Source organism: Medicago truncatula, chromosome 3 (genome assembly GCF_003473485.1).
Source record: "Medicago truncatula cultivar Jemalong A17 chromosome 3, MtrunA17r5.0-ANR, whole genome shotgun sequence".
Lineage (NCBI taxonomy): Eukaryota > Viridiplantae > Streptophyta > Magnoliopsida > Fabales > Fabaceae > Medicago > Medicago truncatula.
Window position 1 is genome coordinate 4,603,339 of NC_053044.1, and position 51,229 is coordinate 4,654,567.

General features: G+C 33.5%; 4 protein-coding genes and 1 pseudogene across 4 annotated transcripts; 3 read left to right on the plus strand and 2 right to left on the minus strand.

The window, feature by feature from the left end:
* Positions 1–8,750: 8,750 nt before the first annotated feature.
* On the minus strand, positions 8,751–11,479 carry LOC112420034 (zinc finger BED domain-containing protein RICESLEEPER 2-like). Its single transcript, XM_039831843.1, has 3 exons — positions 10,222–11,479; positions 9,296–10,035; positions 8,751–9,196 (listed from the first exon to the last, which is right to left on the minus strand). Exons 1-3 carry the CDS (start codon positions 11,477–11,479, stop codon positions 9,158–9,160), a joined length of 2,037 nt encoding a protein of 678 aa, XP_039687777.1. The 3' UTR covers positions 8,751–9,157.
* Positions 11,480–17,837: 6,358 nt separating this feature from the next.
* Positions 17,838–19,939, plus strand: LOC11420604 (two-component response regulator ARR9). The gene is made up of 5 exons (XM_024778303.2): positions 17,838–18,166; positions 18,640–18,743; positions 18,861–18,938; positions 19,401–19,471; positions 19,593–19,939. The coding sequence occupies exons 1-5, from the start codon at positions 18,079–18,081 to the stop codon at positions 19,753–19,755; spliced, it is 504 nt and encodes a 167-aa protein (XP_024634071.2). The 5' UTR covers positions 17,838–18,078; the 3' UTR covers positions 19,756–19,939.
* Positions 19,940–21,234: 1,295 nt separating this feature from the next.
* LOC11424880 (putative disease resistance protein RGA4) lies at positions 21,235–27,223 on the plus strand. Its single transcript, XM_024777922.2, has 5 exons — positions 21,235–21,417; positions 23,042–23,125; positions 23,469–25,958; positions 26,210–26,299; positions 26,799–27,223. The coding sequence occupies exon 3, from the start codon at positions 23,470–23,472 to the stop codon at positions 25,591–25,593; it is 2,124 nt and encodes a 707-aa protein (XP_024633690.1). The 5' UTR covers positions 21,235–21,417; positions 23,042–23,125; position 23,469; the 3' UTR covers positions 25,594–25,958; positions 26,210–26,299; positions 26,799–27,223.
* Positions 27,224–29,377: 2,154 nt separating this feature from the next.
* Positions 29,378–29,938, minus strand: LOC112419985 (uncharacterized; annotated as a pseudogene).
* A 13,307-nt stretch (positions 29,939–43,245) lies between these two features.
* On the plus strand, positions 43,246–49,675 carry LOC11423553 (putative disease resistance protein RGA4). The gene is made up of 4 exons (XM_013603525.3): positions 43,246–43,403; positions 44,527–47,046; positions 47,649–47,738; positions 49,125–49,675. Exons 2-3 carry the CDS (start codon positions 44,528–44,530, stop codon positions 47,710–47,712), a joined length of 2,583 nt encoding a protein of 860 aa, XP_013458979.1. The 5' UTR covers positions 43,246–43,403; position 44,527; the 3' UTR covers positions 47,713–47,738; positions 49,125–49,675.
* The last annotated feature ends 1,554 nt before the right edge of the window (positions 49,676–51,229 follow it).

Genomic DNA, 51,229 nt, shown 5'->3' on the forward strand with positions numbered 1-51,229 from the left:
CTCTCTGTCCTACCGTAAAAACCCCAACCACTAATTCCACAAATGATGAAACTATTATTCATGAATAAAATACAAATTAAACAAAAATTGGTCGTTTAAGTTATGCAAATCATGAGTTAAATGGATTTTTCGTGTATGTTGGCAATGAAATTCATATTTCTAAAGTGTTGTTTTACATCAATTTCAACATGAAACGTATTTTTAATATGGATGATGCTCGATTCTGCCTACTACGTACTGTGTTGTAAGTTATGATTTCACAAAAATTACTTCTCTAAGTGCTCTCTCTCTCATTTTTTCAACGGATCTAATAAGTAGGGTTGAAGGAAGCATAACTATAAACTACTATATTGTTCTTATACATACTCCTCATACCAAACTTTTAAGTGAACTCTTGATCTCTCTCCTACGTAGGGAGGAGAGTGTGTTAGAAAAAGAAAGTAAATATCTAAGACGGTAAAGATTAATACAAATTTATAGTGAAAGGATGGTGGTCAATCTAAAGTAAAAAAAAAAAAAAAAAAACTTAAATTCAAAGAAAACTTACACAGATTTAGATTGACCACATTTCAAGCGTATTAAACCATGTGAATATCTAATTTCACAAGTTTTGCTTGAATATTTCTTAAGCTCTCTTTTTTATTCGTTCCCATATGCTTTTTGCCATTGTTATAATTCTGGTGCTCTCGATCATCAAGATATTAATACGGGGGAGGAGGAGGAGGAACAACAATATAGTTGTGGCTGCGTGGACGATCATTAACAATATATAGTAGCCGTCCATCTTTGAGATTTCCAATCGAACATGGCATCAACGATAATGATGGAGGAATGAATTAGAAAATCATGCATATTCCTATGAAAAAATAAAATAAAGGCTTAATGTAGTTTTAACTCCTAACTTTCTCAAGGTTTGTGATTTTGGTCCTCTAAGAAGAAAAAAAACTATAAAACTTTCCTCTAAGTTTTGCATTTGTGGCAGTTTTGACCCCTAAGACCAATTTTGATTCGGTCTACGCTGACATGACACCTAAGTGAGGTGTCGTGTGTTATTTTTCTTTTTACAAAAAATTGGTCTTGGGGGGCCAAAACTGCTACAGTTGCAAAACTTAGAGGGCGGTTTTGTAATTTTTTTTAGGGGGCCAAAATCGCAACTTCGTAAAAGTTAGGAGGAGAAAACTGCTATTAAACCTAAAATAAATAATGAATTTGGTAAAAAAAAATTAAAAAGACTAAATTGAAATTCAAGTAATCCGTTCTCGAATCAAACTATATATAACTATGTGCAAGAATCATTTTCTTTTAAGGAAAGTTATCTTTAGACATACAAACACCTAATCAACACATTGAAAGAACAAGAAAAAAAGACAGATGCAAATAGATCTAAATCTAATGTATTGGTCATGTGCCAAATAAGAGATAGGATTTGGATGTTTGTTTGAAAATTATGTGTATCCAAATATAATCAAGTTACTTACATGCTTCTTCTTGATGAGGCTCAATTTTCCACGATGGTACCCTTGCTGTTGCTGCGACTTTCATTGACAAGAAAATCACTAACAGCATAGCCAGATTCAATATAAACTTAAAAGAATTCATATATCTTACAACAAAGTATATTATAGAAGCTAGGAGTCTAAAATATTTCTATATATATTCGTGAAGTGGATGAAATTACATGAACATCTTGAGAAAGGGAAAGATATAAACCAGAGGTTTGCTTTATCTGATATCAACATTTAAAAAAGTACGTATAAAGGTAGGTGAGACATAAGTAGGATTGAATATTCAAGACAGATTGTTTCTGATTAAGTAAGTACAATTCAGATCTTAAAAAAAAAAAATGCAATTTACGGATAACAAGTTACGCTGTTAATCCTTTTTTATGGCTAAACTAATGTTCTTAAACAAAAGGGTTTTAAATAAGTAAAAAGTCCTCCTAAATATACCAACATTTGATTTTAATTCCCCTAAAATATTCTTTAGGGTTTTAATCCTTTAAAAATTTTCATCTATGAAATTAGTCCAGCTCTAGTGTAATAATCAATGTAGAGAAGATACTAATTTCATAGATAAAAAATTTTAGAAGGATCAAAAACCTAAAGAAAATTTTAAAGTGATTAAAATCAAATGTTGATATATTTAGGAGCACTATTTTCTAATTTAACCCTAAACAAAACATCCATGAAGCTATAGATAACACAACATTGTTATACATGGTTTTTTCAACTCTTTTTATAAAGTTAACGATCTTTGGTTATAGCAGTCATACTAATTTTAGTAAAATAATTGAATTTTTTTTTTTAAATTGTCGAAACAACAATAACTATTAAAAATTGATACACATAAATAAAAGAGATGAGGTTAAAACCTTAATCAAAATTTTAATCTAATAATTTTAACATTTTCGTCAGTCCAACATATACTTACGAACTAAAAAGAAATTGAATTTTATAATAACAAAAATGAAGATGTACAATATTTGATTAAAATTTGCTTAAAGTAAGTCTTCACCTTAATTTCAATACTTTTTTCAAGGACAAGCACCTAGGGGTGGACAAACGGTCGGTTTCGGTCGGCGACGGACCGAAAATGCCAATCCGTTCAAACCCACGGTTGAGCTTTCCAGACCCATTTTCGTCCGTTAGCAGCTTCGGTTTTTTTCGGATTTCGGTTTCGACGGGTGACGGTTATGTTGGGTGGGTTACTTCGGATACTTCATTGAGTCATTATCTTCATTATTATTTGTAACCAAAAATCCATCACAGAAGAAAAGATAATAAAAATTGACAGAGAGTAAAAAAGAGATGAAGAGAGAAGATTGTTGTTGCACAACATATGAAGAGATAACAAAGAGATGCAAAATCGAAAATAAATTCAAACAGTGTGATTGGTACTACAATAGTATGAGGAAGTGAATCTCATAGTCTCATGAATCATAATAAAAGATATAAGAAAAGTAAGGCAGGTGGGGACGTGGGTGGTTTGTCTTGAGAGAGAAGAAGGGAGAAGCAAGGTCTCAATCTTAAAGGGTTTAGTTTACAATTACATAAAGAAATTAATTTTAGAGACGGTGAGAGAAAATACTCCTTCCGTTTTAAAATAAGTGTCGTTTTAGCCAATTACACATATATTAAAGAATGCAATGAAATAATCATTAGACGTAACACTTTTACTAACTGCCCTTATTTTATAAAAAATAATAAGCTTAAAGTTGCATTGAAAATTGTGTGAGAAAAAAGTTGAGGAAGGTAAAATTGAAAGAAAAAAATTAAAATGATATTAAAAATGTAAAGTGACATTTATTTTAAAATAAATATTTTTGGCTAAAGTGACATTTATTTTAAAATAGAGGAACTAATAAACAATTGGCAAGAATGAGTGAGTATTTTCATTTTACAAGATCATACAAAAAATTAAAATAAGAATAATTAGTAAGTTGGTTACTTGCTGCTGTAATGAACTATTGATACGCTTTCCAAGAAGATATTGTTACTTTTTTTCAAAGTGTGGGTCTTAAGACACTGTTTTCATGTCACGTCTCTGAAAAAATCAGATATGTATACAATGGGCATTGCTAGCGGTCGGGTTTCGGATTTCAATGGATTGGTTTTTGATATCCGAGACCGTCCATTTATACTCACACAAAACCGTGATTGTTCACCCGATAACCCGCCGACCCGTTCAAACCCAACCGTTTATCCATTTTTCAAGTCGGTTTTTCGGGTTACGGTCGGGTTTTGGATTCTTGTCCAGCCCTACAAGCACCTAGGGGTGGATGTCTGGTGGGTCCCGATCAAGTCTTGAACAGCCAACCAAAGCACATTTAGAGAGAAGAAAAGTATAAAACTTCATATCTGTATTATAATATGACCGATGAAAACCCAAGAGGAGACGGAGTAAGAGACGATTATCCTCTGTTTTATCAATTAAATCATGGTAGTATCACACAGAAGTCTCCTTGTATCCATAAATGCAAGCCAAGAGGGAAAGAAAAACCAAGAGGAGGCAATTATGGTGTTTATTACTACTTGAACCTTGAAGATGGAATGAGTGAGGTTGTCTTTCTACGTTGAAGAAGGAAGGATTATTGATATATAATTTAATAGCCTATAGTTCCTATGTTGCGTGGGTACCGGTACGGTAGCAGGTACGATACAGATACATGTACGAGAATACGACAATTTTAAAAAAAGTAAGGTACATGTACGTCAATAAAATTATAAGTTTTGTTATAGAATATAACATGAAAAAGTTAAATTCTTCGATTCACAATAAAAAATCACATTAGAAGTTTAAAAAGTTGAAACATAGAGTTGGCTAAAACAACAACAAAAAAACTCAAACATACAAATAATATTATATTGTTATATTGATGTATAAGAGAAAATGAAATACCATAAAGAACAAATTTCACTCACAATACAATAAAGAACAAAAAATGAAATACCATGAATATCATACACGTAACCCAATACGAATGCGTACCCGATATAAATACTTCATTGTTTTACAAGTACTCATGCTTTAGAGCCTAGTTCTATCAAACTATCAACCACTATAAGTTTGTATTGAAAACACAAATGACTAATCTTTTATTTTTTGTTAACAAAAAATAAATTTGTGCTATCCCAAGGGTATTTTTCGCAAGACCCGTAAGTTAGTTTAAAGCTTATAGCTTATAAGTTTATATGATCAAAAAAAAAAAAAAAAAACTTATTCGATAACCGTCTTTATGGCACAAGTTTTAACACAGTCATGAGCTAGTTCAGATTATATTATCCGAACATTTCTAAGATTGTTTTGAGTTATATAATTTGAACTAGTCTAGGAGTTTGGACGGTTGCTTTCTCAGCAAAACTGACACACTAGGGTCCCTTGATTGGTCAAACCAGTTTGACCATGTTTTTTTTAACTTAATGGACTATCACACTTTATACACCATCATTCAAAAATTCTCTTCTATAAACACCCACCAATCCTTCACAAATTATCATTCCATCTCACATTCTCTTTTTCTATTTTCTTCTACAATGTGCTTCCATCGTTGGCCTATCATATAAAAAGGTTACTATAATATTTTAGGAATTGTATGAAAGACTTGATTTATTAATAAAATGAGAATTTAATTCATTTTTGTCTTTATACATTTTTGTCAGGTAGTCTAGTGGCTAAAATTTACATTTTTAAAGATGAATAAGTGGGATGTCCGGGATTCGAACCCCGACCCCTGCATATAATAATGCATGTTCATACTAACTGAGCTATGCTCACAGGGACGTTAATGTTCCTCTGTTAAACTGGACAATACATTATTTCATATTATATAATTTTAAAAATGATTTGGATTATAGAAACCGAGTATAGTAGCACATATGTATTACATTTATGTTTCATCATATGCTTAACATTTATAGTTTAAAATCATAAAATAGTAAAGTGAAACTATTTTTAATTATGTATCAGAATCTGTTTACCGTATATTTTTTAAATTGAGAAAGGAAACTAAAGTGACCGTATCTTTTTTTTTTTTTTTTGAACAAGTGACCATTGTTACAAATGGAATATGAATTTTTAATTTAACGTTTTCCTTTCAAATTTTACCTTTTATAACTTTTCTATTTACAATTTAATTCCCTTTATTTAAGTAAATTATCAAAATTTTCACACTTTTATTTAGAAATATACTAACTTTTTGTGTAAGATTTTTTTCATCCAATTTTACCGTTTACTTAAACTTTTCTTTACAATTTCTATTATCTCCATGAATAAAAGAGGAAAAACGGATTTATGATAATAATTGTGCAGTGACATAAACAATTGGTAGCTTAAAGAGTCCTTAAAAAAAGTTTGGGAGCTTAAAGAGATGTGACCACTCTAACCAAAATAATGTTTGAATGACAAAAGAAGAAAAAACTTCCCCACTTAAAAGGAACGAAAATGACAAAATTCATGGTGGCTTAAAAGGTACTTTATATTGTATCTTCTTGATCTATTCTCCCTCATTTGGGGAAGGATGCAATCGAAACAAGAATCAATCAATGCAATGCCACTCATCCAAACCAATTGGAACTAATAAGCCAAATAGTTAGCAAACAGTAGTGTAATTGTCATCTTATGCGTCAATGTTTTTGGTTTTATTTGTCCATTATTCTTCAAATTAAAGTATTTCCTCTTTCAAGGTCCAAGCAAGATCAAGCAAAGCCAGCCCAAATAGATATATAAAATCAATTAGTTTGATATGTGGGGCTTAATGCACGAGAGGCACATATATGTATTATTATTATTATATGTACAATTTATTAGCTATGGAACGTGGTATGACCACTAATGTAAATGCATCACATAAGTCCACATATAACTCATGACATTCAGATTTCAGATTGTTCGTGATCGGAATCACATTCACACAGTCGACATATTGGTGGTTATAGGATCAAAATTGGACAGTCGAGATTTCAAACTCGATATTTTGTTTTTGAAGAAAAATCAAATATATATTCCACTAAAAAAACTCAAATATATTTATTTATTTATTTTACCAAAACTAAAAGAAAAAACTACCCTAAGTCCTAACGCAATATGGGATCTTTTAATTTTCTTTGTTTCCTTAATTAAATTAACATTGATTGATGAAAACCTATATTAAGGTCTGAATGTTTTTTTGAAGAAAAGATGCTTATAACATTTCATTAATAATAATAGATTCAATACATTGTGGGATTGTATAATAAATAGTGGGACTAGCTAAGGAAATGACTTCTCTTGCTAAGGCATGAGCTGCCATATTCGTTTGTCGCCTAATAAACTCGACCCTAGAGTTTGTGAAGGAAGGGAGAAATTGCTCTCGACACTCATCAATAATATTGCCAAATTCTGTGATATCTATCATACGGGAGTGGAAAGCATCTCTCATTATTTTAGAATCAAGCTCGAAATCTATGTTGTCGAATTGCATGTCTTGCATCCGTTGAATGGCATGATAAAGACCCAAAGCATCGCCAACAGCTACCGGATAAACTTGATCAAAAGGCATCACTTTAGCTAAAACAAAAGTTCCAGAATCATCCCGAAGACACATTCTGATACCTGTCCGTTGGAATTGTTTAGAGAAAGCCGCGTTAATATTGCATTTGAACCTCCCCTACTAGGAGGAAACCATTGTGGGACAGCAGGTCCAGTTGGGGAATTTTGGGGCCGCACACTATGTTGCAATGTGTTAGCAGCCTGTTGCTGCGTGGCCTCCTGCAGAGGCGCAGTTTGGCTTGGCAGATTGGCTTCCTGCCAGTCCTCAATTAGATGTCGCGCCCTCTCAACGACTTGTTCACTACTCTATGTTACGTTCTCCCAAATCTTGAGGTTTCAATGCTTCCACAAGCTCCAACAAATTGCTGCAATGCATTGTTGAATGTTCGGAGGCAGGTTCTGAAGCATATGGAAGATGGAATTGACAGTAGAATCTGTAGATATGGCAGCATGTTGAACATCAGACCACACACCAGTAGAATTTCAAACTTGAATAGCAAATCGGCACTCAAACAACAAATGATTTAAATCCTCATAATCAGAACCACAACTTCCACAATTCGTCGGGCATGAAACTCCTTTGTCTTGCAAGCGAGCTCTAGTCGGTAAACATCCCCGACACATACGCACTAACAAATTTTTAACTTTTGGTGGAACCTTCAAACGCCAAATGTTATTCCAACTACCCGGACGATGAAGATATGAAACATCCATTAATTTTTCCACACATAAACGATAAGCACTTCGCACTGTATAACAACCATTCCTTTCTGCTTTCCAAATAAGACGATCCTGATGTACTTGATCATACAAAGGTGTGTTCAAAATGGCATCAACTATGTCATTACTAAAAACTTGTCGAACTAGAGGCACATTCCGCCGCTTACCATGCTCAGATATCAAACTTTGGACTTTGAAATCACGAACATAGAAGCCTTCTGTGATGCTTCCATCGATAGACTCACCATTTGACAACAAGGGTGCGTCAAGAATAGGGAGTGACACACCAGAACTGATACTCCATCTCGCTCTGCCGCGAACAATGAAACGAGCTTGTAAGATACTACGTCAAACATAACTCGGGTTGTGACCAATTGTGGCAGTGAGAAATGATTTAGATGGAAAATATCTAGCCATGAATATACGCGTGACAAGAGAATTAGTATCCGAAAGAAATTTCCACCCTTGCTTTCCCAACATTGCAAGATTGAAAGCCGAAAGATCCTTGAACCCCATTCCACCATGGGACTTATGCATGGATAACTTTTCCCAACTTAACCAGTTAATACTCTGATGTGTAGATCTGTCATGCCCCCACCAAAATGAATTCATCATCCTTTCGATAGTGGTGATAAGCGTAGTAGGTAATTGAAAAAGGCTCATAACATAAGACATAATGGCTTGTAGAACAGACTTAATCATAACCTCCCGCTAGGGTTGGGAATAGGCCAGGCCAGGCCAGGCTTTGAAAGGCCTGAGCCTGGCCTACGAAAAAATATACAAGCCTAAGCCTGGCCTATGGCCTATCATAGGCCGTTTTTCTTGGCCTGGCCTGGCCTATTAAAAAGCCTGGCCTGGCCTGAAAGCCTAATTTGAAGCCTATTTAACATTATGGTCATCAAATAGTTCATTTTACGTACTAAATAGGCTAAACAGGCCTTTAAGCCTATTTTACTAAAAACAAAATTTAACAACATAACAAGCTCTTTAAAAGCCTATAACAACAAAACAACAAATCACAATGAATTTAGAGCTAATAATAATAATCTTTCGTTAGTACTCATCAATGTTTATCAACCATTTGAGTACAATTCACCAAAAAATAGAAAATCATATGATTTCATAAAGTGCTTGATATGAGAAAACAAAAAAAGAAATGAGTGATAGAGTGACACTCATTAGTCATAGACTCATAGTCACATGGTCTTAGTCAAAACTCAAGTGTAGCAAAAGTCAGCATGTCAACATATCACTCATAGTCAGCTCCATGTACAGAGACCACCCAAAAAACCAAAATGATATCAAATCTTCAAGGTGTAGCAAAAGTCAGCATAATTCAACATATCACACAAGTCAACAAATCACTCATCAGCTTCATGTACACAAACCAGCCCAAAAAACCAAAATGATATCAAATCTTCAAGTTGATTTGTATCTCATCTTTATCAACCTTGGGAACCAAAAGAAAAAAATACTTTAGTTATTGGACTAAACAATACCATATGAATATATGAATAAATATTAGTAAAATATCATGACAAAGAATAACCTTTGATTTGTTCTTCACACCATATTTATGACGGAACCAATCACCACCACAAATGAGAGCTTCAACAGATTCTTCATTTAATCTAGAGCGAAATTCATCGATAACTCTACCTCCAGCACTGAATGTGGACTCTGATGCAACAGTTGAGATTGGAATAGCTAGTATATCAGCAGCCATCTTAGACAAGATCTTATACTTCATGCTGTTGTTCCTCCACCATTCCAAAGCACTAAAGGATTCAGAGTTAGGAACAACATGAACACCTTGATCAAGATAATCTTGCAATTCTGACTTCGTGGGAGAAATGGCTTGTTGCTCCCGAATGGTTTGTAACAAGTCATCAATTCCAGTGGCATTTTTAACATTTGTTTGAGAGGAAGATGAATTATCCAAATTAACAGCAGGCATCAAATAAGACTCTTCCAAAGATAAGGCCACATACTCATCATATAATAATTCCAAGGAACGCCTAACCTTCTCTATATTCTCATCAGAAACTTCCTTGGATTTATATATCTTGGGAAAACATATACAAACACTGTGAAATTTGCACCTAGGATCCAAAACACTAGCTATAGCCATCAACAAATTACTCTCCCCCCAGTATTTGTCAAACTTCTTTTTCATTGGTTTTGCCATTTCTCTCATAAAGAGATCTTCATCTTCATCCGCCATATCAAGTACTTGCTTCACCCTCCAGACCTCTGGCAAATACAAATTTGCAGTTGGATACTCACTACCTACATTCAAAATAGTTATATTAAACGATAGTTATATTAAACATTTTTAAAATAGTAATATTAAACACTAGTTATATTAAACATTTTTAAGAGTAATAAAGTACAAAAATATTTATATTAAACACTAGTTATATTAAACATTTCTAAGAGTAATAAAGTACAACAATTAAATAGTTGAGAAACTACCTGAGATCACATGAGTAGCAGAATTGAACACTTCTAGCAATTTACACACTTTCTCAACTTTGTCCCATTCTTCAAATGAAGGGGCATGATCATAGTGAGGCTCTCTTTCTTTGTAGGCTGAAAATACAATTTTAAATTTCAAAGCGGTTGACGCCATATTGAAGGTTGAATTCCATCTTGTAGGACAATCGATGACGAGTTTCCTTTCTTTCAAACCTTTTTGCTCAACCACATCACAGAAGTTCTTTAGCCTTGCATCATTGTGGTTAACATATTTGACACTCTCACGAATATTAAAAATGATATCCTTAATTTTACTAAGGCCGTCCTGCACTAACAAATTCAAAATATGCGCACAGCACCTAACATGAAACAAATCACCATTAAGGATTAACTTTCTACTCATCGATATATTATCCTTAAGATATTTCAAGCACAAATCATTGTAAGCAGCATTATCAACAGATACTGTAAATATTTTACTTTCAATCCTCCAAGTTTTCAAACATTTATGAATAGCATCAGCCACGTCAATACCACGTCTTGGTGCAGGCACTTTCACAAAACTCAAAACTCTTTTCTGAAGATTCCATCCCGCATCAATGAAATGTCCTGTGATAACCATATATTCAACCACTTGATGGCTAGATTTCCACATATCTGTTGTTAAACTAATCTTGCTCACACTTTCCAACTGTTTCTTTAAGATTTTTTTCTCATTCTCGAATAGTTTCAAACAATCACTTCTTGTTGTTTTATGAGTAACCTTGCGAAACTCAGGATTTGCATATTCGAATGCCCACATCCAAACATCATCCTCAACAACATTAAAAGGATATTCATGAACCATTACAGCAGTTGCAATTATTTCCCTCATCCTTTCATTAGAGTATCCAACACCAGAAGTAAGAAAGGGGTTACCTGAACTCACACGCTTAAATGGAATAGCAGCTTGTCTCTTTTCAGTAGCATCTTGCAATTTCTTGGCAGTGCAACTTACAAGATGTCGTTTCATTTGACTCGTGCTGGATCCTACCGTCCCAGTAGTATATTGTGCTTTGCAGTGTTTACAAACAGCTCTAAACACACCTTTAGTAATTTCCTTTTCATCGAAATCTTTCCAAATTACACTTGTTTTTTTCCTCTTTCTCCCAACAATTGGTTCAGCTTGAGTTTCTTCTTCTTGGGTTGCATTTGCTTCTGCTTGAGTTGTGTTTGCTCCTGCTTGAGTTGGTTCTTCATTTGCTTGAGAAGACATTTGCTGTAAATGGTAAAAACATTAATGAAAATGTGTTATATTAAGTAGAAAACTATTAATCAATTTTATTAAATGCCTCTGATCCATAAAACTAAAAAATTTGGTTTTCCTATATTCCTTTTCTCCATTTCTAGGTTGCAACCTGTAGTTGTCCATTCTAGAACCTTAAACAGTGAAAGGTAGAACACGATGAAGAAGAGAACATTAAACAGAAACCCAATAATAGAGAACATTAAACTTCCAAGTAACAGAGATTATGAGTTGAAACCCAAAATCTTTAGCTGAAAAAAATGGGTTTCTAAAATCAAGTCAGAGAACATTAAACAAAAACCCAATAACAGAAAAATCTCAAAGATTCAATCTTTAGCTGAAAAAATGAAGTTTCAATCCAAATAACGAATATAAGAAGAACACTATGAAGAGATAAAAAAAAAAAAAAAAAAGAAAAGAAAGAAGAAAAGGTATCAGCGATTCAAATGAAAAGAAGGCAGCAGGCAGCGATTCAAAAAAAAGAAAAGAAAGAAGAAAGAAGAAAACCTGATACGGCGACGGTGATACGGCGGCGGCGGTGATAAGGTGGCAGGCTGCGATTCAAGAGAAGGCAGCAGGCAGCAGCGATTCAAACCTACTAGCAGCGGCGGCGATTCAAAAGAAGGAAGCAATTCAAGAGAAGCCATTAATTGGGAATGATATTGAATGGAAATTGGGAAATACAATTTGCCGTTTCATATTTTTAGCTGATAATGGGAATTGGGATGGGAATTATTTTTTATTGATATATATTAATATAATAATAATTAGGCCTATTAGGCTTAACTTATGGGTGTAAATAGGCCGGCCTATCAGGCTTAACAGGCTTTTTTAAAAGCCTAAGCCTGGCCTATTTGATCAAATAGGCTTTTAAAAAAGCCTTAACCTGGCCTTTTTAATAAATAGGCCAGGCCAGGCCAGGCTTAAATAGGCCAGGTCGTAGGCCCCTGTAGGCCGGCCTAGCCTATTCCCAACCCTACCTCCCGCCCTGCCTTTGAGAGGCACTTGCTACTCCAAGAATTTATCCTTTGCCACACACGGTCCTTAATATAAGCAAAGGTGGTCGTCCTATTCCGTCCTATCATGGCATACTTAGATACTTACTAGTGCCCAAAACAGCTCGAACCCCCAAAATATTGGTGATACTATCCTTCAGAGCATCTGCCACATTTCTACTATAGAAGACTTCAGACTTTGGCAAGCTAATTTCTTGACCGGACGCCGCCTCATAAATGTTATGAATATTTTTTATGTTGTGTGCCTGACTTTCCTTTGCTTTGAAGAAAAGAAAACAGTCGTCGGCAAACAAGAGGTGAGAAACTGGTGGAGCCCCACGACAAATGTTGTCAAACATTTGTCAAACAAAAAAAAATAAATATCTGAATCAATAAGTGACATATTATATAATTAAATTTTATTTATATATATAAAAAAAAAATCAACAAAAAAGAAACAAGTTCTTCAATCTTCATTATCTCAATCCCATAAAATCCAACAGATAGAAGAGGGTAGATCTAATCTTTTGTTGGGAGAAATGGAAATTGGAAGGCATGACTTAAATTGGAAAAATAGACTGTAAATTTTGCTCATACCTAAGTAGTTTAAAACAAAACCCACCAAAATTAAAACACATGGTTTCCAAGAGTTGAAGATAGTACCAATTTTTTTTTTTTGACAGCAAGATAGTACCAAAATTAGTATGATGGAATGCATAATTTGGATAACAGAAGCGAACTTCTTTATGTGCCATTTTATTGACATAACTGGAATGAAACATACACCATGGAATGGAAAAGAGAAGACGAAGATAATGGTTGGGAGATTCATGGAGAGAGAATGGTTGGGAAAGATGCTGAGATAAAAATTTAGTGTTTAGAGACTATTGTAATAGTGTGCTTTTTATGTGATCCAAGGGTCAAAAAAAACTTGTGAATGGTGCACAAGTTTAACACTTGTGCACCCTAAATGCCACCATAATTACTTCATTACCTATCAATTTCTCTACCTTTCAATTTGTTTCTCAAGTACAATTCTTTCTATGCATACACCGATGTTAAAATCTATTTTGATCATTTACACACCAAAAAGCAATTGTTACACAAAATATCCACACAATATTTTTCATGCAAATTACCTATCTTTTAAAAGTATTCAAACATAAATCATTCTACGTTTAATTCACTTTTAATTAAAATCATTTCTATAAAATCAATTTAATCAAAATCAATTCTTATCACCACAAAACTAAAGGCACATGCAGTGTCTTCTTTTGCAACTAATTTGTGCCAACAACTAAATGAAGTATACAATGTTTCAAGTTATTGTATAAAGAGATCGTACCACATGAATTATGGTGCTTTTACTTTCAACTTCTTTCCATTAAGACAACTTGTTTCTATAAAAACTAAAGAAATATCATTCAAGAGTTTCAACAATAAAAGTAAAGTTAAAAACAATTAAAATAGATTTAGATATCAGTGGTACAAAAGTGTGGCAAAGGACATAACTTAGTTAAAATATAGGTTTACACGTGATTGAATATTATAACTTTAAACAGGTTCCTAGAGACCAAGCGGTCTGGATACAATGGTTAACTTGGTGATACAGTTTTCTCAAGGTTCACAACTACTACTGAGTTAACTATGCAACATTATAAAGGTCCAATCTTTCCTTTTCTTTTTGAAAAAAGGTCAAGTCTTTTCCTAAGACAATAAATCTATATATACATTGAAGCAACCTCTCAAGGCTCTTAACTCTCTTGAGCTTTAAAAAAACTCATTTGTGTGATCAGCTGCCAAGACGTTGACCGACAATAGCATGTAATTATAAGCACCGGTAACATTGTATTTTTTGAAAGCATGTAAATTTCAGACCACCTGTGAGAAAGATTAGACTGCAAAACAATATTAATTAAAATCTCATTGCACTCCCTAACCTAATCCTCCTCCCAAGCTAATAACATACGCTTCCACTTCCACGCATCACCATCCTCCCCCTACCCAAGGCGACTAAAACTACTCTTCAACACCACACCATCGATCCACATATTTCACCAAAATGAAGTTTGTGTACCATCTCCTACCACTCGCCCGACGTTATCATCAAACCACCTACCGACACCCACACCAGCCCCACCTCTAATACTAATCAAATTATTCCACAAGTTGAATTAAATCTGCCCCCATCCGCACTCCTACCTCGTGGTATCTCGCAACTTAAACTTTATACCACAAACTCCTAGTCTCAACCTCATCCTCTAACACCATTTATCAATTTGTTAGCATAATTTACTCTATGCATCCTAATTTGCTTTAAACGAAAAGATTAAATATATCGTAAAGAATTTATTCAGTGACCCTTGGAGTTTTTTAACCTACCATGTATGGAAGAACTTGCAGCAAAACATATCTTCTATATTTAACTCACTGGCTAAAATAAAAGAATCTGGGCCATATTGCTAAATAATACATCATTTTATTTTAGTTCATAAAAGATTTTAATTTATTCACGCCGATTTGCATAAAAAAATCGAAATAAAAAATGTGAAATATTTTCAAATGTTTATTAACTCGTGAATCATTTCCAACTATAACTTCACTAATCTAAAAATGTAAACCTTATTAACCCCTCAGGAAAACAATAAGATGAAAGATTTTTTTTTAGAGGAAGTGAGATGAAGAGTTGAAAAGTCAAATATATGACCATGATGAGCCATTATAAAATAGTGCATATTTTGAGGCAGAGAGGATAAGGTTCGTGCTACCGTATCATTTATGTTTAAAGTCATTGAACGTTTAATTATTTTATAATTATGCTCATGCATCAAATATCAATCAGAAAATAAATAAATAGAAGAAACTAGAGAGAAATAAAATCGGGACATTGAATAAAAATAATATTGTCAAATGATCACCGCAACAAAATTGGCTTGTGACCTTTAAAAAATTTATATGATTTTTTGGTCAACTTTGGCTCTTGAATCTAGACAAAAGACAAACATTACATTATTAATTAAAAAAAAAAGAATTGTGTGTATACAACTCTTTCGATCATTCTTATATGTAAAAATTTATTTTTCATATTCATTGTTTAATGTTGTATCTGATTCGTTTATAGATCAGATACATTGTTATTTAAAGAATCTAATTTTATTTTTTATTTTTTTTAACAACAATGACATGTGTGGAAGTATCTAAAAAATCTAGAAAGTAATTCTCATTTCTATTATACATTCTTAAATATTATATGAATAATACATAATTAAAAAAGAGTAAATAGGTAATTACCCTTCTAAAATTATAAGTTTCGTCAATTATTCCTCTGATGTTGACAAAACTTAAATTACCCCCTGAAATTGCGCAACGTTAATCAATTTACCCCCTCCTTCAAATTCTTCTGTTAGTCAACATGATGTTTTGCAAATACCCCCATAAAGTTTTGCACTTAGCTACAAAATATCCCCGAACATAAAGATTTATATATATTTTTTTCTTATCTTTTTCAATTATACTTTTTTCTCTTTTTGAAAATGAAGATTTTATGTTTAACATTGTGGATTATGGTTATTGTGGATTGCATGTTTAACATGCAACCCATTACAACTAAGACCATCTATAATGGGAGAGTCTTAAACATTTAAGATCTGGTACCTAATAAATATCTCATCGTGGAAAAAAATTGAGGATCTTAAAAAATGCAAGGTTTAAATTAAGACCTCATTCTTAAATGGGCTATCATTACCTTTTTATTAAAATAATAATTAAAAAGTGTATTAAAATAGATAGTGTATTAAATAAATAATATTGGTGGGACCCAATTAGACATTTTGTTAGAGGGTCTCCATTGTAGTGGTTGAGTGCCTATTAGATACTATTATTAAAAAATTATTAAAAAATGATCTGTAAATGTGGAATCCATTTAAGACCTCAAAGATGAGAGTCTCCATTGTGGATGCTATAAGAGCATCAATATCGCCTGCTGTATGCCGTGCCATCACATTTCCCAATGGCATAATGTGAGCTTTTCATTTGGCACCATAGCACTGCATTGCAACGGTGGTTTATCTGATTTCTTTGATAAAAAATATTAAAATATAAGTGTTAGAGATATTGTGATGTTTAATGGAACCCATTTTAGAGTTTTAAATGAGTGGTATAAATATTTATAAAATATAATTGAGTGGTATAAATAATTGGAATATATAAAATAATATAATATATTATATGTGTCCCATTTATACTATCCATATAAGTGACATGGATGTGGTTACTCAAAGTGCATGTGCAAGTGCTATAACTTCATCCAACCCTCCTTCTGCAATTTGTTGCAGTAAACTGAAGGAGCGAAAGCCTTCCTTTGCCAATACTTGGTGTGGTGTGTTACAACACTTTGTCTGTGTGTCCCTTGTTACGTGGTTGTAGGATTTGAACTTATAACACCGATGTTTAATGAATGTTGTTTGTTGCTGTAATGACTGCTATTAATATTATTTGTCTTATCGTTCAAATTAGCTATGAAGTTTGTCCTTAATATCTTTTGAGTCAAGGATAAGAAAAAAAAATAGTATAGAAAAAAATAAATAAATTTTCAAGTTTGGAGAACATTTTGCACATAAGTGCTAAACTTCAGGGGAGATATTTGCAAAATGTCATGTTGACTAACAGAAAAATTTAACGGAGGGGATAAATTGATTAACGTTGTGCAATTTCAGAGGGGTAATTGAAGTTTTGTTAATGTCAGAAAGGTAATTGACTAAAGTTACAATTTCAGGAGGTAATTGACTATTTACTCAATTAAAAAAAGAAGAATGAATTTATTACAATATAAAAATGTGAATTACTTTATAGTTTTATGATATTTAGTACATATTGCTGAATAAGGCAAGACGGTGGTGGTAATAACTATTTCAATGGGGGGGCCATGGTACTAAAGTGGTAATGCACATGCATGAAGTAGAATTGAGACCACACACTTAACAAACTATTGGGGTGAATAGAACAGTGTATTGCACACCCCAAGTGAAAGTGTCAAATACAATACTAATAAAATAAGAAAAATGTTAATCAATATGTCAGAGATATTGGTTAAACAATCAAAACAAATAAGTTTTATTAAAAGATAGTGTAATTATTATTTTATCAAAAGTAAAAATTTATATTTTTAGACAAAATTTCTATTTTATGATTCCTTAATCAGTTCTCTAAAGACACCTGTTAGCAAGACACGTGAATAAAATAGTAATAATTTAATAAATAATGTGACAAATAAGAAATGAATTGAAGTTTGGTACAATAAGAGGACCATCTTTGCTTGTATATCAATTCAAAAATCAACAAAGAAAATCCGGCAGATTCTGCAATGAAATCTGTCAGGATCTTGCTTTCCAAACTGTCAGATTTCCTAGGAGGATTTTGTATCTCCTTGAATATGATGTCCACCCTATTAAAATGTGACATCCTCTCTCATTCATCTTTATCTTCATAACACTCTTCTATTTCCCTTCCCTTATTATCCTCAAACATTCTTAACTTCTTTTTTGTCTTGTACTTTCAAAATTTACTGTCCAAATTATGGCACAGTTTCATGTTTTGGCTGTTGATGACAGTGTTATTGACAGAATGTTGATTGAAAGGCTTCTCAAAACCTCTTCATTTCATGGTAATTTTTTTCTCTCATATTTTTTAGAGGCTTTAATTTTTTATTCTGTCTATAGACCTTTTACATCAAAATTCAAATAATTTTGCAAATTGGTATGAAATGCAATTTTTTGCGAAATTTTTATAACGTCTTTTTTCTATAGACCAGTTTGTTCTTTACAAAATTTGGATTTATTTATAAAAAAAAGTTTTCTTAAAAAAATTAGAAAATATGGACAGATTGCTATGCTAATGCTGCTATATGATAACAAAAATAATATGATTATGTGGTTTGTTTGGTTGTTTATGATTCAATTTTGAACGAATTTTTTTAGTAATATGTAATGTCTATTTGGAACCGCCGTGGAAATCCTCCAAGCAGATGTTCCAAGTTATTGCTTGGAACACACTTCATGTGGATGGATCTATCACCGCGGTTTCAAAAACATTATTGATCTGAAGTCTAATTCTATTTGTTATGTTTTGTAATTTCAGTTACTGTGGTTGATTCTGGAACTAAGGCTTTGAAGTTTCTTGGTTTGGTTGAAGATGAGGTGAGGAATGAAAAGCCTCATTCTATTGCTGCAGAAACAGATCAGGTACAATTCTGTTGGTAAATGATTAGACTAATACATATGGTTTAACTTTAACCCTTTATTAATGGAAAAAATTGGAATGATTATAATGTTAATCCTTTTACTTAATTATTTTTGCAGGTTGTAGAAGTGAATCTGATCATAACTGATTACTGTATGCCAGGAATGACAGGCTATGATCTGCTGAGAAAGATTAAGGTAAATTCATAGGCTATTTGAAAATAGTTTGTGTTGGATCTTTATGTAATTGATTTCTTTAAAAAAAAAAAATTCCATTTTTGTCTTCTCATTTTCAAATTTTGGATCATCAAAATTTGAAATGATGGGATCTGATTTTAAAATTTAATGTCATATCTTTTCGAACACATTTTAATTAATAAATTATGACCAAGATTTTAAATTGTGGTTCTGCCGCGATTTTTCCAAACCACGAAAGTTTTATTTTCACCAAAATTGTGGGATTGTCGCAATCCTTAATATTGCATATAATCGAGATCATATGCGGTTGATAGAATCAAAATCTGACGTCGTTGCAAAATAAAATGTACAATATAACAAAAGAAATTTGAAACCAATATTTTGATAGTAACCATAACATAAAATTGCTTGTATCATCTCTTCTTTAATGCTAGAAAACTAAGAAAATATATTGATTTGCAGGAATCTAATTCTCTTAAAGACATACCAGTGGTGATTATGTCCTCAGAGAATGTTCCATCAAGGATTAACAGGTAAACTTAATAATATCACGACATTAATTTTTGTGAAATTTCAAATTCAAAATTTTGGAGGCATCACATAAATTGAACATGAAATTTAACAAGTACTATTTTTCCTTTTTTATTGAATCAGATGCTTAGAAGAAGGAGCTGAAGAATTCTTTCTGAAACCAGTTCAACAATCAGATGTGAACAAGCTGAAACCACATTTGTTGAAGACAAAAGTTAAGAATGAAGATGACCTAATCAACAACAAAAGAAGGATACATAACAATGCAATTCCATTGAAAAACTAGGCAAAAAATGTAACCTATAAAAGTGGTTATATTAAAAATTGATGATGCATAGGCTAGTACTTGACATTTAACTCTTCTCTGCCTCACCAACAAATTTGTGAGAAGAGCATGCTGATGAATAGGTCATTGATTAATAGTAGCTTAACTGAACAGAAACAATTTGATTCAATTTTTGTCTGATAAATGGTTCTGGTTTTAGCTTAATGTTTCTCTTTATCTTGTGTCATATGATTGACATTAGAAAGTCTGCAATGATTAACAATTCCAGCCCAAGAAAATCTCCTTTATGTTCGTAAACTCCTTTATTTGAAACTGATCTGTGGTGTTTCAAAATCACAATATTCTAGAAAATCTCACAAACTATTTTATGGATACCAAAGTAAAAAAAATATTATCACGCAACCAAGGTAATACATAGTTAAGGGTATAATAGGAAAAGTAACATTAATGTTTCATTAATATTGTAAAGCGACTTATAATTAGGACGGAGAGAGTAACATCTAAGTAGGAGAAACCTCGTACGAAAAACTATTTATTCTCTATATTTTTTTTCTCTCTACAAGAAACACTTGTTGTTGAGTTGAAATCCTTTCCATTTACAATTCTCATTTTCTAGTTGTTGTTGTGTTACTTTGTTCTCGGATGTGTCTCCCCATTAAATCAATTTCTATACAAAATATCTACTACAAAAACCTCAAGGACATTTTTGAAAAATATACAGGACGCGTTAATAAGACATAGGTGGGAAAAATAATAGTAAAAAATTGTTGATAGTGGGTTGAACGAAAGCCCGACGAGCTAGCCTAGCTCGAACCAACTTTAACAAGGGTTAAATGGGCAAGGACTATAAAACTTGATTATTTTTAGCGTTTCTCTTTAGTCCTCTCAATATCTCTAAGAGCAGCTCGAGCGGTGGGTTATTTTGTGAGATTGTCAGCATGTAATTCCAACTTTTCCAATTTTTTTATCACTTTTTCCATTGAAGTCCGCCACAGTTGCGTGACCATTGCTTTCTGAAGCAACGTTATTTTGTGGGGCCAACCTACATCAATGTTTGTTTACAAACCCATGTGGGACCAAATATAAATAAAATAGTAATATGTGAGGTAAAATTGCGGGATCAAAAATGAGTTTTTAAGCTTCAAAACACACGTTTGAGAGATAACTCCCGAAACAAAGAGCAATGTTATTTGAACAACCATTTCTTATGACAACTTGTTGGACAACCAAATTATACAAAGAAATTTAGGTAGTGACACAAAAATCAAAGCAATAGAAAGAGAAAGTAAAATGATGATGTGAGTATAAGAGAGAAAGTTGTCACAAAAATTATCAAAAAATAGTTATTCAAATATCATTTCTCAAACAAAAACATGCATCTAGAAGATATCTGATGTGTATTTAAATGGCCTCAGATATATTGAGGGAGCAGCTAAAGAGAAACGATCATTACTTTTTTGTTTTCTTTTTTATGATTCATCCAAAAAAAAGACTTGCTATTGCATGTTTTGTCACTAGGACCACCATGGTCATATTGATTTAGTGCACCATTCTAGCAATGCTTTATTATCACTTTTCCTTTTCTGGCAATGCTTTATTATCTCGCTGGCCATGCTACAATAATACAATACTACTATTGATTCTGTTTCTAATCTAAACCAGGTAATCTATCTCTCTGGAATTTGTGTATTTTAACACTTCTAAGTTCTAACTCATGTACTCACATCATATTTCTTTATTTCTTTTATATTTTGGTTCTTAGTTAATAATGAGAAAATAATTTTTGTGTATTTTTGAAAAACTTGTAAGTTGTAGAAGATCAAAATATGTATGTTTGGTTATATTTTTAGAGGACCAAAATTGATTATGAAAGTGTAAAAATTGATTCTCACATGTCTGGTTGTTTTCGAGTATATTTGATTTTGGCTTGAAATGATTGTACTTGAAACTAGGATTCGGAGCTTTAATTTTGAAATTTTGAATTCTATACAAAAATTTATAGTTCAACTTATTTTTACATGGATTTATACATAAATTACATCACTTTCAACTCACTTTTACTCGGAATCAATTTTACAAAATTAAACATACATGGTGTCACTTTGAATGTTTGTTGTTATGACATTTAAATGACATAATTGATTGAGAGCCTCTTTGAATTGGCTCATTTGAGCTTGTCCAGTGGCATAAGTTTTGTGGGGTTGTTTGGTATAATTTTGGAAAACAGCTTAAAAAAATTTCATAAGCAGTTTTTAACTTATTTTCATGAGTTATCCAATATTTACCAAGCTTGTCACTATGTTTGGATTTGTTATCATTATCAATATTTTGCAGTTTTTGTGATCATGTTTACAACTTATAATTTCAAGGTCCAATATGTGTATTTACAACTTAATTCTAATCCTAAAGTATGTGCAGAATATTGTGAAGAGTCTCTAAAATATATGAAAAACTTGTAGGATTATGTTCCAAACTGTTCTTTTAATATCCCAACCTTTAAGTAAGTAGGGGCTTCAAAGCTTGACTAACAATCGAGAAAGTTGACATTTCAGAAAGTTCCTTCCTCTCCAAACAAGAGGATGTATAAACCCTCCAGCACACTTTTCTGTGGCCTTTTCTAATAGAAGGTCGAACACTGGTGCTTGTTTAGGTTGAGCAGTTTCAAATTCATATGTCATGGTCTTTTAAAAGTGTATGATATCAATCTATAACCTTTTAGTAGCCTTTAAAAAAGGGCAACCCGGTGCACTAAAGCTCCCGCATACGCAGGGTCCCACCATTTGGTGTATTGTACGCAGCCTTACCCTGTTTTTTACACAATAGGCTATTTTCAGGACTTGAACCCGTGACCTTCCAGTCACATGACAACAACTTTACCAGTTGCGCGAAGGTTACCCCTCCTTTTAGTAGCCTTTAACTGAACTAAATTTCATATACTTGAGACTACTTACCATTATCATTACTGAGTAGGACAGACAGTGATATTTGAGGAACTAAATTCAGAGTTTGTTGTTAAATATTCTTTCTTGAATCTGCTAAATAGAGAGTGATATTTGAGGAGCTAAATTCAGGGTTTACTGTTAATTATTTACAAGTCGATGTGATAAAAACATTAGTTCACTTGGGCTTGCTAGTTGCATTATTTTATTGAGGAACAAAGCACAAACTTAGAATTTGATGGAGATTGGTCAGTATAGACTATAACGTTTATTGTATAGGATCAAAACTCAACATAGGATTTCAGTCATTTGATTTTCATCTAATGATTTCAGTTTGCTAACTGCAGTGACTGGCTGATTTTTTCACTTCTCAACATAAGCACTCCAATAGAGCTATTGATTCTGTTTCTTGATTCAGATTTCGATATCAGGTAACTCTCTCTATATATTTGTTGTAATTAAAACTCATTTAGTCACTGCAATCAGCAGCTAGTTAGGACCATCAAATGGAGATTCAATAATATGCATTCTGACTCTAGTGAATAGGATTCAAAACGCAAACATTGAGTTTGAGTCATCTGTTTTTCATATAACTGTTTCATTTTGCTAGCTGCAGTGACTGTGTGATTTTTAAACCATAGCAAATCCATATCATCTTTCTCCATCACTGACTGTATTCTGTTAATTAAAAAGAAGAGACCATTGAAATCCATTACATATATGTGACTGCGTGATTAGTTTTACTCATGCTTATGTTAACTTCATTTGCCAAAGGATGGAAGCCCTTGCTTTTACAGTCTTGGAAAAGTTGAGCTCTGCAGCTTACAAAGAGCTCGAAATCATTTGGAATTTCAAAGAGGATATGGAACGAATGAAGAACACCGTCTCCATGATAACAGCCGTGCTTCTCGATGCAGAGGCCAAGGCCAATAATCATCAAGTTAGTAATTGGTTGGAGAAACTGAAAGATGTACTTTACGATGCAGATGATTTACTAGAAGATTTTTCCATCGAAGCTTTGAGAAGAAAAGTGATGGCTGGAAACAACAGAGTAAGACGGACGCAAGCTTTCTTCTCAAAATCAAACAAAATTGCCTGTGGCCTTAAATTGGGCTATCGAATGAAAGCAATCCAAAAGAGGCTAGATGACATTGCTAAAACTAAGCATGATCTGCAGCTGAATGACCGCCCTATGGAGAATCCAATTGCATATAGGGAGCAGAGACAAACTTACTCATTTGTGAGTAAAGATGAAGTTATTGGAAGAGATGAGGAAAAGAAATGTATTAAAAGTTATCTACTAGATGACAATGCAACAAATAATGTTTCTATAATTCCCATAGTTGGCATTGGAGGATTAGGTAAGACTGCACTTGCTCAACTTGTCTACAATGATAATGATGTTCAAGGGCATTTTGAGCTAAAAATGTGGGTGCATGTCTCGGATGAATTTGATATAAAGAAAATATCTAGGGATATCATTGGGGATGAAAAGAACGGTCAAATGGAGCAAGTACAACAGCAACTTAGGAACAAAATTGAAGGGAAAAAGTTTTTGCTTGTGTTAGATGACGTGTGGAATGAGGATCATGAGTTGTGGCTTAAATTGAAGAGTATGTTCATGGATGGAGGAAAAGGAAGTATGATAATTGTTACAACTCGTAGTCAGACTGTGGCAAAAATAACGGGCACACATCCACCCCTTTTCCTAAAAGGTTTGGATTCACAAAAATCCCAGGAGCTATTCTCTCGAGTGGCCTTCTGCGAGTTGAAAGAACAAAATGATTTGGAGTTGTTAGCTATAGGAATGGACATTGTTAAGAAATGTGCTGGCGTTCCCCTTGCCATAAGAACTATTGGCAGCCTTTTGTTTGCTCGAAATTTGGGCCGGAGTGACTGGCTTTATTTCAAGGATGCCGAGTTTTCAAAGATAGATCAACACAAGGATAAAATCTTTGCAATCCTTAAACTGAGTTATGATCATCTTCCGTCGTTTCTAAAAAAGTGCTTTGCCTATTGTTCACTGTTTCCAAAAGGTTTTATGTTTGAAAAGAAGACACTGATTCAGTTATGGGTAGCTGAGGGGTTCATTCAACAATCAAATGATATTAGATGTGTAGAAGATGTTGGTCATGAGTACTTCATGAGTTTGCTGTCAATGTCTTTCTTTCAAGATGTTTCTATAGACGATTGTGGTGGAATAAGTACCTGTAAAATGCATGACATTATGCATGATCTAGCGCAACTAGTGACCGGGAATGAATATGTCGTGGTTGAAGGAGAAGAACTAAACATAGGAAACAGAACACGTTATTTGTCATCTCGTAGGGGTATACAACTATCACCAATCTCATCATCTTCCTACAAGTTAAGGACATTTCACGTGGTCAGTCCACAAATGAATGCAAGCAATCGTTTTCTTCAGTCAGATGTTTTTTCCTTCTCAGGCTTAAAGTTCTTGCGTGTGTTGACACTTTGTGGGTTGAATATTGAAGAAATCCCAAATAGTATTGAAGAAATGAAGCATTTAAGATATATTGATCTATCACGGAACAATGTACTTAAAAATCTTCCTCCGACCATTACTAGCCTACTGAACTTGCAAACTCTAAAACTTTCTGATTGTTCTAAGCTTGAAATATTGCCAGAAAATCTCAATAGAAGTCTCAGGCATCTTGAGTTAAATGGTTGCGAGAGTTTGACATGTATGCCATGTGGGCTAGGACAGTTGACTGATCTTCAAACACTAACACTTTTTGTACTGAACTCTGGAAGTACAAGTGTAAATGAGTTGGGTGAGCTAAACAACCTGAGAGGGAGATTAGAATTAAAAGGGTTGAATTTCCTGCGAAATAATGCTGAAAAGATTGAATCTGCAAAAGTACTTCTTGAGAAGTGACACCTTCAACAATTGGAATTGCGATGGAATCATGTCGACGAGGATCCTTTTGAGGATGATCTCTCATCACCAAACAAAAATTTGGTGGAAGATGAGATCATTTTTCTAGGCCTGCAGCCACACCACCACTCACTTCGAAAACTAGTTATAGATGGGTTTTGTGGCAGCAGGTTACCAGACTGGATGTGGAATCTCTCATCGCTCTTGACTCTTGAGTTCCACAATTGCAATAGTTTGACATCACTGCCCGAAGAAATGAGTAACCTTGTATCTTTGCAGAAACTTTGCATTTCTAACTGCTTATCATTAAACTGGAATAAAATCTCTAGCATCCGAGAAGTTAAGATCATCAGGCGCGGAACCAGGTATTGTTGTTTGCTATTTGCACAAATAATATTACTTTTATGTTATTTGCACATGATTTTTGTCTTGCAGCTCCTCACCCAAGATGCCAAGACTAAATCACACTCACACGTCTCATAAAAGGACTTTAAAATTCAATGCTATTAATTTTCTCATAAAAGGACTTTTAGTACTATTATTTTCTTTGATAGTATAAATTTAATATTAATAATAATAATAATTAAGAAAGCTAAAATTTTGCACCCTAACGCAGGATTCTGAATACGCCACTGAAGTTCATTCCTGGGAGACCATCATTACTCAAGTATTTTACTTGAGTCAAAATCTTTCCTCAATCATGGAGGTATTTCTGAATCCACTCTCTTATATCCATCAACTTTTTATGACCTTTGATGATGGTACATTTTGCAATTATTGAGTTAGCTTTCTCTTGACCTTTATGCCTAACTTTTGCTTTGATGTTCTGCATTTGTTCTGATATTCAATTTTTCATCACTTGGATCATTTTGGTTTTGATATTTGGCTGGACTATACATACATCCGTTTAGATAAATGGATTCCGTGATTTTATTTATTATAACATCATGTGTCTATTTTCTGATTTGGAATTTATTTTTTTGTTTCTCCAAAAACTAGTAGCTTTTAGGTTTGCAGTTATTGTAGCTACTATGTTGTTTTTTTGGAAGCTATTTAAACCTGAAAAAACTAGTTTACCCAATATTCCTTTTTTATAATGTTACCTCGGTGACATAGAAAATGTGTATCTGATTATTAGTAGCAATATTCCTTTATTATTGCTTTCTCTTTTTTGATGATTAAATGTTGGCCAATAACTACTGCAGGAACAAGGGAGTTGCTAAACTGTTCTAAGGAGCAAAATGGTGGTCAATAAATTGGTAACACTGTCCATGATGACTTCACTGTTTTATGAAAATGTGTCCATTGTTCCTTGGAAGATCATCAATAATTGGAAGAACTCTATCTCTCTCCTACATATTATGCACTTTAGAGTACCTCATATTTGGTCCCCTTTGGTTCTCTATGTATATTTGTTTTTGTGATTAATATGATATTGTAGTTGTTGCAAGAGATTGGTTTTTCCTTTGGTGTCAACCTAGTTGGGATCATTGGTTTGGACAATGATGTATTTTCATTCCTTCATTTTTATAAACATAAATCTTACTGGGCTATGTAAATTTGGCATAACTAAACCAGCGAAACAAACTATCATTAACATGTTGTGAACGGATTGCCATCATTGGATTCAGATTTAACAGCATTCATTTCTTACCAGGAACAATTAATATATGAAGAAGACACATTGACCACTAAAACTATTTGAAAAATAGCAGCTCATTTCCAGTGTAATAGAAGTGGATACACATGGGTAGGAACTTTGTCTACATATATATACATACATTACTGTGTTGTATACGATACACATAGATTCATGTGCGACGCACAAGTGCGCGGACAAGTTTATATATTCAAATTTTCAGGACTGTTTTGAGAGAAAAAGGTGTGACACAAACCTAGGGTTGATCAAAGGGGATTCTTAGGGTTTCTAAAGCTAGGAGTAAAGTCATTTTGGGTCACATTCTAGGGTTAAGAAACAATCAAAGCCACATGAAGAGATTTGGGGTAAGGGCAGAAATTAAGGTTTATCATCATAAGTTAATTTCATGTGATCTGGATATCTCTTTGGAAAGAAACTCTTTGATATTAAATTGGAGAATTTTTCAGCGTCTGAAGCAGAGTTATGAAATGGAGTGGTTTAGAACACAAACACAAAGAGAAAGAGAGAGACACAAAACAATTTATACTAGTTCATCTCACTAACCGATAGTAGTCTAGTCCCCTTGCACTTTCAAGAGATTTTCACTATAATCACTAAATATTACTGATGTAGTATCAAAAGTAAGTATTTTTGTTATCGTCTCCACATGGACTAGTGCGATATTCTAAGCCGTTCAACAATCAGTATCGTTCTGAGCTAAGGATTCGATATTTTTTTGTTTCATGAACTATAAAACTACAGACTTGTAAGAGATATGAGAGTTAACAAGGAAATGATTATGTTGGGATTAAACTTCATCAACCTACATATACGTATTCTAGGATTAGTGTTGCGGATTCTAATTATCAATTGATATTATCACATATTGCTCAACAACATCATTCGTGTCCAATTGATGTCGTGATTTCTATTGAGTCGTCTAATCGTCGATTTCCCAAACTATTAAACTTTCCAATAGTCGATTGTATCGTTGTATAGTTGACTTTTCAAACTATACAATGATACGAAAGCTTTAAGTTCCAATATTCAAAGTGATTATCAAACCTAAGTTCCATGTCTAGAACCTAAGCATTGATAGAAGATTATTCTCAACTAGATTCAAAATGTATTTTTCAATAACAATTTAAATCCATAGGATAGAAATGAAAAGCAAGAATAACATCAATATCTTAAGATAATTTAGAATCACACAACATCCAAATCAAAGGGAATACATACTAATAGAGTTAACTACATTTAATCCCAACAAAAAGAGTTTAGCTACTCATTGTCATGGTAACCTTACAAGGAGAAAAGAAGAGATGGAATGGAAGCAAGCCATGATGTCTCAATGATCTTGTGAATCCCTTCAATCCTTGTGCCTCTTGCTCATTGAAGTTCTCTTTGTGTTTTCCCTATTTTCTCTCTTCCTAAAGTGGCTTCTGCATATAAGTTAAACAATGAATGTCGGTCTCCTGCATATAAGTTAAGCACATTGAGGTATCCTCACATTTAGGCTAGTTCTAAGTGGTTCACAATTAAACACGTTATTGCGAAGAACCAAATGAAGTAAAATTTGTGCAAAGTACTTGCTTCAGATTCAAGTAAACACCTAGAAAAGCAAGAAACTTATACCTTGGCTTTGTGCAATTCAAACAATATGTATCATCACCATGCACCTGATGTGGATTTGCTGGCCTAAGCTCTTATTAGAAAGATATGAGAAAACTTAGTTTGATCTAAATTAAAACCATAAGGTTGCAGGAGCTTGTGGTATACCATAGTGCAAAAGGGTTACCTATGACATAGTCTTTAATCAAACAATGCAAAAGAAGTATGTACTGCCTAGAAATCAAAAAGTGACTGACCTGCTGCAACTCGCCTCGCGAGAATATGCTCGCTATGGCGAGCAATTTGGTGGTCAATGCAGTTCAAAGGCATGAAACACTTGCCATGGCGAGTATGTGCTCGCCTAGCGAGTCATGACAGTTTCAGAAAATGAATTTTGACTTCTGCTTTTACTTTTGTGGGTGCAATGTGATCTATACCTCTAAATTGCAAAAATAAAGCATGAAAAACTTAAACAAGGTTGGGTTGCCTCCCAACAAGCTCTTGTTTAATGTCGTTAGCTCGACACCTTTTTTGTTAGGGTGGCCGAAATGAAACGGAAAACACATCATCTTTTGGAATCATGCGCTTTGGGAGGAATTCCATGAACTTTAGGTACAACTGATGCGGAGTCCATATCCTCCCTAACTTTGGTTTGTTGAACAAGGCACATATCTCATCTATGACCCGATCAATCTCCACCTTGTTCACTTTCTTCCCCTTTCCTTCCATTGATTCTTCCTTGCTTAGTATCCGTTCCTTTTTCTCTGTCCCCTGCATCACTTCTTCATTTTCAACAGTTTCGACCTCTTCAGTATATGGCCGTTCTTGAGGAAATTCTTCTTTATGTGATGTGTCTATTTCTTGTGCAGTTTCAAATTCACCACATCCTTCCATTGTTGTGCCTTCCTCAGTTTGATCAACTCCTTCCTCAACAATCTCACTGAATTCCTCATTCTCAGTTGAAACATCTTCGTGCTTTTCATGAAGGAATCAATTGCTGATTTGAACATCTATGTCTGAAAGTTGCAACTGGATTTTCTCCATTCGGCATGATAAATTTTTCAATCTTTGGTTAGTATCTTGCATGTTTATCATGGATTTCTCCATGAACAGATTCAAAATATTTTTCATCTTTGATATTTGTTCATCTTCAGAAAGATGTTGTTGATACTGTTGATATGATTCATACTCGAATGGAGTGTAGAAGTTGTTATAACTATGATTAGCCATGATTTCGTTTATGTGACAAACCTGAAACGGAAACAACTAACAAGAAACTTTTCTTTGTATACCAAAGAAGGGTTAGTGCAAACAACTATATGTGCTCCCCGATTTTCGGATATCAAACCATTGATTGATTTGAATCGTCAATCTTTGAACTCTCAATTTTTATTCGTGGGAAGGGAAAAAATGAGTAAAAACCCTTATCGAGACTTTGGATTCGGGGGTTGGTTTCGAATAGGGAAGGTGTTAAGCACCCTAAACGACTTCGGTACTCCGAAGGAACCGCTTACCTAGATTATCTTGTGCTAAATTCATTTGGCTTACTTGAAAAATTATTATCTAAAATCTAAGTGAAAGAATGGAGGGAGAAGAAATATGTTTTTGGTTTTTTTTATTTGATTTGGAAGGACAAGTCCTCTACCTACGTACCCTTTTTTGGGAAAGGGATCAAAACCGACGTAGTTCCACTCAAAAATTTCTTTGGTGGGTTAGGTTGATTTTAAGATTTTTGAAAATGGGTTTTAAGAAGAGAAAGAGGCCTCACGGCATGAGATAAAAGAAATGAGTGAGGTTGATTGATTTTAAATTTTGAAAATGATTGAAGTTGAATTAAAATTGATTGAGAGTTTAATTAAGAAAATAAAGGAAAAATGTTATTAAGAAAATGATTTTGAAGTTTTGCATATTTGATTTTTTGAGAAAATGATTTTTCTAAACTAACGGTGAAAACTAACGTAACGTCGTAGAAAAACGAGCGGAAAACGGTAAATAAATTGTGGTAGTGTCGGTGCAAGTGTCGGTGCTTGTGTTACCTACATTATTACATCAATTCTTAAATACAACCCTAAGGCCTTTATGCCAAAATAAAATGCAAGAAATAAAACTTACATCAATTTCCTATTTATACACGCTAAGTCAATGACAAAATAAAATGATGAGAAAATTAAATGTGCATGCTATGATTCAAAACAAAGATTAAATCGTTAGTGAGCATAAGAAAATATTGAGATGAAATGAGCAAAAATTAAAATGAACATGTGGAAACAAATAATAGACAAAAAATTAAGAGATGACATGTAAAACTAGCAAGTAACAAATAAAAATATCATATATAAAGACACAATAAGCAAGAATTAAGAAACAAGGAAGGAATGAGCCAAGAAAAAAAAAAAAGTAAAATGGATTTTAAGACTTGGAGGTTAAAATGATGGAAAAACATTTTTTAGAATTTTGAAGTGTTAAAATATCAAGAAAATGGAGTAAAAGTATAAAAAAAATGAAAAGACAAATAAAAACAAAGTTTGGCTCAGCAGGATTAATTCTGGACCGTTGGATTAATCCAGAGGTCCAGATCTAAATCCCAAGATCTCATCACAGCCATTGGATCAACGATCCAAGGGTTAAAAAACAGAAAAACACTTAAAGGAAAGGAGTGCATCATCGGCCGTTAGATCTACGATCTAACGGCCTAGCATTGAGCGCACATGATGAGGACGTAAGGTGCTAACGCACCAGATAGAACATAATAGGAGCAGCATATAAAAGGAAGAAAACAATGGAAGAAAACATAACAAACTAAACCACACTTCTCTCTAAAAAAATTGCTCACACTGCTCTCTAAAAAACAGAGTTGCAGCGCCGCCGCCTACTTCTTCTTCTCCGGCGAGAAAAGTTTTCCGGCGCGGTGGCCGGTGGTGGCACCACCACGCCGGAATTTCAAACTCCTCTTTTCTAAAAAACTTTTAACAGTTTTGAAATTCCTTTTTCGTTCTAGACTCAAATCCGGATTCACAATTTCAAAAACAGTTCACAACAGACCTAGATCTAACAATGAAGATTCGACAAAAACTACCTTCGGTTTCAAAACGGAGAAGACTAGATCTACTACTTCAGGCTCGGATCTACTTTCTTTTTGCTAATTCCCTCCGATCCGGTTCAGGCGCATTCCTTTTGTGTTGGAGGAGATTCGGTTTCCTTCTTCTTCTTCATGTGACTCGGTTCACTACTTCTTTGAAACCGATCCAGTTTATATGCATGCCTGAGAATTCCTTAGAAAACAAATGAAGGTTTGAGTTCAATGAGTTGTGTATGTGTTTACGCTTGAGGCTTGGTGAAAGGATACGAAAATGATTGTTAAAAGAATGGTTCACATGATTTTCGAATTTGAAATATTCATGAAGTTCATGATTTTTTTTATGGTTTTTTTGAGAGTTTGATCTGAAAATGTGGAGAGAGGATATGAATTTAGTGTTTGTTACGGATCTGTGGCAGTTTTGTGATGTTTGGATGATGATGATTTATGTGTTAGTGTGGAGTGATTCGAGGTTGATTCTCGAAATTTTGCTGGAGAATATTGTTCATGTTGTTCTTGACATGTTCATCTATTTTTCATTGATTTTTGATGATTTGATCCGAAAAAGTAGAAAGAGAGAAGGGATTAGGGTTTGTGAACTTTTGTGGCTGCTGATTGATGTGTCAGTGTAATAATTTCTGTGCAGCCCCCTCTCTCCAATGATTGGACAGTGTACTTATAGTGACAAAATAGGGTTGGCTCTGGTACACATCAAAGACCAAAATACCCCTGTTGGAGACTTGGGGATAAAGACTTAACAAATAAAAATAATAAGAAACAAAAAACAGAAAAATAAAAAATGACAAATAAAATAAAAATAAAATATTAATTAATAATAATAAAAAAAAAAGTCCCTTCGAAATCTGACATGAGGTACTTCAAAGTATCCTCCCTGCCGAAATTTTGTCTGAAATGATTAAAAGGACGCGATTTTTAAAATATGATTAAACCTTTTAAAATGACTTGATTATTATGACTAACAAGACTATAAAATGCGCTCAAAAAGTTATAAAAATGCAGATAAAAGTTTTTAAATGATTAAAGAAGAAAAACACGAGTTTTAAATGGTAAAAAAAACAAATAGAAGAGAATGTGGACTATTTTAAAATATGGACAAAAAAGATTTTAAATGGTCCAAATTTGGGGTATGACACTATACAAAAGAGAAAATTATATACAAATTATATACAAATACTCAAAACAATACAAATTGTCACAATGCTTCAAATATCGAAACGCCAGTCCCCTGCAGCGGCGCCATTTTGATGTAGTATCAAAAGTAAGTATTTTTGTTATCATCTCCACAGGAATTGGTGCGATATTCTAAGCCGTTCAACAATCGGTATCGTTCTAAGCTACAGATTCGACATTGTTTTGTTTCATGAACCATAAAACTACAGACTTGTAAGAGATATGAGAGTTAACAGGGAAATGATTATGTTGGGATTAAACTTCATCAACCTAGATATACGTATTCTAGGATTAGTGTTGCGGATTCTAATTATCAATTGATATTATCAAATATTGCTCAACAACATCATTCGTGTCCAAATGATGTCGTGATTTCTATTGAGTCGTCTAATCGTCGATTTCCCAAACTATTAAACTTTCCAATAGTCGATTGTATCGTTGTATAGTTGATTTTTCAAATTATACAATGATACGAAAGCTTTAAGTTCCAATATTCAAAGTGATTATCAAACCTAAGTTCCATGTCTAGAACCTAAGCATTGATAGAAGATTATTCTCAACTAGATTCAAAATGTATTTTCAATAACAATTTAAATCCATAGGATAGAAATGAAAAGCAAGAATAACATCAATATCTTAAGATAATTTAGAATCACAAAACATCCAAATCAAAGGGAATACATACTAATAGAGTTAACTACATTTAATCCCAACAAAAAGAGTTTAGCTACTCATTGTCATGGTAACCTTACAAGGAGAAAAGAAGAGATGGAATGGAAGCAAGCCATTATGTCTCAATGATCTTGTGAATCCTTTCAATCCTTGTGCCCTTTGCTCATTGAAGTTCTCTCTGTGTTTCCCCTGTTTTCTCTCTTCCTAAAGTGGCTTATGTTCTGATTATTCTGTCTGAAATGAAGGAAATGAGCTTTTATACATATGCTGAAAAAGTGACATTTCGCCTGGCGAAGTTTGGCTCGCCATGGCGACTTGAGCTTACATTGCTAGTGGGTTTCTGCCACATCACTTTGATGAGATAAAACCGCTTTTTTTTCGTCTGGCAGAATTTCTGCTCTATATAGCGAAGTACTTTTGTCCTGTTTTTCCAACTCTATGGAACTGCTCGCCATTTGGCTCGCCCTTGTCTCGCCTGGCAAAATATTTCGCCTGGCAGGATTGCTACTTGCCATGGCGAAGTAGCTTTTGCCGCTTTTGTTCTTTTTGGTCCTTGCTTGATGTTTTGGCACTCAATTCCGGCACAAATGGGTAGAGTAAGATGAATAAAGCATAACAGGTCAATAATCACTTTTCTCTCGACTTTTCCCTGAATAACTTGTGAAACAAGTAACAAACGTGCCGTAAATAATCATTTGAAATACTATTTTCTGGTACTTATCAATTACAATTGCTCAAGCACACAAGCAAGAGACTTTAAATGCTCGATCGTACAAGAAAGAGACTTCCAATGCTCAAACACACTAGTAAGAGACTTCTACAATCGAACTTAATCAAATAAAAGATTTTATGTGATTTACACTTGATGTACAATCAGAGGTGTAAGCAATACATAACATAATGAACTCTTAAAACTTAAGAATTTCTATGATATAAAGTTTCTAAGAAATTCTAAGTACAAATGCGCTTTTGATTTTGACAGAGTAAGGACAATTTCAAAATATGCAAAGTCTTGTTAATTTCTTCAAGTCTTCAGCTCCTTATACAGAGGGAAATCCAAGAGATGTTGGAGAGGTGCCAATGCATTACTTTGAGTCCTTGAGAAACTTGATCATAGATGTTGGAATTTTTCTTGATTTGGATAATGTCGTTTAAAATTTTTTGAAAATCCTTGGCAACAAACAGAATCATCTATTTCACTCCAATTGTCCTTGAAGTTCTTTGTCTATTTCTGCACGTGATCAAAAGAGGACAAAATATACTATCTGAGTCTGATAGTGATCTCTTCAGGTTCTCTTCAAATTTCAAATGCTCTTATATAAGTTCTTTTAGTACCAAACTCTATTTAATACATAGAATTTCAATTTATGGTCTTGCACACTTGAACATATATTAGCATATCTAGTTCTTCTTTTAATACCTTGTTATCATCAAAACTTCGAAAACATTGTGCAAAACCCATTTTGCTTTAACAAAGATGGTGGAGCGCATCAGCACTATAGTAGTAATGAGGTGGTAGAAAGCTATTATCCCTACTTGTACATCATTCTGAGATGTTATGCATGCGCTACACCACGTAGCCTAACGAGGTGGTCACATTGATAGACTTTGACTTGAACCATTTATTAAGCCTTTGATTCATGTTCTTAACGAGCTTTAATATTGGGTGATCCAAATGATAATTGGACCGGGTCTTTTAACCTTGTACCGTTATAATATAATGAATATACAAGTTACAAGCACTTATATAAGTGACTTTATAAATAGACTATTACTTTTTTCACCCTATCGATTTCCCGTGCCCCTTTTTTTTACGAAAAATGTCCATGAGATTTTCAGATTCTATAATCCGAAATGAGTTTTCCCCTTATTTTAGGGTGGAAAAATGAGTTTTTCACCAATTCGGATTTTGTAATCCAAACACCCTAAAAAATATGGCACGTTCCTTGCTTTTTTAGCACTATAGAATTCCAACACCCCTTTTGTACCAAGAATTCAAGGGAAAAGTAGTTTGGATTAATCCAAACCGTATCAACACAAATACTCAACCTGTTTGACATGTTGTATCATTTTTTACTCTGTTTTTTTGGTTGAGTTTAAAATCGAAATTCACAACCATTGAAATGAGAGAGATTTTGATTGTTGCTTATTTATATAAGCATATATATTTCGAATTCTATAATCCAAACACATGAGTATACAATCTAAAACCCCATGAGTATTTTTATAAAAAATAAATCAATAGGACATCTGAGAATGTAATTAATAGGTTGTATATAAATGAGTTGGATACGTTCGACTCGATTGTTACAAAATTGGGCATGACCCAAAAATTAGTGGGTCAACCCAACCCATATTTCAATACTATCATTTAAAAAATGTTTGAAAATTGCTTTTCTCCCTTCAAGAATGTCCTAATAATACATGGGAAATTCTAAAATGCCACCAGCGGTAGTTAACTGATGTTACGTTTTACCCCAAAAACCAGTACATGCCTACTTCCCTATTCACTCATCACCTTACCTAAAAAAATCCCCCATTAATTTTTTTTTGTTGAAACATTGATTCCAAATCTTTGTTGACGGATTGCTAGCTCGTTTCTACAGACATTTGACATCAAAAATAGGTATTGCAACGTTAAACTCGTTTCCATTTGATTGAGTTTCCAGTTTTTTTTTCCTGACATGCAGCTTAGCGGTAGTTAACTACCGCTCAGGTTGAAGAACCAGCTGCAGTTAACTAACGCCTAGGACTTAGAAAAAAAATTCAAAAAAAAGTGCTACTCCCTATTTTATTTTTTATTTTTTTGGTTTGTTTATGTTCTTAAATTATGTAAGATACATGTTAATTAATTATTTTAGCAATTATATGTTGTTTATTTATAGATATGGTTGAGAATGCGGGTGATCGAAAACCTAGTGTTGTCGAGATCAAACCGCCGAAACATGAAGTTTCCGTTAAGGTTGCAGTTTCCGTTAAAGTGGAGGCTACAAGTGTCAATGCCGGTGTGTGGAAACTTCGTGACAACGAAGTGGACACGACTCATTTCTTTTCGAGCCGAGAGACATGGAAAGATAAAGATGAATTGATCGGTTGGGTACGTCGACAAGCAAATAAAGCTGGATTTACGATTACCATTAAAAGATCTTGTGCAGTTAGCAATCATATATTGGAGTTGGTTTGTGAAAGTAGTGGCGAGCAGAAAGTATCGAAGAAAAAAGTGAAGCATGAAGCAACGAGATCAAGAAAATATGAGTGTTTGTTCAAGGTGCGTGGATATGTCGTCAGGGAAGACAATGCTTGGAAATTGGCTATTCTTTATGGTGTTCACAACCACGAGATGGTGCCGTTTTTAGCAGGGCACCTTCTTGCGGGAAGATTAATGGAGGACGACAAGAAAATTATACATGACTTGACCAATAGTTCGGTGAAACCAAAAAATATTTTGACAAATTTGAAGAAGAAAAGACAAGAGTCTATGACAAATATCAAGTAAGTCTACAATGAACGTCATAAATTCAAAAAGGCAAAAAGGGGTGACTTAACGGAGATGCAATTTCTAATCTCAAAGACTGTTTTGATAATGGATTCCACGTATAAAACCAACTTGTACAAGATGCCACTGTTTTTAATAGTCGGAGTCACCTCAACCTATTTGACATATTAGGTTGGTTTTGCATTTATAACGTTGGAGAAGGAGAATAACTTTAATTGGGTTTTACAAATGTTGCTTAAACTTCTTAAACCAAATAGTGATATGCCTAAGGTGGTAGTGACTGATTGGGACACGACTTTGGTGAATGTCTAGCAAATGTTCTTCCGAATAGTAATGCAATACTTTGTTATTTCCATGTCGGGAAATATGTTAGAGCAAAAATCATCACCGATTGTAAGTGAGACAAAAGGTTGTCAAAGAGGATGGGCAAAAGAAGCTTGTCGGCGAGGTGAAGCATATTGAGATAGTTGGAATTGCAAGAGTTATATGCAAGTAATCTAATGGAATTGCAAGATGCTTGTAAGAATTATCCAAAGTTTCTTCCTTATGTTCAAACTACCATTTTGGATACTGTGAAGGACAAAATAGTGAGAGCATGGACAGACTTTCTGTTACATCTTGGGTGCAGGACCACAAATAGAGTTGAAAGAGCACATGGTAGAGTGAAGGAATATGTGTCCACTTCCAAGGGTGATTTGGGTACTTGTTGGGAAAAAATAGATGAGATGTTGGTAATCCAGCTTGGGAAGATACAATCATCGTTTGGTAGGAGCATTACGGTCTTGGAACATAGATACAAAGATGTCAATTTCTACTCTGGGTTGGGGGGTAACATGTCTAGATAAGCCATGAACTATATTTTTGTGGAAGAAGAGCGTGCTAGCAAAACCTTGTGCATGAACAAGAAAACTTGTTGTTGTGGTTAAAGGACGTCGTATGGCCTACCTTATGCATGCTTCATTGCTATAAAAATCCGTCACAAAAAGCCTATTCGATTGGATGAGATACACCCGCATTGACATAAGTTATATATGGGTGAAGAAAAAAGTAATGAAAAATTGTTTTCGATCGCGGAGGAGTAGAGTGGTATTCAAGAACATCTCAAAAGAGTTCCGTACCAAATGAAACTAAAAATCAAAGAGGGGTTGCCAACGTTTCCAGAGACCACAATGTTGTCACCACCTACAAAAAAGATACCAACCAAAAGAGCAAAGAAGAAAAATAAAATCTACACTGAAATCGACACGGAAAAAATCTCCAATCAACATGTCCGGGAAACTAAGGTTAGAATTAAACCTTTATACTCAGTTGACCAATTAAATCGACGTCAAGCGACTAGTATAATTTCAATTTTAGAGAAATTAAGTGGAAATAATACAACGTGATTTGATTATAATTGTTAATGTGACTAATATTTTTCAAATAGAGGGAGTTGCGTACAACGCGAGGAATGGTAATTTATTTTATAAATGGTTAGTATATGTCGCAATCAACAAAGTCAAAGACTACTCTGAAAAAAAAAAGTCAAAGACAATTTCCTCAAAAAAAAAAACAACAAAGTCAAAGACAATTAAAATTTGAAAGATTATATGGAATCTGAAAATCCAAACTAATTAGATGTAGACATGACAAAGCGACCCGCTCCGTTTAGACCAGCCAAAACGAGACATGACAAAGTGAGCAGCACGAAATGGACGAGTCAATTTAAGTGACTAAGTCAAAAGTTTCACCCACCCCGCATTGGGCGGATTGACGAGATGGTAGGCCGGTCTATCAAACAAAAAAAGAATTTACTTTTATTTCATTTTTGGGTTAACAACGTTTTACCTTTGTAATATAGGTCATTTTCAGTTTCCCTCCGTAAGCAAAAATTTTATATTTCATCCTTATAATTTGAAGATTATTTGGTTTTAGATCCTCAAGACAGTTGACTAAACATTTAGGCTTATGTTACGCATTGAGTCAACATTTTTTGATTATGCGACACGTTGACTATGTAATTATTAATTTTTTAAAATTTATTTTAAATCAAAAATAAAAATAAATTTAAAAAACAAGAAAATTTATTTTCGAAAATAATAAAATTAGATAAAAAAATTCTATAACTTAATTTTCAAAATAAAAAAAATTAGAAAATATATTTCAAAAATTAGAAAAACAAATTCGAAATTAAAAAAAAAAAGTTCAATTTTTTTTTTCCGAAATAAAAAAGTTTTTCTAACTTATCATCATATTTTTCATGAAAATATATCTTCAAGGTTTTTTATATTTTTAACAATTTGATTATTGTAAAAAATAGGCTATGTTATTTATAAAAATAAAATTGGTAGCAAATCAATTCGTGGTAAAACAAAATTTTATGATGTAAAATTGGATTATAACAAGTTATTTGGTCGCTTCACTTTAAATTATGTCTAACCCATTGATAAAATAAAAATAAAAATTGTAAGTTGATGAGTTGACGGACTGGCCCGTCCCATCCTTGCCCCGCCCTACTTTTTCAACAGTCAAGCAGGACGAGCCAACTAGAAGCGGCGAATTCAAAACTCCAACACAACCCGCCAAAAATAGTAGGCTAAATGGGCCGGTTTGGCAGGTTGGACCCGTTTTGCCTTCCGTGTGGCAATTGCTTTATTTCCAGTCCATTCAAAATCGGGATGCTTAGTGAGTTAGCAGACTCAAAACGACAATGATCGATGAGTCAGACTCAGAACAATGATGATCTATGAGTTAGACTGAGAACAATTTTCTTTTTCTAATTTTTTTCCATTAGGTCATGTATTTTTTATTTAAGGCTAAAATATGGTTTTAGTCCCTGCAAATATGCCTCGTTTTGGTTTTAGTCCCTGTAAAAAAAAATTGTTTTTGGTCCCTGCAAAGTTTTTGTTTTTTAAAATAGTCCCTCAGGTACTATTTTAAAAAACAAAAAAATTTGCAGGGACCTTTTTAAAAAATAAAATATTTTGCTGGGACCAAAAACTACAAAATCGGTTCAGTCATCATGTGCCACGTATGCAAATCATCACAAAAATGGGGTCAGGGACTATTTTAAAAAACAAAAAATTTTGCAGGGACCAAAAACAATTGTTTTTTTACAGGGACTAAAACCAAAACGAGACATATTTGCAGGGAGTAAAACCATATTTTAGCCTTAAATAAATACACAATATTTTAGGTCCCAATGTTTCTTAGTTTTGAGGCCCATCCTCAATACTTTCCCTTCTCCCTCCAATTCAACCAAACTCTCGTCCACCTATTAGGTCATGTATTTTTAAATTGAAACACAATATTTTAACAGTAAGCTATGACATAATCAATGTGTTGCTATTAGACTCTGAATCAGTTTGTCATCTTTTGAAGGAATGTCACTATCAGATTCAAGGTAGTAGAGTTTGTCTTCTTCTGACCACGTGCAGGAAAAAAAGGAATTTAAGGACAACGAAAATGTAACGGATCATATTATTAAGAGCAAAGAAATTTCGAATGACTACAAAACGACATTAACCATTCGAGGCAACAAAACTCAAGGTGAAAAAATCTTACAAACTCTTAGATATAATCTTACAAACTTTCAGATCTAGAATTTCTTAAGCTTCAGAAGTCATCTGAACCTTAATTGCTTACACCTTTGATTGTACGTGATGTGTGAAGGTGAAAAAAACACAAGGCGGGATTGAATTGGTTGGGTTTTTTCTGATTTAGAGAGAGAGAGAGAGAGAGAGAGAGAGAGAGAGAGGGGGGGAGGGAGGGAGGTCACAAAGCATTTATACTGGTTCCTCCTACAATCTAAGAGTAGTCCAGTTCCCCTACACTTTCAAGGGACTTCCAAATGTTCAAGCACACAAGCAAGTGACTTCCAAATGCTCAGTCACAACTGAAAGAGACTTCTAAGAGTTTACAAATAAACAAAGTTGTTCTCACACTTGATATACAATCAGAGGTGTAAACAATTAAATACATATAAGACTTTATGAAATTATAATTTCTAACATATGAACTTAGTAAGAAATTCTTAAGTGTTCTATGTGCTTTTGAATTTAACAGAGTAAGGGCACAATTTAAAATAGCAGAGTCATGTTATTATTCTTCAAGTCTTCAACTCCTTATATAGGCAAGGATTTGAGAGACGATGCCAGCGCATTGAGAGTCGTTGAGAAGTTTCAAATCAAGGACGTTAGGTCTTTGCCTGATAAGGATAATGTCGTGGATTATTCATTTGAAATTCCTTTTGCTGCAACTAGAATTATCTGTTCGTTCTCTTTGTACTTGAAGTTCTTTGTTTTTTTACACGTGGTCAGAGGAAGACAAACTGTACTTTCAGAGTCTTGATAAAGACTGCTACATAAGAGGACAAATTTGACGAGGATTCTAGGTCCCTAAGGGTCTTCTATTCTTCAGAGTTTGGAGGTTTTCAGAGTCTGATGTAGATCTTTAACTTCTGAGTGTTTTCCTTTCTATTGATCCAAGGTGTTGACTTCTGGTTGACATTTCTTTAGATCTTCTACCATAGTCTTTTGGCTTCTCTTTGTGCTTCTGATGCTCTTATACATGTTCAGACCTTGTTAAATTTTAATATATGGTCCTGCACACTTGAACATATATTAACATATCCAGTTGTTTTTCAATACTTTGTTATCATCAATACTTCAAAGGATTTGTGTTTGATTTTAATATGTTGCTTAATTATATGTTTCAGACTCTGAAAATGACTATGTTCTGTTTTTACAAACACTTAAAAATAGATTTGAAAAAAGCAATATAATTCAACCCCTTTTCTTATGTTTTTCTCACTTTTAAATTTAGAGTTTTTCTATTTACACCCCATGTTTTTCTGGTTACACCTAAATTTTCTTAATTTTTTTTATAATACCAAAATTGCCCTTTATATAAATTTTCTTAAAACCCTAATTTTATTCATTGTCAGTGAGTTTCACCCTCTTTTACCCCACAAAGCGATTGATCAAACAATTTGATGTTCAATATCAATCTCCATGAAAATTAAAGAGTGAATCAAAATATTTTTCATCCATACTCAATTGGATATAAGTAAGTGAATTTCTTCTTCTATTTGCTAGTTTCAATTCTTTTCCTTCAACTGCAATGATGCACTGTACGATTACGGTTTTAATTTACATTGGCAAGGTTAACTTAAATTCAGTTTAAGTAGGTTCATGTAAACTAAGTTTACATGAACCTACTTAAACTGAGTTTACATAAACCTACTTAAATTGAGTTAACATGAACTTACTTAAACTGAGTTTACATGAACCTACTTAAACTGAGTTTACATGAACCTACTTAAACTGAGTTTAGAAAATCGCAGAACTCGCAGAACAAGGAAAACACAAAATCAGAACTGAGAACCCATAACAAGAAAAACACAATCGATTGAAGAACAACACTTGCTAACCTGATTTGCTTCGAATTTTCTTTGAAATCATGAATGGACGTGAGAAAGTATGGTTTTGAAAATCTTCGCAGAACACAATGAATCGATTGGAGAATTATGGTTTTGGAAGAAGGGTTTTGGGGTGTAACCAAAAAAGAAGGAATAGGCTTTTTGAAAATCAAATTTTATGAAAGGGTAATCTTGTCATTTTAGGGTGCAACCATGATTAACTAGGGTGCAAGTAGAAAAACTCTTAAATTTATCCTTTGGATAAATAAAACGTTAATTTATTCTAGTTTTTCAATGTGAACATCAATTACTTAAAGAATGAACATTAATTGTTTTATTTTTGGTCAAGAAAAAGAACTTTAATTTATTCTTGCATTTCAATGTGAACATCAATTACTTAACAATAGATTATATGTCCAATTGACCAATTAAATCGCCATCACGTTATATTTTCAGAGAAATTAAGTTGGAAAGATACGACATGATTTGATCATAATTGTTAATGTCACTGACTTCTAGAACTGTTAATGTCACTAATATTTTTAAAACTGAGGGAGTTGCGTACAAAAGCGTGAGAGGGTAATTCTTTATGATTCATTTCCAGTCCATTCAAAATAGGATTCTAAACACAAGCTTAGAATTTGACTCATCTGATTTTTCACTTTTCAATACAAAGCACTAAACTACAGCTTTTCATCCTTTTTCTAGATTCAGATTTCGAAACCAGGTAATCTCTCGTTCTCTTGTATTCTTATGATAATTAGAAGATTCAACTTGCAACCTGTATTTACTATTTAGAATCAAAATTTTGCTTGCTCATTTCCAACACACATACTGCAATCAAAATTTCTTTATGCAATTCTAAATTAGGTTACTTAAATAGTTTTTATTCTTGTTCGAATCTGCAAAATAGTACAAATCCTGTTCTTTTTATGTGTCGGTTTAAAAAACTTTTTTATCCCCTAAGTTAATATTCCATCCAGTCTTAAATGTTAGGAAAAAAAAAAAACCACACATATTAAGAAAGTGGACTAACAATATTGAAGTCATCATAAAACATTATAACTTTCCAATTTTGCCTTTATCTTCGGATTTTATATTTAAGTCATGAACGTGACTTTTGAACTCAACATGGGAATGTGAAACAGATTGGAAATAAATAAATGAGGGTAAAATTGAAATAGTGACATTTAATAGGATGATTTAATTAAACTTTTCATTACATTTGAGTCCACCAATTTTTTTATTTTGTTTCTTACATTCGAGATCGGAGGGAGTAGTTGTGTCCGGTTCGGTCTGATATTTGGATCGGTTGTGCAGTTGAATCGGTCAGATCCGGCGTGACTCGCTAAAACTCGGAATAAATTGGTGGCTTGGCCGGTTTAGCGAACCGGACCAGGTCAATACACAACTTGATTTCAATTGATAAAAAAAACCAGAAAGTGAGAAAAGTGAGAAAGATTATCGTACAGAAGAGAAGATCTCACGATGGAAGGGAGGAAGATGTGAGAAGGAAAGAACAAGGATTGAAGATCAAATATGCTATGTGTTTTTTTATTTGAGATCTACTTTTTAGATGAATGCTGCAGTACAAGTCACTAAAGTGTAGTACAATACATATCTGTAGTACAATAGACTTGTGTATATATTACTAATTATACTCTCATTCACAAATCAATAGAAAATCCATTCATTTCTCTTATTTCATATTAGGTTTCAATTTGCTAACTGCATTGACTGAGTGATTTTTATTCCATTAATTAAAAATAGGAGACCATTTAAAAAATTGATCACTTACGTGACCCCAAGATTAGTTTTACTCATGCTTTTGTTAACTTCATTTGCCAAAGGATGGAAGCCCTTGCTGTTACAATCTTGGAAAAGTTGAGCTCTGCAGCTTACAAAGAGCTCGGAATCATTTGGAATTTCAAAGAGGATATGGAACGAATGAAGAACACAGTCTCCATGATAAAAGCCGTGCTTCTCGATGCAGAGTCCAAGGCCAATAATCATCAAGTTAGTAATTGGTTGGAGAAGCTGAAAGATGTACTTTATGATGCAGATGATTTACTAGATGATTTTTCCATTGAAGCTTTGAGAAGAAAAGTAATGGCTGGAAACAACAGAGTAAGACGTACAAAAGCTTTCTTCTCAAAATCAAACAAAATTGCCCATGGCCTTAAATTGGGCCGTCGAATGAAAGCAATCCAAAAGAGGCTAGATGACATTGCTAACAATAAGCATGCACTGCAACTGAATGACCGCCCTATGGAGAATCCAATTGTATATAGGGAACAGAGACAAACTTACTCTTTCGTAAGTACAGATGAAGTTATTGGAAGAAATGAGGAAAAGAAATGTATTAAAAGTTATCTACTAGATGACAATGCAACAAATAATGTTTCTATAGTTCCCATAGTTGGCATTGGAGGATTAGGTAAGACTGCACTTGCTCAACTAGTCTACAATGATAATGATGTTCAAAAGCATTTTGAGCTAAAAATGTGGGTGTATGTCTCGGATGAATTTGATTTGAAGAAAATATCTCGGGATATCATTGGGGATGAAAAGAATAGTCAAATGGAGCAAGTACAACAACAACTTAGAAACAAAATTGAAGGGAAAAAGTTTTTGCTTGTGTTAGATGACGTGTGGAATGAGGATCATGAGTTGTGGCTTAAATTGAAGAGCATGTTCATGGAAGGTGGAAAAGGAAGTATGATAATTGTTACAACGCGTAGTCAGACTGTGGCAAAAATAACAGGCACACATCCACCCCTTTTCCTAAAAGGTTTGGATTCACAAAAATTCCAGGAGCTATTCTCTCGAGTGGCTTTCGGCGAGTTGAAAGAACAAAATGATTTGGAGTTGTTAGCTATAGGAATGGACATTGTTAAGAAATGTGCTGGCATTCCCCTTGCCATAAGAACTATTGGCAGCCTTTTGTTTTCTCGAAATTTGGGCCGGAGTGACTGGCTTTATTTCAAGGATGCCGAGTTTTCAAAGATAGATCAACACAAGGATAAAATCTTTGCAATCCTTAAACTGAGTTATGATCATCTTCCATCGTTTCTAAAAAAGTGCTTTGCCTATTGTTCACTGTTTCCAAAAGGTTTTATGTTTGAAAAGAAGACACTCATTCAGTTATGGGTAGCTGAGGGGTTCGTTCAACAATCAAATGATATTAGATGTGTAGAAGATATTGGTCATGAGTACTTCATGAGTTTGCTGTCAATGTCTTTCTTTCAAGATGTTACTATAGACGATTGTGATGGAATAAGCACCTGTAAAATGCATGACATTATGTATGATCTAGCGCAACTAGTGACCGAGAATGAATATGTCGTGGTTGAAGGAGAAGAACTAAACATAGGAAACAGAACACGTTATTTGTCATCTCGTAGGGGTATACAACTATCACTAACATCATCATCTTCCTACAAGTTAAGGACATTTCATGTGGTCGGTCCACAATCAAATGCAAGCAATCGTTTGCTTCAGTCAGATGATTTTTCCTTCTCAGGCTTAAAGTTCTTGCGTGTGTTGACACTTTGTGGGTTGAATATTGAAGAAATCCCAAATAGTATTGAAGAAATGAAGCATTTAAGATATATTGATCTATCACGGAACAATGTACTTAAAAATCTTCCTCCGACCATTACTAGCCTACTGAACTTGCAAACTCTAAAACTTTCTGATTGTTCTAAGCTTGAAATATTGCCAGAAAATCTCAATAGAAGTCTCAGGCATCTTGAGTTAAATGGTTGCGAGAGTTTGACATGTATGCCACGTGGGCTAGGACAGTTGACTGATCTTCAAACACTAACACTTTTTGTACTGAACTCTGGAAGTACAAGTGTAAATGAGTTGGGTGAGCTAAACAACCTGAGAGGGAGATTAGAATTAAAAGGGTTGAAGTTCCTGCGAAATAATGCTGCAGAGATTGAATCTGCAAAAGTACTTGTTGAGAAGCGACACCTTCAACAATTGGAATTGCGATGGAATCATGTCGACGAGGATCCTTTTGAGGATGATCCTTTTGGAGTTTGGTATGTTAAACTATCGCAATTACCATACAACAATTCTGTGGAAGATGAGATCATTTTACAAGGCCTGCAGCCACACCACCATTCACTTCGAAAACTAGTTATAGATGGGTTTTGCGGCAAAAAGTTACCAGACTGGATATGTAATCTCTCATCGCTCTTGACTCTTGAGTTCCACAATTGCAGTAGTTTGACATCACCGCCTCCTGAACAAATGTGTAACCTTGTATCTTTGCGGACACTTCGCATTTCAAATTGCCCATTATTAAAATTGAGTAATATATCTGGCATCCGAGCAATCAAGATCATCAGGGACGGAACCAGGTATTGTTGTTTGCACCTGCACACCATGGGTTTTTGCTGTTTGCACCTGCACACCATGGGTTTTTGCTATTTGCACAAATAATATTACTTTTATGTTATTTGCACATGATTTTTGTTTTGCACCTCCTCACCAAAGAGGCCAAGACTAAATCACACTCACGCTCTCATATTGACTGGTGACATTTGGCTTTTAAAGTTCAATCCTATTAATTTTCTCATAAAAGGACTTTTAGTGCCATAACAAATCATATGCATTTGTTATTCACTTTGGAAAACAAATATTAATCTATCCGTCATAAAATAACTGAGTTATTTATAAAAAAAAAATTGTCCTAAAGACACTTAAATTAATATTAATTTTATCACTTTTTATTCAATATATTATACTAAAAAAAGATATGACATACATCCACTGATGTTTTCTACGTCAATTGATGAATATGACAACACATTTGTTTTCAACCATAAAAAATGATGTGACAACATATCATTAAATGCATGTATAAAATCACGTTACATATATGCATGTATTTATGTATGTATAAATTTAATATTAATAATAATACTAATTATAAAGTTAAAATTTTGCAACCGTAATGCAGGGTTCGGGATACGCCAATGAAATTCATTCCTGGGAGTCCATCATTACTCAAGTATTTTTCTTGAGTCAAAATCTTTCATCAATCATGGAGGTATTTCTGAATCCACTCTCTTATATCCATCAATTTTTTATGACATTTTTTATGGTACATTTTGCTATTATTGAGTTAACTTTCTCTTGACCTTTATGCCTAACTTTTGTTTTGATATTCAATTTTTCATCACTTGGATCATTTTGGTTTTGATATTTGGCTAGACGATACATACATCTGTTTAGATAAATGGATTCCTTGATTTTATTTAGGCTTTTATGTGTTTAGTTCTTGTAAATAGGAGTTATTTAAAAAATGGTCATTGTATTATTTGATAATGACTTAAAAATGCCCCTGTAATTAGTGTAATAGAAGTGACTTAAAAACGTTTATTTACAGGGAGCTTCTACGGTACACCTCACAAATTGAGGTGTACCGATACTCTGTTTCATAAATTTATAAATTAATGATCATTTTATGAGATAAGTTGTTATTTGTCATTATTTATATTTTAGAAAACACCATCTCAGGAGAAAAAAAACATCATTTCATTGTTTATATGAATTATATTAAATTTTTAACATTTTCTCATAAAAAATAATCAATATTCTTCATTATGAGCAATAAAAATTCAAAAAAAGTAAATTTTATTTCATCGACGCTTTTGGTAAATAAGATTTAATTATTATAATTGTCAATGATAGAAAATAATTATTTTTTCTTCAAAAAACAATCAATTTAATTATTAATTTAATGTTTGGTGTACCGGTACACTCAAAATGTTGGGTGTACCATAGAATTTGCCTTATTTACAAGGTAATATTCTTGGTGGCCATTTAATGACTGCCACGTCACTGTAACTACAAACGTGAAATTACAAAAATGCCCTTGTAATTAGTGATCTGGCGGTGATTAAGTGGGGGAGAGGGACGAAATTTTAAGTGATTAAATTTTGTGTATCTTATTATTATAAGCAATATTCTTTATTATTATAATTAAGCAATATTTAGTGACCCCTTGTAAATAACGTTACTTCGGTGACATAGAAAATGTGTATCTTATTATTCTAAGCAATATTCTTTAGGTTAAACTTCACTTTTCGCCCTATAAGTTTTAAAATGTTGCGATTTTGGCCCCCTATTAAAAAAAGTAGCAAAAGTGACCCCATATGTTTAGGGAAATATGCTCTTTTGACCTCTTAACATAAGGGAAATATGCTTTTTGACCCCTTATCTTTACAAAAAGTTGCGATTATTGCCCCTTTTTTGGGACACGTGGCGTCTTCTCAGCAATTTTAGGATGAAAGGGGCCAAAATTGCCATTTTTTTTAATAGGGGGCCAAAATCACTATTTTAAAACATAGAGGGCGAAAAGTGCACTTTAGCCTATTCTTTATTATTGCTTTCTCTTTTTTGATGATTAAATGGTGGCCAATAACTACTGCAGGAACAAGGCAGTTGCTAAACTGTTCCAAGGAGCAAAATGGTGGTCAATAAATTGGTAACTCTTTCACATCATCCATGACTTTGGTAATCTCACCAAACGTACTTTGGGTAACACTATCCATGACTTCACTGTTTTCTGAAAATGTGTCAATTGTTCCTTGGAAGATCATCAATCATTGGATGAACTCTATCTCTCTCACTAAGATTATGCATTCTAGAGTACCTCATATTAGGTGCATGGGATTTGTTAACTTCTTGTATCAGTGAAGACCTCTTCTGTAATAGGAATATTATTCCTAGTTATAGGTTTTGTTGGCTTTTTCCGGAGTTTGATTTGGTGCCCTTTGGTTCTTTATGTATTTTTTTTTTTTGTGATTAATACGATATTGTAGTTGTTGCAAGAGATTTGTTTTTCCTTTGGTGTCAACATATAGTTGGGATCATTGGTTTGGAAAATGATGCATTTACATTCCTTCATTTTTGTAAACATAAATCTTGGTGGGCTATGTAAATTTGAAATAACTAAACCAACGAAACAAACAATCATTAACATGTTGTGAACGGATTACCATCATTGGATTCAGATTTCACAGCATTCATTTCTTACCAGGAACAATTAATATCTGAAGAAGACACATTGACCACTAAAACTATTTGAAAAATAGCAGCTCATTTTCAGTGTAATGGAAGTGGATACACATGGGTAGGAACTTTGTCTACATATACATTGTTTTGTAAATGCCTTAAAATCTCGTTTTTGAAAGTGTTCAGGGTTTGCCTCCTGCACGATGCGCATGTAGGCGTTTGTTAAGTTGCATATTACTGTGCTATATGTGATACACATAGATTCATGTGTGACGGGGTGCAGATCCTCTCCATTTTATGAGGAAATGACAATCTCAATTTCCAATCATAAAAACAAGACATGTGGAAGGTAAGATATCAATGGCTCTAATTTATTCCTCACACATAATCCTATTAATTATTTATTTCAGAAATAAAAAAATATGTAATCCTCCTCTCGCAAAACTTCAGATACATTGTACAAAATCCATTTTGGTTCAACAAAGATGGTGGAGCACATCAGCGCTCTAGTAGGAACGAGGTGGTAGAAAGTTTTTATCCTAACTTATATCATTTCGAGATGATATGCATGCGCTACACCATGTAGCCTAAAGAGACAGTCACATTGATATACTTTGACTTGAATCATGTTTTTAACGAGCTTTGTTATTGGGTGATCCAAAGGATAATTGGGTCGGGTCTTTTAAGCTTGTACCATTACAATATAATGAATATATAAGTTACTATCACTTATATAAGTGACTTTATATATAGACTATTACTTTTTACGCCCTATCATTTCCTACACACCTTTTTTTTTTACGAAAAAATGTCCATGAGATTTTCGGATTCTATAATTTGAAATGAGTTTTCCCCCTGTTTTGGGGTGGAAAAATGAGTTTTTTACTAATTCGGATTTTATAATCCAAACACCCTAAAAAATATGGCATGTTCTTTTGCTTTTTTTAGCACTAAAGAATTCGAACACCCCCTAAACACCCCTTTTGTGCCGAGAATTCAGGGGAAAAACAGTTCAGATTAATCCAAACCGTATCAGCACAAATACTCAACCTGTTTGTAACACTGACAACCAGTTTAAGGACCATACTAATCTTCCTAAACCCATCCTTGTGTTTTAGTCTGTTTTGGATTATATAATCCGAAATGTGTCAAAACTCCATAAAAAGTCAACATTTGAAAAAAAGATCGAACATATTTGCTTGCATGCAGAGGGAATCAGGACTAACCTTCACTTTATTGTTTGATTAACCTTCAAATATGATGATTTTGAGCAAAAACATTCTAAGATTGGACCAATTTGTGTGGTTTGGATTTTAAGATAAGGGAGAGAGAAAGTAAAAAGTAAAAAGTAAAACCGTAAAATAGGGAGAGTGACTGAACTTGAGTTTATATATCAAAATGGTTCGGATTATATAATTTAAAGGACATTTTTGGAATTAAAATAGGGCACATGAGTTCTTCATAATGTGAGAAAAGTAATAGTCTTTATTTTTTTTTTAATAGTACAATAAAAATTAATTA

What these genes read in the sequence shown, in the direction of transcription:
- LOC11423553 (XM_013603525.3), top strand. Translation starts at nt 44,528, where the DNA reads ATGGAAGCCCTTGCTGTTACAATCTTGGAAAAGTTGAGCTCTGCAGCT. An exon ending in ATCATCAGGGACGGAACCAG is followed by an intron (nt 47,047 to 47,648) that starts GTATTGTTGTTT and finishes ACCGTAATGCAG; the next exon opens with GGTTCGGGATACGCCAATGA.
- LOC112420034 (XM_039831843.1), bottom strand. Translation starts at nt 11,479, where the DNA reads ATGTCTTCTCAAGCAAATGAAGAACCAACTCAAGCAGGAGCAAACACA. An exon ending in TGCTACTCATGTGATCTCAG is followed by an intron (nt 10,036 to 10,221) that starts GTAGTTTCTCAA and finishes TTTTGAATGTAG; the next exon opens with GTAGTGAGTATCCAACTGCA. An exon ending in GTGTGAAGAACAAATCAAAG is followed by an intron (nt 9,197 to 9,295) that starts GTTATTCTTTGT and finishes TTGGTTCCCAAG; the next exon opens with GTTGATAAAGATGAGATACA.
- LOC11420604 (XM_024778303.2), top strand. Translation starts at nt 18,079, where the DNA reads ATGGCACAGTTTCATGTTTTGGCTGTTGATGACAGTGTTATTGACAGA. An exon ending in TTGCTGCAGAAACAGATCAG is followed by an intron (nt 18,744 to 18,860) that starts GTACAATTCTGT and finishes TTATTTTTGCAG; the next exon opens with GTTGTAGAAGTGAATCTGAT. An exon ending in ATCTGCTGAGAAAGATTAAG is followed by an intron (nt 18,939 to 19,400) that starts GTAAATTCATAG and finishes ATTGATTTGCAG; the next exon opens with GAATCTAATTCTCTTAAAGA.
- LOC11424880 (XM_024777922.2), top strand. Translation starts at nt 23,470, where the DNA reads ATGGAAGCCCTTGCTTTTACAGTCTTGGAAAAGTTGAGCTCTGCAGCT.